Consider the following 72,089-nt stretch of genomic DNA (forward strand, 5'->3'; position numbering starts at 1 on the left):
CACTCCAGCCCTAATTCTTAAGAAGGAATTTTGCTGGCCCATTTCTACCCTGTGACAGATTGGCTCATTCTGGGAGTTGTGGTGGCATGGGTACTTTATGTCCTTATGATCTCCTATGTCATGTTGGAGTCAGTTCCACTGTATTGTCTAGGACTGCCTTAGCAAAGGATCACAAAGTGTGGCTTTTATTTCTCACCTCTTTGAAAGCTGGAAGTCTGAGCTGTGTGTGTCAGCATGGTTCAGTCCACCCAAGGCCTCCCCCAGGCTTTCCCCTGTCTCACATGTTTTTTTTCTGCTTCCAAATTTCCTCACAGGATGGGAGTGATACAGAGAATATACCCTAATCATTGCATTTGAGCATATTTACTTCTTCAAGGACCCTGTTTCCAAATACAGTCACCTTTTAAGGTCCTGGAGAGCAAACTCCTAGAGTGAGATGGGTATACATCTCAGCACATATCACCAACCAGTGATACCCCTTAATGCCATAATACTCTGCCATGCTTGTCAATGTTCCTTACACCTTTCTTCTCCAGACTCTACCTAAGGTAGACAGTGCTCTGTTTACTTGGAAGTGTAGCCCATTCAGACACATAACAAGCAGGCTCCCAATCCTAAAGAAGCTTACAGGGAACTGATTGTTCATGAGATTCGTCCTGAAGGAAGGAAGGCAGGTGGGAAAAAGAAGATGCACAGCCACACATGACTAGTAACTGTCTCCACTGAGCTCATTGATGGCTATTTTCCATATCTTCCTCACATACCTAGATCTTTACATCACCACTGAGATCAGTCATAAGCTTTCCCAGAAAAGCCCAAAGTCATCTGACAAGAAAATTCCCAGCAGCAGGGGCAACCAGTCTCTCATTGATGGAGATCTGGGCCAGGAATCCCAGGTGCTTACCAGATAAATATGTCACATTAGTGAAAAATAAACCTTTGTCACTGAGTACAGTGGTATTTGGGGAACACGTGCTATGCAGCATCACACAGCCCAAGCTGACTTCACAGAGAAAGAAGGAAAAGGGTCTCTCAACATACAGAGGACTACATTAAGAACATAGCCTCTTCCCTTTTAAACACGCTGACTGGTAGTCATGCTGAATGTACACAGGAGGAAGGTCTGCTCCAGACCTCTAAGTGTATCACCAATTCTCACCAAGTTCACTGGCTGAATCCTTGGTCTGCTGACAGAGCCACTGTGCTGGAGAAAGCACTGAGGTGGGCGACAGGGCTGGTGGGCCTTTACAAGACTGGGAAGGGACAGCTTTATGGGTGAAAAACCATGGGTTATTGCTGAACTGCATAACAAGTTCACTAACCACATTCTAAGTGCTGGAAAGTCACACACGGCTAATGGTGATTCTCAGCACGAATGCAGACCATAGCCAACAACAATCATATAAAGCTCACTTGGGTAGGAACGGCTGAAGGACTCAAGATTAGTCACTATGGAGTGAGGTGAGGGAAAGTGGGAGGAAAACATAGGAAGAGGTATCAATGTTCAAGAAGTAATATACCCACTACCTGACGAATGTAACTGTAACCCCTCTACACATTACCCCAACCATAAAATACAATTTAAAAAAGATTAATCAGCATATATAAAAGAATTTAACACAGCTTTTTCCAGATTTGACAACAATACTAGTCATTCAAATTATATGACCAATATAATGAGTAGCCAAACTGAAACTTCTGGACTATGACTTTTTCAATAATCACCCTAGAGTTAAGTACCTCAAGAAACCAAAATTCTTCCTTTAGAAACTAAAAGTAAACTGTCATAGGCAGACATGATCAGAGTCTGCAAGTTAGTAAAATAAGGTAGTAAAATAAGGAAGTTAGTAAAATAAGCTTTCGGCATTTTGTGATGAGAACAATACCAAGTTTTCAAAACTTTAACTTACAAAAGCAGTGTTGAAGAATCATAGCTCTAAACACCTGCATAAAAAGAACAAATCGCTCATGTAAATTACACTACAATGAAACTTTAACTAGTAGAAAGGGAGGAACAAACCAAATCCAAACTACTAGACAGAGAAGGGTAAAAATCAAAGCAGAAATCAACAAATCAGACTAAAAAAAACCCAACTATACATAGAATCAATGAAACAAAAAGCTGTCTCTGAAAAAATTAGTAAGATCGACAAATTCCTAGCTACCTGACAAAAACGGTGGGGGGTAAAGGAAGAGACCCAAATGAACAAAATTTGAGATAAAAAATGAAGCATCACAGGAAATAGAGAAATCCAAACTATTATGAGAGATTAACTTAAAAAGTATATTCAAAAAAGTTGGAAAATCTAGTAGATACATTTCTAGAGGCACACAAGCTATCAAAGCTGAACCAAGAAGACATAAACCACTTACAGTTAAACAAGCAGTGAGAATGAATATGTTAAGTCTTCCAACAAGGCAAAGTCCAGGTCACAATGAATTTACATCTGAATTCCGTAAGACCTTAAAAAAAAAAAACCTAACACCAGTAACCACCCCACCCATGACTCTTCCATGGAATAAAAAGGAAAGGTTCATTACCAAACTCATTCTACACATCTGGAAATCCACACATCCCCAAATCAGACAGGGACCCATTGTAAAAAGAGATAGGCCTATCTCTTTGATGAACATATGCAAAGCTCCTTAATAAAATACTTTCTAAGCTGGGCACAGTGGCTCACACCTGTAATCCTAGCTACACAGGAGGCTGAGATCTAAGGATCGCAGTTCAAAGCCTGCCTGGACACTAAAGTCCATGAAACTCTTATCTCCAATTAACCACTAGAAAACTGAAAGTGGCACTGTGGCTCAAGGGGTAGGGTGGCAGCCTCAAGCTGAGAGCTCAGAGACAACACCGAGGCCCACAGTTCAAGCCCTACAACCAACATAAACATAAACACACACACACACACACACACACACACACGCACGCACGCACACACGCACACCTTCTAACTGAATTCAACAACTAGTTTCATCCCAGAGATGCAAGGCTGGTTTTTCAGTATACATAAACCAATAAACACAATGTATCAAAAAAAAATTTTCTCTTTTAAAATTTCTAAATAAATATGTATTCTCATAGTTAATTCTCTACTTAAAATTGTGTATTCCTTTCTTCGTGAAATATTGCTCCCTTATCTCAACTCCCCCTCTCCCTACACAAAAGATTAACTTCAGTTCCTATTAAATCTTATCTACCCTGGATAGAAGTGATCTTAAAATGTAATTATGGTAAAGCCTCTCCTCTTTTATTAGTGACTGAAGCTGGACTAATTCTACATCTGATTTGGGTTGAACAATGCTCCTCTAAAACTCACATCCAAACAATATATGGCTGTGACCTTACTTAAAGACAGTGTTTCTGCACATGTAATAATAAAAGTTAGGTGGCATTCACACTGAATTAGGTTGTACTCCAAGTCTAGTAACTTATATACATTCTTACAAAGGAGTCAGACACCTGGACTTGGAGAGGGAAAGCCTTGTGGTAATAAAGACAGACTGGGGGTATGCACAAGCACAGGAAGAACAGGGCCCACAGCAGCCTCCAGGAGCTAGAAGACTCTGCATACCTAAAAGTAGATAAGATTCTGTCAACACCTTGACCTTGAACTTCTGATTTTCAGCACCGTGAAGAATAAATTCTGTTTGGAAGCTAACTACAGAAAATTAATTCAACATCCTGTGTGTCTGAAGATGTAACCAAGTTAGGTTGAATTCATCCTGGATTAGACTGAACTAAATGTGATCTAGTGCTAGTTATTTCACATATCATTTGCACATGATTAATTTATTACATAACATTTACAACACTGCAAGTTTTATTTACTCCAAATATCACATATTAAATATACAATTACAACTAAAATGAACAGTACACAGACACAATGAAGTAAATATTGCAACATTCAAATGTGGCCTCACTTAAGTAATGACAAATAGCAAATATTGTTATTAACATCTTTATCCCAGACTTAAACTTAGGAAACAAAATAAGGTCAGATTAAACACTCAGTATTATATGAATGCGACAACACACTAATTTCTAAATAGGTAAAACCATGAATTTTTAAGTTCATCTACATCAACTTTTTGCTCAAATCTGCTCTTCTAATTAAATAGAGAAAAAAATGCACATCAAATTCTTAAATGGAAAAATCATCTCACAACCACAAAATTAAGTTGCTAACAACACTAATACACAAACATACAGATTTCCATCACAGCAACCTTTCCCCAGGGCTCAGTGGAAAATGGAGGGTAGTGGGTGAGCGGTACGAGAGAAGAGCCAGCCACTGATCACACCACACACAGTACAAAAGCAGACAAAACTACTCAAGTTAAAATAGCATGGCAAATACCAAAGGCCTCAAAGCAGTATTTTTTAATGTTTGCTGAAAAGCGAAAAGATTAGAGATACTTACGTTGCAACTCCATCTTCCTCCTCAAAGACCACATATACCAATCTAGCCTCGTAACTGACAGCCAACTTCCTCAGTCTCTCTTATTACTCAGGTTCTGTCTCTACTTAGGGTGGGAAGGGACTGCCATACTGCCAAGGGAACTCACAGGACTCACCTGATCCCAACCTGCTCTGATAACTTGCAGCTGGCTCCTCAGCTGCAGGACTGCAAGAAGGTGTCTCTGAGCCTCAAGTTCTGCAGGCACAAGCTGATACCAGTAGGCCCATCCCTACTCAAACTAGCCTCTCTACTTGAGTGGTAAAATTCGACTTAGTCTCTTAGTACGTGGTGAACTGTAGTCTAGTTTGACACATAAGCCAGCTGTGACATATTCTATGTGGTCCCATGAAGTTACATTACCCAGTGACAATGTAGCTGTCTTGGTTTATGTAAGAATATTCTATGTTGCTCATGCTATAACAAAATCACCTAACCACACATCTCCCAGTGTGTGTCTCCATAAGTGTCTAGTGACTGCATGCCAAATAAGGTAAACACTGAACTGCACCAATCTATAATCTCCGTAAAGTCCTTCCCTTTTCTGTCTAAAATGTTGGGGGCAACATTCTGATCCATCTTGGGTTGGTATGCTGCCCATTAAAACATTTATTTCTTGCTCAAAAATAACCTACTACATTGAAACATAGTTGTTTCCTTTTGGTGTGGTCAGCAGGATGCAGAGTGGAGCTTCTAGAACCCTCCAGCTTCATTTGTGAACTTGTGAGAAACACCAGCGTCCACTGAACACCACGGCTTCCTAAGACAACTAGATACAGTACAAGTAAGTTCCCTCCTCTTATCTCAAAGCTCTACTCCACGTTTATCTAAACTTTTTCTTCCTTTCTCTTTTCCTTAGATTTACTGAACTGGATTTCAGAAAAGAAGCCACAGTAGGTTAGACAGCATCTAAACTGAGCTCAGAGTCAAACTGGATTTGACCGTTAATTGCACTGGGTTCAGCTAAAGGTCACAGTAGATACTGAGGCTTGAACTCAGGATCTGCGCATTGTCCCTTAGCTTTTCCACTGCCAGCTAGTGCTCTCCCACTGAGTCACAGCTCATGGATATACATATATATATATATGTATATATATGTATATCCATGCTTTCTTTATCCATTCGTGTGCTGATAAGCACCCAGTTTCCACCCATCTTTCCTAAATACTGAGGTCACTGACCATGATAAGCCCAGCTGCCATCCCCTCTGGAGGACAATTTAAAAATAAATAAAAATAGAAAGTTAAATATATGCCTTATAATAAAGTAAGGCCTTCTAACCAAGTCTTCTGGTCTTAACTGCTTTTTCTATGGTCTAAGGCAGAGATGGGGAACTTTGATTTTTTTTTCTGTCAGGGGCCGTTTGAAGATTTATAACATCTTCAGAGGGCATACATAATAATTAATACAGGCAGACAACTGCAAGCACCTGATGAGAAAACCACATGTCTGTCCCGTCGAGTACCACACGATTTCATGGGCCTTACGTGACCCACAGGCTAGATGTTGCCCAACCCTGGTCAAGAGCAAAGCTGAGACACATTGTAAGAAACTTCCCAGTCTGCAAAAATAGTTCTGAAAAAATTTTACCAAGGAGTTTAGAATCCTTGCAGGAGCTCAGAATCCAGGATGTCCTAAGCGTTCCCAATTTGTTCACATGATATTAAGACCTAAGAAAACTTGAAAGTTTGATAGAAACAAAATGGAAGGAACCTAAAGAGATAAAGAAAGACCTTCCAAAGTCTTTTGAGAACAGCAAATAAAACTGCTAAGAACTTTTAAAATTCAATTCTAAAGCTTTTCCACAGAAAACTGATTGGTCCATTATAGTCCTGCAGACAAAAGATGGAAAAACCAGTTCCAAATTCTAGAGTTCACCCAGAAACAGTGTTAGTAACTACATTAAGGAATTATTTTTCACAGACAGAAATGGCATCACCTACTTTACTTATAACTGAACTCTGTTTTGAATTTAACTGCAAGGGGCTTCATCTGAGTACTTTCAGAGAATGAGCTCCTCCAGTTTCTCCAGGCTGTGGGAGATCCTAGTGTCTCTCAAAATCAGTGTTCCTCAGTAAGCAGAGAGCCACCTTAGGAAGTTCTTTCAACTCCTTGTCACATCTATCTGAGCCACTGAGCAGCTCTGCTACTTCCAGTTACTCGTAGGTGCTGGTAAGGAGTGTGAATGTGGGAGTCGGAGTCTTTGTGATAATTGCCATTCAACTTGTGTGGAAGTTCTTGAACCCTACTCTGCAACAATGACTCAGGACTCCCAATCATGGTCTGCATGTCACAACTTAGAAAGGGCCTCTCCAGAGACCAGAGACCTGCAATTGTATATCTACCTGGTGGGGATTTTAAGGTAAAGCTAACCAGCTTCCTCATGATCTTAGAAAATTCTGTTACCTTGAAGGCCTTAACTTTCTTTCTTCTGGCTGCTCTTACCTCTCCCATTTCCCTATGATGAAATAACCTGATGATGTTTGCCAAGACTTTTATGCTCTAGCAAGAACTAAAATGGTTAAGTTAAGTCTGTGGACTAACTCCATAAAATCAAGAAACTGCTCCATTAATTTCAATTCTTCATAATTCCAATGAGAAATACTCTAAAATTCCTAGAGAGTTTCCTTGACATTTTCAACATCACTATTGTCTTTGCCCGCTGGAAGTAGTATTCTGACATTTCCAATAGTTACAAAGAAGGCATCTCCAGGTGAAGTCCAGGGAGCATAATGTATACAGTACTTGGAGGCTGAATACATGATTTTGAGTGACTGATTACATATGCCACTTGATTAAAATTAGAAGGTACCCTTAATGGCAAATACAGTTATACATCTTCCATGTGTGACAGAAAGCATGCAAGAGCAATTTTCCCATGGCACTTTGTTTAGATTTATGGGCAGTCTTATCAGGAAGTAGATAGAAATGATTCTTACTCAAAGCAAGTAGCTTTCATTTCTGGCTCCTGGGGCCTACACTGGGTTTATGGAGCATCTGTTTATTCTGTTCTGCCTCTTTATTGGTTCAGGTTTTCTATTTGGCACAGCTCACTACTGGCCTTCTCAAAAGTTTCTTGGCAATGTATACCATGTGGTGCTTAGAAGATTTAAGTACCTCTGTAAATTAAGACTTGGGTACAATTCAAGGCTAATGTGCCTAACCTGACTGAGAGCAATTGTGGCACTTTGACTTCCTCATTATTTTGTGTTACTGCCAAATAACAAAAATATAAGAGTCATCTAGGATAGTATTAAGTGGCCAATTCTGAACTAGGTTGATCAAGTAGATTCGCTGTGATTGTTGTAGAAAATGGTGTCATTACCTATGCCTATGGTTTTGGTCAATCTTTATAAAAAGGTAAAAGAATTACCCAAAAGGGCAACTGTTAAATTATATTTGTCTTACACTGGTTCATGCCTGGATGATGAAATTTGTTCTAGGACAGCTCCATATACAATTAATTATAACCCAACTTGATGCTCAAGCAAATTGTGATTAAGTATATATCTTGGTAAGGAAACAACTGGGTCTTGACCAACCACAGCAGCTGAAATGCTAAGCAATCCCAGAAGAAGGACTCCCAAATGCCCAAATAAGGCAAATACTGGACCGCAGCAATTAAATAATCTCTGCTTTTCCGGTTTGAAAAACAACTCACTGCCTTGGGGAGAGGCAGTCTGCCTGATTCTAGAAGCTATTTCTTGCTGAAATCAACTTGGTTAAACTTTGTAACAATCATCAACTGTCCTTTGCAAACAAAAAGTTAATTATCTTGAGAAAATAAATCTCTCTCCAGAAATGCTAGCACAAGTTTGAACTATCATGCTTTTGTAATTTTTGATGTTTTGGTAGGTTGGAGCCTTCACAACTAGGAAAAGAATATCCCTACCAGGTCTAGTCAATTCTTTTTGTAATATATATATATGAGTTGTACAAAGAGACTACTACAGTTCCATCAGTTAGGTTATGAGTACATTGCATCTTGATCACTTTCACCCCTTCCACATTTTTCTCCCATTTGCTTGTCAATTCTTACATAACAGAGCACATGTCTTCCTTATGCAAACTAACCAACTTGGAGCCCCATTCCCAGATGCCTCATCTGTCCAGCTCCTCTGTAAGGAAGCAACAAAGGCACGAATCCTGCCCTTGTGGATTTCTCTCCCTAGGCTGGCCTTTGAGAGCAATCCTCTTTCTCAATCTCTCAAACAGCTCTAGGATTACAGGCATGAGCCTCTGGTGGCTAGTTACAATTCTTCATGTATGTTATGAAGATATAAAACAAGTTCTAGAGAAGAGTGGCTAATGTTTACTAATTTCTAGGACTTGCTTCTAGTAAAGGTCTTCTACACATGAAAAGCAGTTTTGTTTTTTGAGTGGTCAGATTAATTTAGGTTGCATGGCTTAGGAAAATACTACTTAAGTACTTGAAACATTGAGTCAACAAATACTAAATTTTCTGCTGCAGAGTTAAGTTTCACTAATGTATTTTCTAACTCCCATGACCTAACTTGAGTTTTTAACTGCTGAAAACTACAATGCATCAAATTATAAATAGTATAATGTCTTTCTAATGAAATGCTTCATGGGTTCATAACCCACCAATATTTTCTATTATGAAATACAGTTTAAAAAAAATCTTGAAGATCACATACCTTGAATGAAGAGGGCAAAGCTTGCAACTATGATGTGCTCATTAGTTCTGTCTTTCAGTTAAGGATGCCCATCTCATAAACTAAGAAGCAAACTCTCAGCACCTGGCTAGGGCAGTAAGCATATCTGAGATTCACAGTTATTCCAATCAGCATTACCAGCATATATTACAGGTTGGAAGTTACACCTATTGTTCTTTAACTGATAATTCCTGGTCCAATAAACATAAAAGTTGGTTTAAAAAAATGATCATTTTAGTTTGGTATTGGAGAAACCTGAATATTTAAAACCTATATCAATCACTTATCCTTGCATATTCTGGCCCCAGAACATATATTCTGGTATATCTCCCCAGAACAGATAGATTTTACCATTTCAAAACAGCTTTTAAATGTTTTCATATATTAGTGGAAACACAGTAGCATAAAGTTTACTAGTGAGCTCAATTTCTCATGAAAATCCTGGCAGAAAGGAGAATTGGCCTCAGTGTTAAATATACACTCAGAGAGACAGAGTTACACTTTCAAGTGTTTCTTGTACTCATCTGGCTGCATGTTTGATATCCCAATGCCTTTATAGTTTTAACTCACTTTTGCTCACTGTTTATTCAGAGTGTGTAAATATAGTCTCAAATTCACTACACTATTCTCCAACTTTGCTATATCCATGAAACATATTGTATTTTGACATTGTTAATGAATACAACATGCAATTTACAACACCTGGGACTAAAACAGGACAGTAAACACAGTTCTATCCAGTAATTGCTACGTCTTAGGTGAGGACTCATTTTAGCCCCTGCACTGGACAAGTGTTCGATTCCTTAAAGTTCACAGACAACTTTACAGCAATACACAAAGCCTAAGTGCATCTTTGGTCAGCCTGTGTTCTAACAGATCTGCGTCCACATTAAACATGTTTTAATCTTGTCTGGCCACAGACACATGCATCTTTCCACTTAGCAGAGTGGGATACTGACTAGAACAGCCTCTCCTTTCTTGTGGACTCTATGCCACATCTATGCCCTCTGTGCTGCTCTATGCTGCCAGTGACCTCCTGAAACATCTGCTTCCAAGTGATTTTCTTAGGTGGTTTTTCCAACCCTGAACTTCAGGCTAACCTTGTGCAGCAACAGATTCCACCAGGCACAAACTTGGCAATTTTGAGAGAGTATTAAGTATATGTTAAGTGTCCCATTTGGTAACCTTATCAATGAACATTTTACAGAGCACAATAAAGGATGGATACTTGTCCAGGCCTGGCACTCAAAAATGTACAGGGGCTTCCAGAAACCACAACAGAGGAAGATCAGTTGGTTTTCTCCTTGTTGGGAGCCGCCTCCTGGCGATTATTCATCTTACGAGTGATGATGACTAGGATGCGTCGGATGGCAAGCAGACGTTCTTTCAAAGAGGTCATGCCAAGGATGGCCAGCTGAGCCTTGCGCTCCAGGGGTAGCACCGCCAGGATCCACCAGGACCAGGCAGGGCCACTAGGATTGCTCTGCAACATAAACCAGAAGAAAATACTCTACAAATGCATGCCTGCTCCCCAATGTAACCAACAGACAGGTGAACCAACAGAAATGTCACTTTCTACTGTAGGGCTACATCACAACTCAGTCCTCAAAATGCATGTTTGCTTTTATGTTATATTCAAAGGTGGGGAGCTCTGTATACAGGAAGAGCTTGTCAAGAGAAGCATCTTCTGCAGGGAAAATCATCAATCAGTTACTTCTGTTCTCCTGAGCGTCTACTACTTAAGAGTTTATATACACACCAACCAGGGGAAAAGATGAGTCATTTTTACCTCCACATCGCAATATTCTGTGCTATTGATATTTAAGTTTTACGCATATGCATGCTATCTAAATCTTAAAGGTTTAAGTGTATACATATGGTTTGAGTACCATAGGAAAATTAGCCTTTTCAAAGCCAATGTGGTAAATGTGTATGTGTAAAAGAGACATATGGGTATCCTTAATATGTGGATATTAGTACAAATAGTACAATGGCGATGACTCAGTATTTGGGTACTCAAGGTTATGGACATGGTCTTGGGGATATAAACATAACTACATAGACATAAAAATCTATGATGGGCTATATACTGTCTAGACATAATGTTTTATTACATAGATTAATATGTATCTATAACATACAAAGACTCAGCTTAATTTTAATCATGTTGTAAAATCTATGTGTCAGTGATTGTGTATAGATTCCCTTCTTGAATACTTGTTTGTTAAACATGACATTTGAAATATGATATAAAATCAATGTTAATAAAATAAAAAGAGGCATATGTATACATGTTAGTATATAAGTGGTGATAATGATGAATTTATATATGAAAACTTTATGTGCACAAAAATACATGCATGCTATATATATTATGATAGCCTTAGCCACATGATATAATCAGGTGGGTCTTTTCCAGGCAGTGGTCAGGGGAGGTTATAACAGTAGAAGAATGGTCAGAGATGTAGTGTTCCTTGTTTTGATCACAGAAGAAGGAATCATGAGCCAAGGAATGCCAGCGGTCTTTAGAAGTTAGAATAAGTTAGCCAGGCATGGTGCCTGTAATTGCAGCTTCTCAGGAGGCGGAGAATGGGAGGATTGTTGCTTGATGTCAGTTAGCAAGACACATGGTAACCAATTAAAGCTGGATACAGCGATACACACTTGCAGTCCCAATTATGTGTAAAAATATAGGTAGGAAGACCATGGCACAAGCAGGCCCCAGACATGACCTGAAAGATAACTACAATGGAAAACTAAAAGTAGTGCCTGCCTTGTAAGTACTAGGCCCCAATACTGCCAAAAAATTAGCTGGAAAACATATAAGGCACACTCTCCCCCAACAATCTCCAGAAAGCAATGCGTGCTGTCATCACTTTTATCACAGTGAACATGTGTTGCTGTTAACTGCCACACAGGGGATGATTTGTGATAGCAATTATGGAAAGCAAATATATCTACCAGTGAGAGATTAATTTAAATTAACAATGGAAAGCCTCTAGCAAAAAGAATGATTCATTTCCTCACTAGGTGCCAGTGGCTCACACCTGTAACCCTACATATTCAGGAGGCTAAGATCTAAGGATCCCTGTTTAAAGCCAGCCCTGGCAGAAAAGCCTAAGAGACTTAAAAACTACCAAACAAGCCAGAAGTGGAGCACTAGTTAAACCTCATGACTGGCAAAAAAAAAAGGAATGATTTATTTCCTAATTGCAAATCAGCCTTATCTCCTTGCACTCTGAGTCTGAGTTACAGTAGAGCATAGAAAGATAGCTTGGGAAAGACTGAACTTGCACAAGATTGTAGTCAAGTGACACCTCGAGGCAGTTTTGGCATTTTGAGTTTGGGAAACATCCAATTCCGGCAGAAGATAAAAGACAAAAAAACCTTCAAGAGATGACATAAAAATGGATGGAGACAAAAGAAGGCATTTTATCTTACACTGAGATTTCTGAGAGTTAGCCATATCACCCCAACATACATGCTTTCTGTAAGGCAGGTGTGCCCCCATGTACAGACAGGAGAAGGAGTCACTGTCACAACCCTAAACTACCACCTCATTTGAATCCTCTTATTGCTTGAAAAACCTTCTTTACCAAAGGCATGCATAGGAAGTGTCAGAAAAGGCCCAGGAGGCTTGGATTGGGGAGGAGGTGTTACCACAAAGGACAAAGCAATAAGCTTTCAACATGACCGGTATTCTGGGGCTTTGAGTCCAGGTATGAGGCACTGTCATGTGCAAAACATGATTTTTCAAAATATGACTTTTTAAAATTGGTATTTAAGCCCTAGTGTTAATGGGAGATAAAAAGGCATGAAGGCTGAGACCAAGTAAAGTTAAGTGACTTTTGTCCAAAGAAAATTATCTTCATGTACTGCTAGCATTAATGTTGTAGGCTCTTCCTTGGACCTTAGGGCCTTACTAGTGCCTTTATGGACTGCCAATAAACTAACCAGTTTCTAAGCATTCCTATGGAGTACATCACATTGGGCTGTCACACTATCGATCAGAATGATATGTCTAGCATATTACAGCAGGAAAAGACAACATCAAAAAAGAAAAAGAAAAAGGATAACACACCTGAGGCTCAGGCTCCCTATCTGGCATTCCCCCAAAATGACTTAAAATTTGTTCTTTCATGTGATCCTGGAGAGAAGTAAACCAGGACACAGACTGCTGATACACAGAATCATGAAGAGTGGTGAGTTCTTCATAGTCTGAACCTTCCACCTGGTCAGGGAAAAGGAAAGCATTTAGCAATTCATGATACACAGGGGCTTCCAACATATAAAATCCAGCAACCTGCTCTGACTCTGCTGAGTGGACTCACAGATACATGGCTTCTAGCTAAAATCAACGCTGAGTACTGAAATCGTGTGCCTTTTATTGTCTCCGGATTTTTCTCGAAAACCCCTCAACATTAGCATTCATTCCACAGTATGAATAATTTTCAGTGTATACATGTAATTATATATTTAATGACTCAAACAAGGTACATTTAGAACAATCCAACTTTCTCCAATGTTTTCCTCGTTTTTAAAATTCAATTTTTATGTTGTAATGTATACTTAGAAGTGTGTCACACCCCTTCCCCACCAGCCTAGAAGAGCAAACAAGAAATTAGGAACTCATTTTCATTTTGCAATGTGTAGGCTTGCATGCTCCCAAGGGCAAAAGGGTTACTGGTTTGTCTGTTTGGTTTTTTCTTTTTTTGTTTTTTTTTCTGCCAGTCTGGAGCTTCAACTCTGGGCCTGACCACTGTCCTTGGGCTTTCTCAAGGCTAGTTCTCTACCGCTTGAGCCACAGCACCATTTCCTGCATTTTTCTATGTATGTGGTACCAAGGAATGGAACCTGGGTCTTCGTGAATGCTAGGCAAGCACTCTACCACTAGGCCAAACTCCTGGACCCTGTTTTTTTTTTCTAAAAATTTTTTAATCAGGTGTTCTCTCTACCAGCCCCAACTCACATGAAAATTGATAAGGTGTAAGTAACATGTGTTGAATTAAGAAGACAATGAGTAACTGTTACTAAAAACCTCATAAAGTTTTTCTATGATGAAGTAGTAAGGGATTGAACCTCTGTAAAATGTTCACCTTTTCATCTTCCAGATACTCAATGTCTGCTGTATTATAGCCATCTCTGTGACGATGACTCAGAACTCGGAACCGACTAATTCCAATGGCATCCACAACCGAGCTCCCATCAGGGAAAGTTCTCACGTCCTTTATCTCCAACATGCAGCCAAACTCTGAGATCCTGCAAGAGTAATGTAAAGACATGGTCATGACTTCAAATGCAGTGGACCTTAATAGTCTCCTAGATAAGGCTCAAATTTTAAAAGGAACACCACTCTAGACTACTCAGAGGGTGTGACTACCTGACAGGAGCAAGATTATAATCTCTAAGCAATCCCTATCTACAACTCCTGTTCAGTGCTACTAATACAGGAGATGGCCGTGGTGTGCAAGGATAGGGCTCAGGCTTCAATGGTTGAAACCTAGTGCTTTGAAGGGGCCTGAGAGATGAGAAGAGAAAATATCAAATGTGGCTCCTCAGACACGGTCACCAAGTCCCACTGGCCCTGAAGGTTCACTCCCCTTGTACTGAGCAGGTCAACACCACTGACCCTGACCCAAGCATGGTGGGCTCTGGTCTTCAGTCACTGCCCACATCTTCCCTTTTCCCTTCATTTCTTCATGTCCTCCTGTGCCACGGTGATGGCAGCAAAGTGCATAACTCATCCACGTGGCTACACTCAGTGGGTATAGTCCTGTTCAGCCTCTTTATGGCACAACTGCTGATCTGATCCTAAGCCAACACCTCCACTATTCTTTTCCCTACCTCTGATTGATCTGGTCCTACCACACTTGGCCAGCCAGTATGGCATCCTTGGTTATGGCTATCCTCACTCCAAGGCTCTCACTGGAGGCCTTACCCACACTCATTACTGTGACCATCATCTCTATCACGCTTAATTACTATAAGCCACCACTGTGCAGTGGTTTTAGAACTCATTCATGCCTCACCAAAACATAGAGGCGTGGAGAAGTCAAACAAGTTATTTAATAGCATAAAAAGATTTGGAGTCGAGCTCTCAACCCTAGCTTGCCTGTTTCCAAGTAGTCTTTTTTCTAGTCCTGGGGCTTGAACTCAAGACTGGGGCACTGTCCATGGGCTTTCTCAAGGCTAGCATTCTACTATTTGAGCCACAGTGCTGGCATATTCTGTGTATGTGGTACTAAGGAATCAAACCCAGAGCTTTGTGCATGCTAGGCAAGCACTCTACCACTAGCCCATGTTCTTGGCTCCACAAAGTTCTTATGGTGAACATTTTTATACACTAAAGATGAGTGCTATTTCCATTACAAGTCTGTACATCCAAGTACCTGCAGCACATGCCTGCACAGACAGCTAATAAAACATTCCCTTCCTGGTTATCTGGCAGGAAATTCTGCCCATGGCTAGGGGGCAAACAGAAGCTCCTGGAAGATACCCTTCAAGAGCAAACTTGGCTGGGCACAAGTGGCTCACAACTGTAATTCTAGCTACTCATGAGGCTGAGCTCTGAGAACCAAAGTTCAAAACCAGCACTTGCAAAGAAGTTAACCAGACTTTTACCTCCAATTAACCAGCAAAAAGCCAGAAGTAGAGGTGTAAGAGTACCAGTAAGTGTATCAATCTAAAAAGCCTGGACAGACCCAAAGCCCCAAGTTGGCCTAGTACCAACCAAATGGAAAGAAAGAAAGAAAGAAAGAAAGAAAGAAAGAAAGAAAGAAAGGAAGGAAGGAAGGAAGGAAGGAAGGAAGGAAGGAAGGAAGAAAGCGAAAGAGAAAGAAAGAGAGAGAGAGAGAGAGGGGAGGGGAAGGAAGGAAGGAAGGAAGGAAGGAAGGAAGGAAGGAAGGAAGGAAGGAAAGAAGGAAGGAAGGAAGGAAAAGAAAGAGGAAAGAAGGAAAGGACAGACTTAAAACTATCAGCAAACAACCCCCAAAGGGCAGCTCCCTGTGTTTACCTCAGTAGCAGAACCTGTCACATCCAGGAACACCTTGGCTTATCTGTGGATAAATACCTGGGGAGGTACAAATTCTCCTGTGTCTGTAGCTGCTAGCAGATTGATATTCTCACATGAACCCTTACAATATCATTTTTTTTTAATAGTTGTTTTTATACTAACTGCATTTTTCCCACATACTTAAGTCTCTAGCTCCTGACTACCTTTTCCCTAAAAGGCTATCCTGGTTGGTTTACATATTGTTTGGTTTACATATTGTTTGGTTTACATATTGTTTGTTGGTCTACATATTCTTTTCAGCACTCTACATTCTTGGTGAAGTTCCTGTAGCTTGCTTTTTTTTTACCTTTTCTTTTGTTGACTATTGAGGAATCCAATTTTAATACACACTAACTTATTAATCTCTACCTCTGTGCTATATGCACTCAGCATTTTATATAAGAATCTTTACCAGCCTGGCTCAGTGGCTCATACCCATAATCCTCACCACTCAGAAGACAAAGGCAAAGATCAAGAGGATTGGAGTCCAAAGTCAGCCTGAGGAAAAAGTTAGCAAGACTCCTATCTCAACAAATGAGCCAGGACTTGTAATGTACAGCTCTCATTCCAACTACTTAGAAGGCTGTAGGCAGGAGGATCATAATCCAAGGCTATCCTAGGCAAGCAGCCAGAACCAATCTGAAAAGCAACCAAAAGCAAAATGGTTGGAAGTGTTGTTCAAGTGGTAGACACCTGTACTTGCCTAACAGGTACAAGGCTCTACCAAACTTAAGTCAAAAATATATTCTTAAAAGAAACCCTGCTCCCCACAAAGCCTTCCCCTATTCTAATGGTGCAGAGACAATTCAGTGTTTTTGTAAGGTGCTGTTTTTTCACATTTTGTAAGTGTGAAAACACATTTCATATGTGGGTGTGCAAACACACATATACACATAGGTTTGTATACACATACATGGGTGTATGTACATGTTGTGTGTGTGTGTTTGTGTATATATATATATGAGAATGAATGTTTTGTTTTTATTGTCCTATTTAGAATATATATTATTCATTATTCTTCTGGGCAGTGGATACATTTTTGCAGTTTGTCTTTTTCATAAAGTTATGTTTAAATCTGGAGTCCATTTATGAACCAAACAGATCTCTTCATGATCTCTATACTGTGTTTCACTGGTCCATTTATGGCTTATTGTTTTGCTGTTATAGAAAAGTTATTCTATCACTGGTTTTTTTTTTTGCCAGTCCTGGGCTTGAGCTCAGAGCCTGAGCACTGTCCGTGGACTTTCTCAAGGTAAGAGTTCTACCACTTGAGGCTCAGCACCACTTCCAGCTTTTTTCTATGTATGTGGTACTGAGGAATTGAACCCGGGTCTTTGTGCATGCTAGGCAAACACTCTACCACTAGGCCAAACTCCCGGCCCCACTGAATGGTTTAAAAAAAAAAACTATCTGGTCTTGGTCCTCTGCTTTCCATATCAATTCTAAAACCAACCTGAATGAATCCTTTAGAAAACAACAATAAATGCCTGGTGTCGGTGGCTCGAGTCTGTAATCCTAGCTACTGAGGAGGCTGAGATCTAAGGATCCCTGTTCAAAGCCAGCACAAGAATTTCCATGAGACTCTTATCTCCAATTAACCACCAGGAAACCGAAACTGGCACTGTAGTCCAACATGGTAAAGCGATAGCCTTGAGCTGACAAGCTCAGTGACAGAGACCATGCCCAGACTTCAAGCTACATGACCCACAAAAAGAAGAAAGCATTGTATTATATATTGTATAACAGAATTGAAAACGATCCTCTCCTTTCTAGTTTAGAGATATTTTCATTTATATTGCTGTTAGTTCTTCTTTGAAGAGTTCATAATTTTAAAGAATGTCAAGCTAGCCCTGGAATTTTTGTTTAAAAATTATATTTTCAAACTCATTACTCCTTATAGATGTGTGTTTTCTTACACCCTATTAGTTCAATTTCCATAGTTGATTTATGTCTAGAATTATTTTCATTTGCTTTGACATTTGTAAGATTTTCAAAATAAAATTTCAAAATATCTAAAAAAAACAACAATAAAAACCCTCATGGAATGTTACTGGGGATTCCTAGAACACAGAAGTGGTCTTTCATAAGTCTTTGCAATCATGAACATAGCATTTCCTTATATTTATGTAGAGCTTCTGAATAGCTTCCAATGATTTTTTAATTTTCTTCATAAATGTCTTACCTCTTTTTTGCAATTTTTAAAAAAAGGCAATTATGGTGGAAATTACTGGGTGGCCCTAAAAATCTTTCTCTCTTCCTCCTTGGGCACACATATGGAATACACTTCCTAGCCTTCTTTGCAACATGTGAGCATAGTGCATTGAATATATGTGTCTTCCTATTAGCTAGCACATGGATATGATTACCTCATCACCAGGAAAAGCTGACAAATCCCTAATGAATAGAAAGAGACCTTATTCTTGGAGAACTGAAATCCCTAAATCAGCCCAAAGAAAGAACTACCTGCTCTTCTAACACTGTCCCTAGACAACTGAGCTAAAACAGCAATAGGGAAAAGCCAGATGCTGTGCATTCTTGTAAGACTGAAAGATAGAGAAAAGCTATACTGAGGATACAGCCATTCTGCTAGACCTTAAATTGCGAAACAGATTTGTGGCAGACAGATGGGCTAGAGGAGAAGTGCAAGCAGAGAGGAGCATGGAGGTATGGGGCCATGAGCACAGTCAGACAGGGGCAAGGAACATCTGGACCAGCAGGTGTGATAAGTCAGAAAAGTAGAATGAAGCTGGAAAGGATGGGACTGCATTATGGGTAGCCTTGAACTTAGTCTTTGTGGGAGATCCTAGAGATTTTAAAACCTCGGTCTAAATTGGTCTTCAAAACAGACAATGTTACACACTTAACCTTGGAATACTAGCAATTCTTACCCAGCATGTTCAGCAGATAAACACATGCCAAATCGCTTGGTGCCAGTTTCCATGCATCTTCTTATCATGAGCCGATACCGAGGCTCAAAGACGTGGAGGGGACAGGGCACAGTGGGGAAGGCCATGGCACACACAAAGATGGGCACATCTCTGGTCAGACTGCAGAACAAGGACAAATGTGAACTCAGGTATGTTAGAAACAAGGGAGGGGGAGAGCAGACGCCAAACAGCCAAAGCTGGCCAGCCCCAATTCTCTCCTTTCCAAAGAAAAACCTTCAGAAGGATTCACTGCTAGGAAAAGGAAAGCCATCGGCATGAGAATGTTCTCTGCTCACACAGATGTTTGCCAAGTCTTTTAAAATTTATCTAAGAAAACATATTGTTGTACTTAGAAAACTTTCGACTTAGAAAACTTAAGAAGGCTTTTGACTACTCTAATAACTTTTTTTTGATCTAAGCAAAAACTGCACCACAGTCAGAGGTAAATGAGTTTTAAACAGAAGAGTGGAAGATGCACACAAAACTTCAATCATCTGAAAAGTTGGAAAACTGTCATGTCTGTGATAAGTCACCACCCTGGGGACTGCTTCTTTACTTACATGTGTTACCATTCCAATTCAGAAAAACCCAGTATCATTTATTTAGATATAAAAAGCAAGTACATAATTTCGTTTAAATATGCTTATGAAATAGTCCTCATAATTACTTACGATTATATATCTATTTGTATTTTGCAGTTAGTATTTTTTCTGTTTACAGGTCAAAGAACTGTTAGGAAAAAAATCCCAATTGATTGCAAAGTTGAGGTTAACAAGACTACCTGCATGAACTGGAACTCAGCACCAAGGACAAGCAGCGTGAGCACTTACTTGGATAGTTCCGACATTTCTTCATCATAAATTCTCTTTCTGTCACACAACTCTTCTTGCAAATACTGGAATATCAGTTCTTCGGCCAGTATAGTTATATTAAAATTTCGGGTTGCCAACAACTGAAACAAAAAAAAAGTTAAATGATACCATGTGATAATTCTAGATTGGCACTTAGATAAGCCTGATGGTTTGGTTTTATAAAGGAGAATTGGGCCTGGCCAGCCTGGCTGTTTGGGTGATGATGCCACCATGGAAATATAAACAAGAGACAAGACATATATTTTAGTTAAATCTCCAGATTTTGCATCTTTGTATGCTTTTCCTACAAAGCATCCCTGAGCATGGAAGGAAATAAAGCCAGAGTCAGGAATGGTGATCACTCTCATGAGTTAAGTACCACCTCCTGGCCTCCTGTTCCAGGCAAGGATGGATGCATGAGAACAAGAAGAGAGCAATGCCAGGGGGACTGGCAGAGGGCACCCCTAAGGACCCTGCTGCACAGACTGAGAAGGCATCCATCACCATGACGTATGATGCAACACATACACCTTATCGCGTGAGAACCCTGCAGGCAATTTAATAAACCAGGTAACCATAGAAGTTTTAGAAAGGTTTTACTTCAACAGCTCATTTTTAAACAGGGGTTGGGGAGTTAGGGTCCTCCCAAGCATTCTGCCTCTTGAGCCATGTTCCTGCATCAACTTCTTAAAAGTTTCAGCAATAAATGAAAAGATTGTTAACTACTTAAAAATATGCTCAAGTACAATACGTCCTCTTACAGGTTAAAAAAAATTTTGAGAGCTACAGGTCACAACTGAGTTATACAGTGTATGCTTAGTCCACACAAGGATCTAGCCTCAGCACCAATAATAATCAGTATTTTCCTACACATTTGTTAAAAATAATAATAAACTTTATCCTACAAAAGAATGAGAACAGTTTAATTTCTGGGAGGCAATTATGGCAAAATAATAGTTTCATCTTATGGATGATATAAGAAGGTTCTTCTACCCTCACAAGAGGTTTAGCGGTTTGCTCCATGTATAGAGACACCCGGCACACGGAAGCACATACTCGTTATTTTAGAAAATGGTCAGAAAAAGCCTTCCATTTTTAAATATTATTCATTTTCTCACCATACCTAATGTGAATATCTTTAACTGTTACATATGGGCTAAGAAGTATCCTTAAGTAGCTTCTGTATAGATCCTAAATTCCACAGGTTCTGATCTCAGATCAAAGAGAGTAACAAGAAATAGTTGTACAAGTGTTTACGTTGCTGAGGCATAGGCAGAAATGATTAGGTCCTCTTGAAATGACGTACAGGAGAGCTTACAGGGCATGAGTCATATCCTTTCTCAAATATTTATAGCAGATATGCTGTCAGGGCTCGGTGATGCTAGCTATTTACAATCTATTTCAACTATAATGTACACCTGAAATTTTCCTTAAGCTGTGCCTATTTCTGTACCTAAATGTTCACTGCATAATTTTTATTAATCAAGAAGGTAGGAAATGAGCTGTCTTTAGAGGTTCTGATGTTAGCAACCAGACAAAAGCAAAACAGGATGTGAAAGGTGGTCCACCAAGGATGAGTAGGGTACCTCCTTGTAACTTCCAATTGTCACTTCACAATTACCTCAGAGAGCTTGTCTTTGCACAGTGGGCAGTGTGGAGCATGGTCCAGGCAGCGCTCAAGGCATTTCAGGCAGAATGTATGTCCACAAGGTGTAGTGACAGGCTCAAAGAGCAACCTAGAAAGGAAATATGTGTCTTCAGCAAGGCATCACCAGAAGAGACTTCAATATCATTTATCTACTTTAGAAGTATGTCTTATGAAATTCCTTTACTATTCTGGCCATTATTTATTTCTGTTTCCCACTTACATCTTTTTTAAAAAATAAATCAATCACTGAGATTTATGTTGTTTCTCTACTAAGAAGCACATTCCAGGGCTGGGAGTTTGGCCTAGCATGCACAAAGACCCAGGTTCGATTCCTCGGTACCACTTACATAGAAAAGGACAGAAGTGGTGCTGTGGCTCAAGTGGCAGAGCTCTAGCCTTGAGAAAACCCAAGGACAGTATTCAGACCCTGAGCTCAAGCCCAAGATTAGCAAACAAAAAACCCAAAACAACAACAACAAAAAAGAAGCACATTCCATTTAGGTATGCAACTGAGAAAGGTTAGTATTTTTACAGAGCTGTATAGACTCTGTAGCATCCTACCTCATGCAGAGGGCACACTCAAAGTCAGTCACATCAATGGCGAAGTCTTCGCAATCTCCTCCCAGCTTAGAAATCACCCTTGGAGGTGAGGAATCTGCATCTGAAGAATTTTCGATGTTACAGTATGCAATGGGTGTACTTCCACTAGACACAATGTGTTACAACAGTTTCACAAAACCATGCTGGGGAGGAATGCTTCCTGTCTAGTTAACATATACCAACAACTTACATGGACAGTCAACATAAAAGTAAAAATTATACCAAAATTTTCTCTATTAAAGACTCTAAAGTTTTTGTGGTACCAGTTATCTCAAATACCCACATCATATACTAATAATACTACTTATATAATTTTTAAAAAAAAATAGATTGAGTACTGGCTAACATCCTATCCCTTCAGAGCACACAACACCATGACAAAACGCTCACCTACCTTTCTTGGGGATTTTCCCAGGGCCATTTAAGCCATGCGCATCGTCCATGTCACTGGGAAGCTTTCTCTTTAAACCAGTGTTGGGTGCTACTGGGATGACATTTTCTAATGCTTTTTTATCCTCTTCAAAGTGCAGTCCCAGTATAAAATATAAAACCGAAGAATTTGTATTTCTAAACATATCAACTCTCTCAGATGAGTTCTAGTTAAGTAGGAAAAAAGAATCCTAAATATTCAAGAAATTACATCATACAAAAAAAAGAAGAAAAAACATGCAGAAGCCTATCCTAAAAAGTTCTGGAAAATAAGAGGGCTTTTACTCTTCCTTCATAATTGGTGTTATCTATCAACTGGTAAGATGCACTTGAATCTTTTCATGGTAAATCACAGAATAATTTCTTTCTGGGACAACACAAACACTTAAACATTACACAAATAAAATATACACAGAAATACTTGTTATGTATCTTACACTCAAATTATCCTTATTTCTTCTCTCCACACCAAAATAATCTCAGGCCTCTGAACTGCTTTGTGTACAAGTGTTAAAAAAGATTTTTTCAGTCTCACTAGTCCCCACTGACTTCATTGAAAACTTTAACTACTCTCAAGAAACACTTAAAACCCATCTACTGCAAAATATCTCTATAATATATGTAGACTTTAACATGGACCAGCTGTTCAAAAGCTTACTCAAGATAATGCTTGACAGACAAATACATCCTGCATACCTCACTCAGGACTCACACATGCACTGCTTTTACCTTACTCTGATCCCTCCCCCCCTCTTTCTCCCTCCCTCCCTCCCTCCGGCTGTCTCTCTCTCTCTCACACTCTCTCTCTCTCTCACACACACACTCTCTCTCTCTCTTACACACACACACACACACACTCAGGACTCTTCTCCATCGTGCATACCTCCATACTGTCTGAGTCATCATCATCTTCCACTTGATTGTTTGTCTGGTTGTCGCTGTGAGGTTTAAATCTGCCACGGGTGGAAGATGCTGAATTCTGATTCACATTTTCTGAAGGTGGAAAAAACACCTCACATATTACCTATAAAAAATGCCAAGAAGAGGAAATATATTTTTAAAGTGCTTTTGGAAGAAAATAAATCTAGAACATGTTTTCCAGAAGAAAATGTGGCCAGACAGGCCTATAAAGTTGGAAGGTATAATTCCAACTACCAACCTTTTAAAATTTAAACATTTTTGAAACTCTAGTCAATGTCTGAACTATTTTAGCTTCTGATCTCCTTCCATTCTTAGTTTTACTAATGGAAAAAAAATAGGAACATTTCAACTTCTTTTTGTCTGGCCCCCATCTGTTTACAAAACCTTCCATGTAAAAGTCTCACTGGAAAGAGAAAAATGGGGAATGAAGATTGCTGGGGCTCTGAGATTAATTAAACCTAAACTGTGGATCCCTCATGGAATTGAGATATTTCCAGAGGACAGCTCCATTTATGACAGAACCAGCAGAGCCTCCTGGTAAAGAACGCTAAAAGAGAGAAGGCCAAGGGCCAGGATTCTGGTTCAAGAACTCTTGCCCAGCACCAAGGAAGCAACTGCCAGGAAGGTGTTTCAGCTAACACACATGTGGTCTTTCCAGACCTCATGGCCTCAGCTGAATTCAAGAGAGTGAGGAAAGAAAAAAAGGAGAGGTGAAGCCTTCAAAAAAATAAACCAAACCAATATACAAAACACTTTCCTGCTGTTTATGTTACATCAAGTGTGACAAGCCAAAGACCCTGAAGCACTGAGCAGGACACCCTTCTATGGTCTGGGAGAAAGGGTTCTAAACAGGGCCTGAGCAGCTTCGGCAAAGCTGTAGGGAATGGATCATACTACATGGGCATAAGCAGGCCGACACTGTTTTTGGAACAATCTGTGATAAATTATATCTTGCTGCCTTGAATACAGTACAAGAGCCAGGAGCCTGTGGTTCATGCCTGTAACCCTAACTACTCAGGACGCTAGTACTGGAATTTCAGTTCAAAGCTAGCTCAGACACAAAAGTCTGCCAGCAAAGATGCTACAATGGAAGTATGGCTCAAGTGGTTGGAGCATAAGCCATGAGCAAAAATGTCCAGTGAGAGGATGAGTCCCTGGGTTCAAGTCCCAGTACCAGCAGAAAAAGGGGTGGGGAAGAAAAAAAGAAAAACACACTAGACAGACAAGAATATAAAAACACAAACTCTGGTCTAGGGTATTTGTAAACATGCTTCATCCAAGCTAAAGCTTTTATAAAACCCAAGTATAAGCATTAGTGGATATACAACCTGTTTTAATGTTCTTAGGAAATTTTCAGCTGGAGCTGAGCAGGCAGGGATGGCAGAGAGCCAACTTCAGGGTAAATACTATCTTGACAAGTAGGAATGATGGCCAGAAACCAGTGGGATTAACAAATACCAACTGACTACACAAGAAAAAAATACAGACACAGATAGGAACTTGCTTTTTTGTTTTGTTTTTTTGTCAGTCCTGGAGACTGTACTCAGGACCTGGGCGTTCACCTTGGGCTTTCTCAAGGCCAGTGCTCTACCATTTGAGCCACAACACCACTTCCGGCTTTTCTTTTCTATATATGTGGTTCCAAGGAATCAAACCCAGGTCTTCATGCATGCTAGGCAAGCACTATACAATTAGGTCAAACTCCCAGCCCAGGAACTTTTTTTTTTAAGAAAAAAAAAAACAAAACAAAACACTTAAGTATTTTGACTAGTGACAGTTCCAATATCCAATAGTGGGCTATTAATCAAGTCCACCTCCCTATGTGAAGGCTGACAAAGCCATGGTTGCTATCTGGCTGACAGGAACAATGTGGGGTATGCAAGAGTGCAGCCAGAGAAGGAAACCCAGACATCTTCTCCTGTGAGAAAAGCATGTTTGGCACAGAATGAATTAAGATAAAGAAAACAGCTATTCTCAAAGACTTGAATCTCTGAGTGGTAGAAGGAAGAACTGATACACTGTATATTGCTTTAGAGCTGATTAAAAACACCGAATTACAGAATATATGACAGCACTCACAATAATAATGTTCAAATACAGACAATCGATCATTAAAACAGAACTCCTGGTCATTGGAAGTATTTCAAAGGACTTTCATTGAGGTACCAGAGGCTTATGCTCATAATCCTAGCTACTCAGGAGGTTGAGATATGAAGATTACAGTTCAAAGCCAGTCCAGGCGTAAAGTTTGTGAGATTCTTACCTCTATTTAACTACCAAAAAGTCAGAAGTGGAATTGTGACTCAAGTGGCAGAGCCCCAGCTTTGTTTAAGAAAGCTCAAGTACAGCACCCAACCCCTGAGTTTCAAGCCCTAGGACCAGCACACACACACACACACACACACACACGAGGCCTTTCAATGATGAAGCAGCACAGAGTCCCCTATTAAGTGCAATTCAACGAGTAAGAGGTTTCTGCAACATGTTGATAGGGATTTGCTGAAAATAGTTAAGCCAAACTGGTGTGTCTTATCTATACCACAATGTCTTCTGAGGGGACAAGCAATTATAATTTTATTGTTCCTATCATGTGTTGAAATATGAACACACTGTAGAATGGTTAAATCTGGCTGATTAACAGATGTATTACCCCACATCATCACAATGTCTTTTATTGGATTTCTACACAAACCAAAGCACCTGAAATTACAGACTACAGAAAAATATTTTGCTTCCCTCACCTCACCTAGCCTCACTTTGCCATTTTTGGCCTCACTCATGTGTACCATTTCTTCACACTTGAGATGGGTCTACACCACCTCATGAAACATTCCGCTGTATTCGTAGACAGAAATGCAGCATCCAATAAGAAGTTGTCAGATAAATGAACCTTATCATTTTTACTGTGTTTTTGTTTTGTTTTGTTTGCCATCCTGGGACTTAAGCTCAGGGCCTGAGCACTGTCCATGAGCTTTCTCAAGGCTAGAACTCTACCACTTGAATAACAGCATTAGTTCTGGCTTTTTCTATGTATGTGGTACTGAGGAATCGGACCCAGGTTTTCGTCTGTGCTAGACAAGCACTCTACCACTAGGCCAAACTCCTGGCCCTTATTGTGTGTTTTTAATCACAGTATCATGAACATTCAGAATTCTATTTGTTGATTTTTACAAAGGCTGGAATTAAAACTTGAGGAACAAAGTCAGTCATCAGAAATCATACCTTCTGTGTTTCTTTCTTCGCCGAGTTACATTCAGGATTTAAAGCGAGACAATAGATAAATTCCTTCAGCACTTCCTTACTTCTTCCCAATCCAGCTAGAGCCTGGGCTTTGAGGTGGTGTCCCTGGATTCAACCAAAGACAAAACATTCATTTTAAACCACAGAATAACTATCTATACCTGCTCACAACAAGGAGAGCTGTTAGAACTTATCTGTTTTAACTTCAAATTAAGATGGTGACAGGTGCAATGTGTCTCCCTGTCTTGAATATGGCTAACTTCAATGTCTCATAAATTCAATCTACAATCAAAACACAAGTCTCCATAGGTGGAAATGCCAAAAGCAGTTCTGAGGGATTTAAGATAAAACTGCCATCAGGTGACTATTATTATTAAGCTGTTTCCATTTGACGTATTTGTATGAATTTATAAAATTCATATGAAATCACAAATGACATGGAGCAGCCAAGTCAGTCTTAAGCAAAACCAACTATCTGACATTAAAATATACTACAAAGCTATGGTCACTAAAAAGCATGGTGGTAGCATAAAAACAGATATACAGACCAATGAAACAGAAGACAAAGCCAAAAATAACCTCATGCATTCAGAGTGAACTGAGTTTTGACAGAAAAGAAGCAGAATGGTGGAAAGGAAAGGGATAAACTGGATATTCACAGACAGATGAAAACAGACCCCATCTCTTGCTATTTACAAGTAACCAATTAAAATAGGTTAAAGATTTTAAATCTGGAGCCAGGCTTCCAGTGGTTCATACCTGTAATCCTAGCTACTCAGGAGGCTGAGGATCATGGCTCATAACCAGTCCAAGCATTAAAGTCCACAAGACTCATATCTCCAAATAACCACCAGTAAACTGTAAGTGGCATTGTGGCTCAGGTGGTAGAGCACGCCTTGAGCTAAAGAGCCAGCATCCAGGCCTAGAGTTCAAGCTCCACAACCCACCAAAAAAAAAAAAAAAGATTTAATCTGACCAGGAGTGTGGTCCAATGGTAGAGTGCTTTCCTAGCATGCATGAAGCCCTGGGTTTGAGTCCTCAGTACCACATACACAGAAAAAGCCAGAAGTGGTGCTGTGGCTCGAGTGATAGAGTACTAGCTTGAGAAAGCCCAAGGACAGGGCCCAGACCCTGATTTCAAGCCCCAGGACTGGCCAAAAAAAAGAAGAAGAAAAAAAGAAATGTAGTCTCACAAAAGCAGACAAGACATGATCAGGAAGAAGTGTAAATGTAAAGCAGACTATACTAAAGACCATATGGAAATAAACAAAATGTAATAGAGATTTCCAAGAGCATTTTGTTTTTTCCTTACAGGTGCAGCATTTTCCCAAACAGCTGAAAATACTATTTGGCCATGTTTCTTTTGACTGGTTCATATGTATTTCCATGAGTGTCAGTAATTAGCTATTTTGATCTTTTTTCTATGATTGCTGTGATCTGTTGGCTCTTTGCAGGCTGTTTCCAACAGGGTGTTTCTCTGCACAGAGTTGGTAAGACTTTCTCCCTCACAAGGCTCATTGCTGCACAGGATTCTTAGTCCACACGGGTGAGTCAGATTTAGGATGTTACATTTCCAGGGATGTGAAAAGCCAAACCTTAGCTGGAGCCATTGATTACAGGATTTAGGGGGCCTTCTTCAGCAGGGCGCAATGGCGGCTAGGTTTTTCCCCAGATAGTCTGTTCCTTCTTTGGAGGAGCTCCTGTGATTGTGTCTTCATTACCGTTCTGCATAGTAGGTTAAAACTGGTACAGGCAAACAAACCTCAGCTCTTAATCCTGTCCTAAGTCCAGGTGCTCGCTGGAGTTTCCATCATGGCATGAGCTCCCAATCCATTCTAATATTCTTACTCTTTCAGACATTCACCCACATTCCAAATTGCCCAATTCTCTAATCCAGATTTTCTTCTTGTCTTTATTTTGGTCATGTTTTGTTTAATGATGCCTAATTTACATATGACAACACACCAATTTTAAATATTCAGTATAATGAGCTTTTCTGTATATAGGTGGGTAACTTGCAACAAATTGTGTTATAGATGATACTTTACCATTACCTCAAAATGTTCTCCCTTGCCCTTTGAAGTTCAGCCCTCCCATTGCCAGCCCCAGTAGCCACTGACGTAAACTGGCATCTTTGAGTACTCTTCATTAAATGGGATCCTACATCAAGTGCTGTGTGTGCCTCCCCTAACTTACTGCAGTTCATCTGAGACTCAACAGGTTGCTACACAGATCAACATTCCCTTCTAAATCACACCAAGTAACTCATTGCATGGACACACCACAATCTCTTGATTTACATGCTGATGAACATTTGGGTTATTTTAAATCTACTTCTGAATTAACTGCTATGAATATTTGCACACATCGTTGCATACAAATATGTCATGTCTCCTGGGAACACGCCTGAAAGGCAGCTTATGTGCGTCTCATAGAAAGAGAGTGTTTAACCTAAAGAAAGTGAGAACTTTCCCAAAGCAGCTGCACCATTTACCCTCATTAATGACATATAAATTTTAGCTGCCGGGCACCCTCATCCCACTTAGGATCAGCAGGTTTTGGTGGGTCTGCTGTGGCGCCTCACTGGCATTTTACTATGCATTTCTGTGATGACTAATGATGTGCAACATCTTTTATTTATTTGTTATTCATGTTTTCATTAGCAAAATATCTACTCAAGTCACATACTCATTATTTAACTTGGCTGGCTGCATTATAGCTAAATTGGTAAGATTCTTTTTTTCTTTTTCCTTGCCAGTCCTAAGGCTTGAACTCAGGGCCTGGGCACTGTCCTAGGGACACTTTTTGCTCAAGGCTAGTGCTCTGCCACTTGAGCCACAGTACCACTTCCCGCTTTTTCTGTGTATGTGGTACATACACAGAATCAAACCCAGGGCTTTGTGCATCACTAAGCTATGCTCCCAGCCTGGTAAGATTTCTTTATATATGCTAGTATATGCATGTATGTGTACATAACAACTTTATCACATATATGCTTGAAAATATTTCTTATTTTATGATTTTCATTAACAATTGTTTTAAACTTGATAAAGAGCAATTTACCAACTTTTTTCTTTAATGATTTTTACTTTCTGAGCTCTATTTGTTGCCTTCTTTTATTTCCTTCTTGAAACAAAGTAACTGCAAACTAAGATTACTATATATAACAAAGATATCCTTTAAAACAGAAGGAGAGATGGACTTAAGTAACAAACATAAATTGAAGTAATCTATAACTTCTAAGTCAGCAGTGCAGAAGATACTTAAGGAATACTATACACACTAAGAAAGCTGGGAAAAAAGAAGTATTACCTAAAGAATAAACAAATGAGAACTGAGAAGGAATCAAATAATAACTAAAGTAGCAAACCTCTAAGAAAGAAATTAGTACACCACTATCATAGTAACATAGTAATTGTAGATTGGGCTGAGTGTCTATGGCTCACACCTGTAAGCCTAGAAGGCTGAGATCATGGTTCAAAGCCAGCTCACACAGGAAAGTCTGAGATACTTCTCTCCAACGAACCATCAAAAACCAGAAGTGGAGCTGTAGCTAAAATGTTGAGTGCTAGCCTTGAGCAAAAAAAGAGCCACTGTGCTTAAGCTAAAATATTTTTTCAAGTATACTAGTAAGCAGGAAGGGAAGGAAGGCTACACACAGCTTGGCTATCATCACTTTAATGTTTCTAAAACAAAAGATAATAATTTAATATGGCACAAAAATAAATATTTTGAATTATGAGCCTACACATAGGGTAGTAAAACTTTTAAATTTTCTTATAGGGGTTTAAATTCCAAAGATTCAAGGGAAAAACCACTGTTTTTACTCTCTAGCTTCCTTTTTTATTTTTATTTTATTTTTTGTAGGTCATGGGGCTTGAAGTCTGGGCCTGGGCGCTGTCCCTGAGCTCTTCAACTCAAAGTTACTGCCCTATCCCTGGAGCCACAGTTCCACTTCCTGTTTTCTAATGATTTTTGGAGGTAAGAATCTCATGTTCTGCAGTGCCTGGGCTGTCTGTGAACCTCGATCCTCAGATCTCAGCCTCCTGAGTAGCTAGGATTACAGGTGTGAGCCACCATGCCTGGCTTTCTAGCTTCTTAATCAGTTGTCATTATTTTGAGATTGGCAACGTTTGATTTGTGTGATCAGAAGTATCAGGCCCTTCTGACCAAAAGCCAGGAATGACACTAAGCTGACGTGTACAGGCAATGTTAACCCTTTCCCTGAAACCCCTATGTCCTCTCTCTCTCTCTCTCTCTCTCTCTCTCTCTCTCTCTCTCTCTTTCTCTCTCTCTCTCCATATATATATATATATATATATATATATATATATATATATCAGGGCCCACCAACCCTTACAAACCTTCCTGCTCACATTATGATTTAGAAATAACTCATTAACATGTCCTCTCTCCACTCACAGTTTACATAATGTAGATTTTTAGCGTATTGGGTCTGTTATTCAGCTAAATAACTACTAAGAATCATCTCTAAATCAGTGTCTCCCATTGGAGACATGGGTGTTTCAAGTTGGCTTGGTTTAGAATAAGCTGGATTGCTGAATTAAGACACTAGAACTTAGAGGAAATACACACTGTCTGCAGTACCTGATCATTATGATGATGCCTTATTCTCCATAAACTTACACTACACATCTCCAAAGCCAACAGACATCCAGTACCTTAGTCAAGAGAGGTTCCTTCCGGCAAACCACATCGGCATCCTGCAGAGCTTGCTCGTAGTTCTTCACCAGTAAGCATAGCTCTGCTCGAAGCAGCAGCAGTGAGTCATCCTCAGGGGCTAAAGACAAGAAGAACACAAAGAACAAAAATGACACCAATTAAGTAAAAATGCTCTGCAAGTTGTTAAAAATGTTAAGGAATAAAATAAGCATAGAGGAGCCGGGAGTTTGGCCTAATGGTAGAGTGCTTGCCTAGCATGCACGAAGACCCGGGTTCAATTCCTCAGTACCATATACATAGAAAGAGCCAGAAATGGTGCTGTGGTAGAGCTCTAGCCTTGAGAAAGCCCTGAGCTCAAGCCCCAGGACTAGCAAAAAAATAAGCATAGAGACTAGATACAGAGTATTTATTCATCAACTATTTAATTCATCATTTATTAATATTTAATTCATCACTTATTGGGGATAAAAATGTTCCCGTCCCTCTACCAAAAAAAAAAAGAATCAGAGTTTATAAGTTTGGTAGGTATAATTTATAGAGTTTCTCTGAAGAAAACAGAAATAGGATTAATAAGACTTCGAGAAAAATATGAAATGTTGGGTATTACTGAACAGACACTAACTACACCATAACAGCACAATAATAACCAATAATACACTGAATAACTGCCAAATCATTTTAATGTTACAAGTGGTGCATCTCAGTTCCAAAAATCAGAAATGCTTTGACACCTAAAGATCTTGAGCACAGATGAAGTTTCATTTTCTGGAAACTTCAAAGATTTAAAATCACTTTCATGGAACTACACAAGTAAATCCATGCATAAGAAATTACCAGAAAAAAAAGCCAGGCGCAGTGGCTCACACCTGTAAATCCTAGCTACTCAGGAGGCTGAGATCGGAGGATCAAGGTTCCAAGCTAGCCCAGGCACTAAAGACAGTGAGACTCTTATCTCCAATTAACCACTAGAAAACTGGAACTGGCTTTGTGGCTCAAGGGGTATGGCAGTAGCCTTGAGGTGAAGAGCTCAGGGACAGTGCCCAGGCCCAGAGTTAAAGCCCCACAACAGACAAAAAAAAAATTACCAGACAAGTAAAACATGTTTTCCTAATTGTATGAGTGCTAATTTATCTACATAATTGTACCTACAGCATATTCTCTCAAGTATGCGGGTGGAACAATGCACTCTATCCTCATATTCCTCATGGAGAAACACCTTGGAGAGCACACTTATGATACTACAGACAAAAATCAGCTGCACAGGCTGAGAGTGACCATGAAATGACACACAACACTAAGAAATATTGGTTTGGCAAGGTACCATGGAAAACACAAAGCCAGAGCTCATCAGAGAACCATCAAAGAAAATGTTCATATCGCAGGGCTTGGCTCATTCCACCTGTACCATGGTGGGATGCTTGCAACAGAACTGAAACTGTGCATTTTAGATGGGTACCTAAGATGTGTTCCCATCTGCAAGTAGACCTCTGGTATCTATCTGAGGGTGTATGGTCCCAAGGAGACCTCTGAGGACAAAACAGCCACTGCTCAGGATGCACAGAACATGTACTGTATTTCAGGGTTCAGTCAGTTCTAGCTTCCTTTCACTAAGGACATAGAGCTTCCAACAGACCTAAAATGTTTATGGTATCATTAAAATTAAGCCCCTGTCCTCTTTTACTTGGGAGGATAATCCTAAACTTTACTTTGTTTTCAAGCATTGTTTGCTTAAAAAAGAAATTAAGCTGGCATGATGGCTCATGCCTATAATCCTACTCAGGAGGCTGAGATCTGAGGATGGAGGTTCAAAGCCAACCTAGGCACTAAAAGACTATGAGACTCTTATCTCCAATTAACCACTAGAAAAACTGGAAATGGGGCTAGCTCAGGGACAATGCTCAGTCCCAGGAGGAGGGCAGTAGCCTTGAAATGAAGAGATCAAGGACAGTGCCCAGGTCCAGAGTTGAAGCCCCACAACAGACAAAAATAAAACATTATTTTATGTATTTATTGGCCACTTAAATTTCTTCAATTCAGCAGTAGTGCAACAATACTTGCCAATAGCCTGGGACTGGCTGACAACTTCTATGCCTCAACTGAACTGTATAAAGTGCATGCAGAAATTTAAATGCTTTCTGAAAAAAAAATTCCTTTATCATGACTGGTCAGAAACACATGTAACAGATTCACATATAAGGTGGGTTTTTGATACAAACTTGCTTTATTTCATCTCCTTGAACATGACTCCTAGACTTCCCAGCTGGTCCTTTCCAAATGTTCCTTTCAATCTATGTAGGAAACAGAGGCAAGTTCGCATAAAAAAAACTTGAGCAAGAGGATGTAACCTGAAGCCACAGTGAGCAGCAATTACTTGTGTAACTCACAGAGGCATGGCAAGAAAGAAAGTAGGAGAAGGCAGAAGGAACAAGAGCAATTTTTGTATTTTCCTCCTGAGAAAGGTTAGATGGTAAATATTATATAGGCTTTAGACACCAAGAAACGAAACAAGGATATTATACAGTTTCATAATGACAGAAAACAAATTACAGATTTTTTTTTGTTTATATTGTTTGTTTTGGTGTCTTGTTTTGAGGCTTGAATTCAGGGCCTCGGTCGGCACTATCCCTGAGCTTTCCTTTATGTAAGGCTAGCACTTTATCACAATATCCACAACTTCACTTCTGGCTTTTATAGTAGTTTGGTGGGGATAAGAATCTCAGACTAGCTGGGCGTTGGTGGCTTATGCCTATAATCCTACCTACTCAGGAGCAGAGGTTTGAGGGTCATGGTTAGAAGCCAGCCCAGGACGGAAAGTCCATGAGACCCTTATCTCCAGTTAACCACCAGAAAACTAGAAGTGAACCTGTGGTTCAAAGTGGAAAAGTGCTGGCCTTGACCAGAAAAGCTCAGGGACAGCACCCAGGCCCTGAGTTCAAGTCCCCGGTGGGGTGGGGGGAAGGAGATTAGTCTCTTAGACTTCCCCGCTCTGGCTGACTACAAATCACAGTTGTCTGATTTTGGTCTCCTGAGTAGCCAGGATTACAAGTGTGAGCCACTGGCTACATACTCTTTTTTTATTGATGAAATTCAAATTACAATAGGGGCCAGGAGAGTAGCTTAGTGGTAAAGTGCTTACCTAACAACTATAAAGCTCTGGGTTCGATTCCTCAGTACCACATACACAGAAAAAGGCAGAAGTGGCGCTGTGGCTCAAGTAGTGCTAGCCTTGAGAAAGCCTAAGGATAGTACCCAGGCCCTGAGTTCAAGCCCCAGGACAGGCAAATTATATATATGTACTACTTTTCTTCTGGTAATTCAGATCTACTAATGAAAAGAGTAAGATTTTGAGAGTTGAGATACTTCACTTAAGGATCAAGTTAGCATTCTCTATGATCAAAATAAAAAGTATTCATCTGTCAATTATGTAATACGATTTTGAATGTGCACACCAGAACTCACGAGCATATGCTTTTATATGCCTGGAGAGCATTATAAAATTCTATTCCAATCTTTTCATGGTATTTCCCCCTTTAGTATATCATTATATACTAAATTCAATTGTAGATTAATCATGATTAGATGTAAGATCAGATTTACATTCCTTAATTGCACATTAAATCCATTTTTATCTAATTCTCCTCTGGTGTTTCGGGAGAGGAAATGCTACCAGTACTAGTTTGAGAATGAAAAACAATTCTGGGGCAAGTTTTCTTTTTTTTATTTATTGTAAGGGTGATGAACAGGGAGGTTACAGTTACAAGAGGTAATGGGTACATTTCTTTTGAAATGTTGTTACCTCTTCATTTTCTCCTGCTTACCACTCCCTATTCCCCTCCCCCACCAAGCTGTAAAAGACCACAGACCTCCTTCACCCATGTTCCCACTGCACTAAGGTTTCTCATTAATTCTAAGTCTTCCAACTGACTCATAAATTTTCTACACAGTCATAATATATGTAAATAGATTTCTTTTGTAATATTTACAGCTATCCCTTTTTCTTTCTCTCCCTTTCCCCCAATCACCAATCTCTGGGATACAGACTATATATTTTCTTCTGTGTAAGCTTTATCTGATGTATCAGGATCACATGGATGGCTCTCTGAACTTTTCTATAATCTGAAACTTGAGCCTTCAATGCCTTTTTAGCAGAAGAAAAGCCCTAAGTAACATTTCCATTTTATTTAAGCTATTAGTTCATGTAAGCCTTTTACTTTTTTCTGGATAAATTTCAATAATTTAAGTTTTCCTTTGTAAAATTATAAACTTTGTATCTGCATGTATGCTTTTTATTTATTCCTAGCCTGTGGCTCTTCATAATGAGCTTGTTTCTGAACTGCTAACAAATTCAAATTTTTATAATCACTAGATTTTCTTCATTACTTTGATGAGATCAGCTTTGTGTTAACTTAGCCTTGATGAAGTTTACTGAGTTAAAAACATATTTCCTTTACCTCATTTTAAATATTCCTTTATTTTCGTGTGTGTGTATGCCAATCCTGAGGCTTGAACTCAGGGCCTGGGTGTTGTCCTTGAGCTTTTGTATTCAAGGCTAGTGCTCCACCACTTCTAGCTATTTGGGTGGTTAACTGGAGATGAGTCTATGGTCTTTCTTACTTGAGCTGGCTTTAAATTATGATCCTCAGATCTCAGCCTCCCTAAGCAGTTAGGATTACAGGCATGGACCAGTGCCCAGCCTCAATATTCCTTTGTAATAAATGCATTCATCTTTACTCATATTCTAAAGGTGGTTTCTTCTAAGTCTGAAATTAATCAGGTTCACTGGAGAGTAAATCAACTCTTGACCATCATCAATTGGTGACTTGTTCATCAAGCCAGTACTTCATAAATCTGTAAGTTAGAAACATGGGACATTTTCTCCCATATAAATACTAGCCTGGCCTGATTCAGCTTAGCTCCTGAGATCAGATACATTGGGATAGTACTTGCCTTTTCTAACTATTAGGCCTTATGCATGAGAAAATGAAGTTATTCTGGACTCATTCAAAAATAAGTGGAAGAGAAAAGGTAGCTTTAAGTTCTGCGTAGAGAAGGCAGCTGGCAGCAAATGCACAAAGATCTTGCAGAAGAACTGATATAACTTGTCCATGGAGAAGCATCAGGAGGAACACTTGAGGCTGGGGCTCTGGGAGAACCAGATAAAAACAGTTTATGCACTTTCAGTGATGGAGGCGACCCTCTTCCAGCCACAGCCCAGTTCCTGTGTGCTGGAATGGCAGTTACTGTTATAAATGTGTGCAGCAGAAAATGGAGAATGGAGAATGGTATGTTAAAGAGTTTAATGAGGGTCTGGGAATGTGGCCTAGGGGTAGATTGCTTGCCTAGCATACGTGAAGCCCTGGGTTCCAATCCTCAGTACCACATAAACAGAAAAAGCCAGAAGTGGTGCTGTGGCTCAAGTTCTAGCCTTGAGCACAGAGAGGCTCAGGTACTATGCCCAGACCCTGAATTCAGGCCCCAAGATTGGAAAAAAATAAATAGATAAATAAATAAATAAATAAATAAATAAATAAATAAATAAGAGTTTAATGAACTATCATACAGCATCACTTGGAAGAGTTCCCTGGGCACAGAATGAATGACAGTGATACTCCTTGGAGGCTCTTTATACAAGCTGATGCAGGACTTAGTAAGTCAACAAATTTTTAACATGTATCTTCAATTTTTCACACAGGCACCCCTGTAATCACCACTCAGGTCATTCCCAGGGCCCCAGGAGTCTCCTGGCGTACTCTGTAAGCTGGGAGACCCTCATCATGGTGACCACAACTCTGAACACTATAAATGACTTGGACACCATTCAGATACCTCAGGGTTCCAATGACTTTGTGAGTAACATAGTTCATTATAAATTTTTAGTTGTGCTTCCTTATGCATACAGTTAACATTTATCTATCTTGATTCTTGTGCTCAGGAAATCTTGAAAATTCACTTCTAATTTCTGATAGTTAACATATTTCTGCCGACACCAACATGTCATCCATGTATCCAATCTCAATGCCTTTTAATTTCCTCCTCATTGCACTCGCTGGAACAGCAGGTAGAATTCTAAGCAGTGTTCATGGCAGCAAACATCCTTGTCACTTTTTCCTTCCAAGTGGGAAAATGTCCAGTTATTTCTTCAAGTCCATGCAGACTTTCTATCTGCCCTTCAGATAAAGATCATCCCTCTCCCTTCTTTGTGTGACTGTGGTGAACTGCACGGGCCAATCTCCAAGGGCTGAAAATCTTTCTACATGACCTCATATGCCATTCTTCGGGTATTACTGGACTCAAGTTGCTATTTTATTTGACACTTTGACAACTATGCACATGAGAAACACTGGATTATACATATTTTCTTTTTAGAAATTTTATTTTTTATAAGTAGTTGTACAAAAAAATTGCTAGACAACAAAGCAGTTTTTCCCTGTTTTGTTACTAACTTCATTCCTTGGGTTCAATTTATATTTTTTTCCCAGTTCTTAAATGGGAGCTGGTAAAGCCATCCTGGGCACAAAAGGACCTGAGACTCTTATTTCCAATTAACCTCTAGAAAACAAGAAATGGGGCTTGGCTCGAGGGCAGGGCAGTAACCTTGAGCTGAAGAGCTCAGGGACAATGCCCAGGTCCAAAGGTAGGGTGGGAGCCTTGAGCTGAAGAGCTCAGGGACAGTGTCAGTTCAAGCCCCATGAACCCCCTCCCACACACACACACAAAATAGGAGCTGGGAATAACTGATCTAACTGCCTTCTATAGTACAGAGATTTAAAACAAATATACCCTCTCTGCCCTGCTGTTATGTTGGTCTATAGTTTTTCATAGTTAGGTTTTCATCATCTTTTGACTAAAGTATTTTCTAATTTTTATTGCAATTTATTATTTGGACTATAAATTGTGCCTATAAGTCTTTTCCAATCATATTGTTAATTGTCATTGTAACAATATTAAGAAATGTAAGCATTAAAAAGGTATTAGGCCATGAGGCCGGGAGTGTAGCCTAGTGGTAGAGTGCTTGCCTAGCATGCACAAAGACCAGGGTACAATTCCTTGGTACCACATACATAGAAAAAGCTGTAAATAGTGCTGTGGCTCAAGTGGTAGAGCTCTAGCCTTGAGAAAGCCCAAGAATAGTGCTCAGGCCCTAAGTTCAAGACCCAGGCCTGGCAAAAAAGGGGGGTAAAGGGGGCTGGGAGTTTGACCTAGTGGTAGAGTGCTTGTCTAGCATGCATGAATACCAGGGTTCGACTGCTCGGTACCATATACATAGATTAAAAAAAAATCCGGAAGTGATGCTGTGGTTCAAGTGGTAGAGCACTAGCCTTGAGAAAGTCCAAGGACAGTGCTCAGACCCTGAGTTCAAGGCCCAGGACTGGCAAAAAAAAATAGGTATTAGGCCATAAGCATCACTGCATCACTTTCACACAAGTGGCTTTCCTATGAAAGTGAGCTCTGTTTTGTGCCTCTTGCCCTTTTGCCACATCACACAGCAAAAAGGTCTCCCCCCACCAGGTGCTGGCTTAGCCACTCAACTTCCTAAACTCTGAAACTATACAAAATAAATTTATTTTCCTTATAAATAATCTGGTTTATAGTAGTTTGTTACAGCAGCAGAATACAGATAAGACAAGCTAGTTAAAAAGCATTGCTTCATTTTTCAAATATTTGAAGATATTTTCCTGTTTACTTAAGCTTAAATCCACAATGCTCAAAGAACAGATTATCTGATTTCACTCTTATAATATTTACTGTAATTAAGTTTATGGTCCAAGGAGTTGGAAAACATAATCATATACCAAATCTAAAGCTCTGTTTCTGGTTTTATGAACCTGATTAGCTGCAGGTAGTGATAGCGAATTAGATCAAAGTGCTGATACTGTCCTAATCTATATTCCTACCTATCCTTTTCTATCTAGTTTTGTTCAAAAATAGTTTTCTTCAAGATCTCTCTCCTCCCTTTAATCTTGTCATCTAGTACTTTGTCTTATATATTATTCCTAAAACTTGGGGCTTCTTTGTTCTGTTGAATCAGCCCCATACAACATAAACTATTCCATGTCTCATACTTTATAGTAATTTTACTCAGCCATGCTTGTTTGTCTTTGTACAATATCATTTCCTATCCAGTCAACTCTTTATAGTTCTTCTATCTAAAGTTTCTCTCATGTGAAAATAACACATAGCTACGCTTTAATTCAGTCTGTCAACGTTTTTCTTTTAAGTAGAATATTCAAACTATCTGCATTTAGCTTAAGTGGTCAGAATTACAATCTTCAATTTTCCCTTCCACTTGTCCCATTTATTCTTGGCTGCTTTATTCTCCCTTCTTACTTTCTTTTGGATGAACTAAGCATTCATTATTCCACTATATCTTTTACATTTTTACATTTTTGTTATCCTTTTGATAATTACTCAAGAGCACAACATGCAAATTTGATGTATCAGTGTATTTGAAATTAGTCCTTTCACTACATGGAAAGCACTACACAAACTGTACTATATTATTAACCTGGCTTTGTGTCACTGCCATATGCTTTACTTTTACATTTGTTGTTCATACTATGAATCAATAGTGCCTTAGATTACTCATGTGGTTACTTTCCCGTCTTCTGGCCTTCCTGAGCTCAAACTAATCTGTATTTTCCCTCAGCCTTCTCTCTCAGTATTTCACGTAGCACATTTCTGTTAGAATTAAAATCCTTCAGCTCTAGTTATTGGCTTAAAGCATCCTGATTTCCCCCTCCCCCTTAGTTCTGAAAAGCATTTTACGCTCAGTACATAATTCTGGCTAGGCTTTTTTTTTTTTCTTCAGCATTTTAAAGGTGTTATTTCTGGCTTCAAAAATTTACATATTGACTCTTGGTCATTCTGTGGCTACTTTAAAGGGAATAGCATCCCTGTCTTCTCTGCTTTTTTTTTTTTTTGGGGGGGGGGGTCATGGGGTTTGAACTCTGCCTGGGCTCTGTCCCTGAGTTCTTCAACTCAAAGCTACCTACCTACCCCTGGGCCTGGGCACTGTCCCTGAGCTCTTCAGCTCAAGGTTACCACCCTGCCTTGAGCCAAGCTCTACTCTTCCTGTTTTCTAAAGGTTAAGTGGAGATAAGAGTCTCAGGCCTTTAGTGCCTGGACTGGCTTTGAACCTTGACCCTCAGCCTCCTGAGTAGCTGGGATTACAGGTGGGAGCCACTGCACCCAGCTTTAACTGCTTTTAAATTTCTCTTTTGCAGTAGTTCCATCATATCCTGTTGGGCTTACTTGATTGAGTCTAAGTATTATCGGAATTGGAATATCTTCAGCCATTTTTCTTTTAATACTTCTCTTACCCCTTCTTTCTTGGGTTCCAATTTAATAGATTTTAGAACATTTGTCTGTGTTCCATGTATTTTTTTGTTTTCTACTTTTTCTTTCTGTTATTCAGTTTCCATATTTCCTACTGAGTTGTTTCTGAGTACTCTCATTCCAAATTCTGATGTGTGCAAAATGTTTTTTAAATCAATTAATTTTCAGACATTGTATTTTGCAATTGGAGAATATCCATTTAGTTTTTAGTATAGCCAAATATCTACTGAATTCATTACCTTTACATACATTACTGTGCTCTGACATAGGTATTTTGAATTCTACTTACAATTTATTGGACAAAACTAGTCCTATGTCTGAACAAAATCTCAGGTGAAGCAAGACAGTGAAGTCAATTTTACCTCATCTGCAGGAAAAATAGATAAAGAAACCTGTGGAGAAAAAGGTTAAATGTTGAAAGCCTGACCCAAACACAAATATTCTGTTTCCTAACATCTGTGAACCTTAATATCCCAAAACTTCTATGTGGAACTGATTCATCATGAACTTAAAAACTGTGTGCATGTGTGTGTGTGTGTGTGTGTGTGTGTGTGTGTGTGTGTGTGTTTTGCTTTTGGAGATTAAAGTCATGGCTTCTATCACTGGGTTAATCACCAGCCTCACTGCCTTCTAGACATTTTTTTACAGAGCTGAGGATTGAACTCAAGACCTTGCACTTGCCAGGCAAATGCTCTTTCATTGAAATAAATCCACAACTACTTTCTGTGTACGTAGTACTGAGGACTCGAACCCAGGGCTTGGTGCATGCTAGACAAACACTCTACCACTAGGCCATGCTCCCAGCCCCTGAATATATTTTCTAAAGAATGCAAAATAAAGTAAAATTTCCCTAGTTAAAAAACGTATAGAAGGGCCAAGAGTGTGACCTAGTGGTAGAGTGCTTGCCTAGCATGATTCCCTGGGTTCAATTCCTTGGTACCACATACATAGATAAAGGCAGTGGTGCTATGGCTCAAGTGGTGCTTGGCCATGAGAAAGCCCAAGGACAGTGCACAGGTCCTGAGCTCAAGGCCCAGGACTGGAAGAGAGAGAGCGAGAGTGAGCGAGAGAGCGAGCTGGGGGGATCAAATCCAAGATTTCATATGACTGTACTGGAAAAATCCAATAGTTTTACATGTTTGAGTTCAGTGAATACAAGGAAAGGCTTAAAATGTAGCACATAGTTTTAACTAACAGGTGACAACATGTGTCTCCATTCCCTAGAACAAAAAGCAATCTCACCCCCACCTACTCACAACCACTACTCTTTCATCCACCAGGAATAACCACTTCCTCTCCTCTACAAATCTATAGCAATTTACCTGCTTATACTTACAGAAAAACTGAGTCTGATTATGGTTTCTCCCACTTAACATTATATTTGTGACATTCATGTAACTGTGGCTGGCTTATTTTTTGTTCTGAATAACAAGCCACAAAAGCATCATAAGGTAATTTACCTATTCTGCTCTTATTGAGCCTTCAGGTTGTTTCTACTTTTCCACTATCTTTATACAATCTAATATATATGATCTAATAATGTATAACCTAATATAATCTTTATATAATATAGTGGTATTAATACCACTATCTTTGTCTTTAATATACACTCTGAGTACAAATGTTTAGTGTGCATATAAATGCCCCTTTGAAACTTCTAAGGCTATTTTACCAGAAAATGTCCCAGGGATATACCTTGTAGTCCTATCAACAGCACGTAAATGTTTCATTTTTTCTAAGTTATCTTCAGCATCTAAATATAGTTATTTAAAGTAAATAACTACATACATAGTCATTTCCAATGAAAAACATCTAAATTGGGAAGGGCAATGAACGCAAAACACAATGTCAAAGACCTTTTTATAAAAAAATGTACAATCTTGCTATTTTTATACTGAGATCATGTTCAAATAATATTTTGACTGTACAGTTAAAAACTATTGTTAAACTACATTTCACATCCTCACATTTTTCAACATGGCTACCATAAGATTTAAATTATATATGTAGTTACCACTGTAATCCTACAGGATAACAATGCTCTACACCTTATATAGCTGAAAACTCACAAACAGAATTTGTTAAAGTGTGGATGCATACAATCTACTAAATACCTGTTACATAAGGCTAGTTAATGGTTCTATTCCAAAAGAGAATATCCCAATGTGATATCAGTATGAATTTTTAATTACTATTTTGTAACTTATTTTTCAACAGGAGACTTCATTTCATAATGTGTACCTGGTTTAAATCATATATACTGTTCAAAAAAAAATTCTTCACACACACAACTGCCAACTGAGCATATTCTCCTGAAGTCAAACACAAAGACAGAAGTCTGAGATCAGATTTTTTCCTTTAAACTACACATTATTAACAGGTGGTAGGCTGTTCTGAGGGTAGGGCTGCTTCTGGTCCCAAACCTCAGGTAGATACACAAATAACACGAGATTAAAACCAACCACTCTACCCTGCCTAGCTGCCTATCTGAAGCTAAATACGCCATAACACCGAATGGCGTTCCAAAGGGAGCAAACAGAGCCAGATCCTATGAGGTCATGAACGCGGAATGGAGGAAGAATCCGGGTCCTCTGCTGGACAGCAGCTGAACCCCAAAGCAAATCCCTCCCTGGCGCCGAATCCTGCATCTCCAGTGCGTCAGTGATTTGCATTTTCCTCTGGGATCAGCAAAACCACTTTGTCATCCACCCACTCCCAACAGCTGAGAAAGAGGGATTGAAAGGCAGAGCTGGAGCCTCGGGAAACGTAACCCAGGTCCAATCCGTGCGCCCAATCGGTGGGGCGCACGGATACGGCTTCCCGCCCCCACCCGCGCCCCCGCCCGCCCAGCGTGGGGCCGACACCGCCTTCCACCCCCGCTAACTTTAGAAAGCAAAAAATGACCCCGTGCCTGGACAAAGCGCTTTGAAATCCTGAGCCGCCGACCAGGCACCGCCCAAGCCCAGCCCAGGGGCCCCCGACAGGTGCGCGGGGGGCGCAAACCCGCGGCTCTCCCATCCCCCACCTCCCGCCTCTCGTCCCCCGCCCCCCGGCTGACTCACCCAGGGCCAGGGCCTGCTCGCACTTGAGCAGCGCGGCGTCCAGCTGCTGCTGGCGCTGCAGGTTCCGCGCCTGGCCCGCCAGCCTGCGCAGTCGGCACTCGTTCGGGAAGCACCTCTCCACAAGGCCGCTCAGCACCACGTTCACGCGCCGCGTCTGCGGCCGCGGGGACCCCATCTCCACGCAGCGCTTGCAGACCGTCATCCCGTTGGTCAGGGTCACCGGCTTGTACAGCAGCTTCCGGCAGCGCGGGCAGCTGAGCAGGGCCCGGGGCGTCGGGGGCACTGGGGACGGCCGTCTCTCGCCCGGCGCCCGGAGCAGGCGGCTGGGCCTCGGCACGGGCAGCAGCAGCACCCGCCGCTCGCGCAGGCCCACGGCGCGCGCCAGGCCGCACGCCAGCTCCCCCAGCTCCTCAGGCCGCAGCGCCCCGAGCCTGGCGGCGCCACGGAACGCACCCAGGGCCTCGGCTAGGCGGCCGGCGCGGGCCAGCGTGTCCGCCAGCCGCAGGCACAGGCCGCGGTCGGGCTTGGGCAAGGCGGCTAGCATGGAGCGGAAATGCTCGGCCGCCGTCTCATACTGGCCAGCGCGGAAGGCCTCATTGCCCTTCTGTAGCCGCCGGACGAATGGCTCCCCATAGCTGCAGCGGAGACACTGGGGAGAGGGCGCGGGCGCGGGCGTGGACGCTGGGCCGTGAGGCGGAGGCGGACCGAGCGCCAGAGCCGGACCAAGCGCCAGACCCGGACCGAGGGCCAGAGCCGGCCCGTGAGCGTGAGCGTGTGCCGGAGCCGGCCCGTGAGCGTGAGCGTGAGCCGGAGCCGGCCCGTGAGCGTGAGCGTGAGCCGGAGCCGGCCCGTGAGCGTGAGCGTGAGCCGGAGCCGGCCCGTGCGTCGAAGCCGGCCCGTGAGCGTGAGCCGGAGCCGGAGCTGGAGCCGGCCCGTGCGTCGAAGCCGGCCCGTGCGCTGGAGCCGGACCGTGAGCCGGAGCCGGCCCGTGCGTCGAAGCCGGACCGTGCGCCGGAGCAGGCCCGTGCGCCGGAGCCGGCGCGGGCGCCGAGGCTGGTGCAGGAGCCGGTGCCGGTGCTGGCGGCGGAGGAGGCGGCGGCGGCGGCGGCACAGGCTCGGGGCTCATGGCGACGTGGGCCCTGGCGGAGAAATGGCCAGAGGACACGGTGCTCGGCGGCAGGAGCGCGACCGCTGCGTTCGCCACCGACTGCCGGCGTCTGGGGGCGGCGAGCTCCGGGTCGCGGCGACCACGCGCGGGGGCGAGGCGGGGGCGGGCGGCAGGCTCCGCCCGGCAGGCTGCGCGACGTGGACGGCCGACCGCGCACAGCTGCGCCCGCACCGAGCCGCAGCTGCGCCAGGCGGGGGCGGGGCCGGCGACGCGCGCGCGGCCGCAGCTCCAGCCCACGCGAGGCGCCTTACGTAAGCCAGGTCGCCGTGGAAACGGGGCGACCCCTCCCTCCCTTTCCGCTCCCGCTCCCGCTCCCGTCCCCTCTCCTTCCATCCCTTCCTCCCCACCCCCCCTCCGCCCGCGGGAGGCCCCGCGGCTGTGCGCGCGTCCCCGAGCCCGCGGCCGGGTCCCCGCGCCAGCTGTCCAGCTGGCTCGGCCCGCTGTGCCCCCCCCACCCCCCAGCCCCGTCCTGCTGCCCTGACAACCTGTGGCTCTCCTTAGAAAAACACAAAGAAAGTCATCACGCACAGCCCCCAACCTTGACTTTGATTCAGGAACTGCCATTTTGATGACCTAGGAATCTGAAGTGGGCTCTAAAGCGGGGTTCTTTTCTCTCGATGGAACCCCGAGGGTAGACTGACGTTTGAAAACTCAGATTTGATCGCAGAAGCCGAGCAAGTATCAAAGCAGACACTATGAGACAGGGATTTAAGACGTGGGCAGTTCCATTCTTGGTTAGGAAACCGCACCAGAGACTGCTGCAGACATGTTGCTGGAAGGAGGGAGCTAAAAGCTACCTTGGTTACCAGCGAGCCAGGATGGCGTTAAAATCCTTCTGCGTCCATTAGTCGGGTTTGGGAATTTCTCAGGGTAATGACGTGGTCTTCTCTCCCCATTGTACCCTCAGCACCACCCCCATTCGGTTCACACTGATGGAAATGCAATAAAATGCACATCCACATTCCAGAATCTGAATGTGTGGTGTTTTTCTACATGTAAGACTGCCCGCTAAGGAAAATACAACCTGGATTAGGAAAAGGAGAAATGCCTAGGAAAAGGAGAAATGCCTAACTAGGCAAAAAGAGATCATGTTAGACCAATTTAGACCAATTCCCCGGAAGGAAAAATAGATGTGGCCAGCCCTCTAATCTAATAATGAAGAGGATACATAGCAAACCTCGCCAAGCCCTAACGCCAGCAACCTACCTTATTTGGACAGTTGTAGTTGTAGACCAAAATGGGCGTGTTTCTCATGGCTGAATTATTCTGATTCCCCTTTTAACTCACTCTGATTTTTTATCTGTTTCTTTGTAACAATTCACCTGTGTTTAAAAATGGTGTCTTGGCAGATTCACAGAGAAAACTAGGAAGCATGGGGGGGGGGGAGTTTCCCAGCAGTTAACTAGATGACATTAAAAAAAAAACAACCCTACATGTTAAAGATAAACCTAAGACCCTATTGTTCTTATTTTAGACAAATGTATGTCAAGACAAAAGAACGCAGATCACTGGAAGTATGCCTTCTGAAAACAAGCAGCACTTTTAAGGCGAAAATGCACACACACATTGTGAGATTTGTAACATGTATCTAAATAAAATGTATCACAAAACTAGCAAAGCCCATGGAGGACATTAGATTAAGATTCTTTTTAAAAAAAATTATAAATAGTTGTGCAAAGCAGTGAAATTATATGCTGTCATCAGAAAGAATGGCATCTTCCCATTCATAAGGAAATGGAAAGACTTGGGGAAAAAAAATCCTATTACGTGAAGCCAGACCCATAGAAACATAGGCTCCATGGTTTCCCTCATTTGTAAGAATTAGTATACATTTAGGATTCTCCTAGCAGAAGAGCACAATAGGTCAAATGCTATGTACATATGGTCATATAGGATGAGACTAAACAAAATTAACTCTAGGATATGGAAACAAGAGGTTTGTCTTTGTGATTGTTGTTCTTAATGTACTGTTATTTTTCTCTTTTTTCCCCCCCTTATGGTTTATCTCATCTTGTTACTGTATCTGACTTTGTTACCTGGTATATTGTATACATTTATTTGTTTATTTGAAATGGAGAAGAAAGGGGGGAATATGATTGGGAGGGGTGGGGGTGGGATAAAGGGACAAAAACATGAAAAGGGATATCAATGTATGAGAAGTAATACACCTACTACCTGAGGAATGTAACTGTAACCCCTCTATACATTGCCCCAACAATAAAATAATTTTTTTTTAAAGGCTGAACTGCTTTAACTTGAGGATAGGGATTGGAGGAGGAATGTGAGGAAGAGCAATAAGAGTGGTAACACTGACCAAGAAGCATTGTTATTCATAACCTGACTGATGAAACTGTAACCTTTGTACAACAACTTAAAAAATAAATGGTTAATTTTCTAAAGTGTGATCGAGTGTGAGAGTTTGTTCTTCAAAGAATTCCTTAATTAACGTATGAATAATAGAATGCCCACCTGCTGAACAATGTAGAGAAGATGAAAAGTAGGAAATGGATACCTGGACCTTTATTCTTTCCATTCCCTTAACATGAAAATGTTAATAGAAGGGGCCGGGAGTTTGGCCTAGTGGTTAAAGTGCTTGCCTAGCATGCATGAAGACCCAGGTTCGATTCCTCGGTACCACATACATAGAAAAAAGCCAGAAGTGGTGCTGAGGCTCAAGTGGTAGAGCTCTAGCCTTGAGAAAGTCCAAGGACAGTGCTCAGGCCCTGAGCTCAAGCCCAGGACTGGCAAAAAAAAAAAAAAGAAAAAAGAAAATGTTAATAGAAGGCTTTTAAAAACAAATTATCCTCTTTTGTTTTGGAGCAGGGGTACCAGTCCTGGGACTGAGCACTGACTTTGGGCACTTTGCTATATCTCGTGAGCCACAACTCCACTTTCAGCTTTTTGGTGGTTAATTGGACTAGCTTCCAACCTCCATGTTCAGGTCTCAGTCTCCTGAATAGCAATGCCACCTTTATTTTTGAAAATAATTTCTGATGAGCATAGATTTCATGTTGAAAGTTATTTTCTGCTAGCATATTAAAGACTATTCTATTATTCTTGCTTGTACCATTTCTAACAAAGCATACAAACCTATTCTTTTAACCAAATTTGGAAAAATTTGGCCATTCTTCCCTCATATTTTTTTCTGTGCTTCTTTTTCCTCTGGCACTCCCAATTATGTACTTTGTAAGCTCTTATTATTGTCCCTCAGGTCATCTGCAGCTTTCCACATTAATTTCAGTCTTTTTGTTTCTGTGCCTCAGATTATCACACTCTCACTTGGCTTTTTTACTCAAAACTGGTACTTTACCACTTATAGCATACCTCAATATCCATCATTTTGCTGGCTAATTGGAGTCAAGTCTTATAGACTTTGCTGCCCGATCTGGCTTCAAACTAGATCCTCAGATCTCAGTCTGATGAGTACCTAAGATTATAGGCATAAACAACTGACATCTGGCTAGCTTGTCTTCCATTTCTCAATGCTTTATTTTACATAGGTATACAACCAACTGTTGCTATGTGTTTGAGTTCACTAATCTTTTCCTCTGCTCTGTCTAATCTGCAAACTTAACCCCAGATAACTGTATTTTTTTCATCTCTAGAGACAATTCTCTTTGATTCTTTTATGTATCTTTGATTCACATAATCACGTTTTCTTTTAAATACTTAAACACAATTGTAACATGTTTTCAATAACCTTTTCATTTCAGTCTAAATATGGATTACAAATTTCTTGTCCTGTCTAGTAATTCTTCTTTGGGTATGTTTAAAAATGTGATTCTGATGAGTATATGCATTTTTAAATAAGGCATATAGTATTGTTCTGCTATTGGACTGTTGTTTGAGCTTATTTTGTTTAGGCTTCCATTTAAGCTTCCTTGTAGAGAATCTAGAGTTGATTTGATGTTAAGGACAGTGTGATCCTTTCTGTGGTACTATGATCTCTATCCAATGTCCTGAGGAGGGATGTTGGACTCCATTTTGGCTTACAGTGATCTTGCAATGTTTCACAGAGGGTGTGAGAGCTGAGAATCATTCAACACGTAACTCTGGTCTTCTTTTTCTTATCTCATGGAGGTTCCTCCCATTCATATACATTATATAATTCTAGGAAGTCATAAGGAGATAGCCAGGAAATTTTTTGTGGTTTTCCCCCCTTTTTTTCTGTATCTCTCTCCTCTTATAATTTCCAGTTGGTCTGTACTCTCTAGTCTCTGAGTATGAACTCAGAATTCTAGTCTCTGCAAGAAATCTCCTTATTCATGGTCCAGAATGAGTATCCTGAGAGAAACTTGAAGTGGAAAGCAAAATTTGTGAAGTACTAGGGAGATAGGCATGCAAAATTTTTCGGGTACATGTAATAAAGGCACATATATTATCTTATGTATTCCTATAAACATTGCATTAACTACTAAAGTAAAAACAATTCATTATATGAGAATAGGTTTAAATAAATGTAATGATTGATACCAGAAGTAAATACATGAAAGAAAACTAGTAACGAAAACAAGCTTATTCCCTGAAACATTCTAGAAGAAAATTGTTATTTTTTGGTTTTAATCAGGATCTTTACTCCACAAATACCATTTAAAACATTTCCAGAATGGGCACTAGTGGCTCATGCCTGTACTCTTAGCTACTCCTAAGGCTTAGATCATGAGACTTTTATCTCCAATTAACCACCAAAAAGCCAGAAGTAAAGGTGTAGCTCAAATGGTAGAGCACTAGCTTTGAGAGAAAAAGCTAAAAAACCATGCCCAGGCCCTGAGTTCAAGCACTAGAGCCCTGAAGCAGAGCAAGAGACAACCCACAATATGATGGCAAGAAGATTGGTTTGGAAATCAACAAGTATAGACTGCTACGTGACTGGAAGCAACAATGCCCTTCCCAATCCACAGTCCTTTTCAGGATCAAAGACTTTATGCGTGTGGAAGTGCCATGGGGGTGGGGGGGGGTGAAGAAACGAATAAATGGCCAGATAGAGAAAGTATCCTTATTAGGATGACCAAAATTTTATCATGCTTAAAAGGCATCCCTAAGAGTACATTCCCAATTGCGACAGGAGAGTCAGATCTCACATCATGAATATAATAGAGCTAAGCAGGAGTCACCTCATACACTTTGTCTGGGCAGAGCTGTAGGTGAGCTCCTGGACCATACCTTGAGCTAATCTGCAGTAACAGTAGATCAAGTCTACAATTCTATGCAGGACCGAAGCCCCAATACGTTTGTCTTCAAGAACCACTTATTTAGTTTTCTGTATTTTCATATTTGATTTTTTTTTTTTTGCCAGTCCTGGGGCTTGAACTCTGGACCTAGGCACTGTCCCTGAGCCTCTTTGTGCTCAAGGCTAGTGCTCTATTACTTGAGCTACAGCACCATTTCTGGCTTTATCTGAGTAGTTGATGGGAGATAAAAGTCTCACAGATGTTTTCTGCCTGGGTTGGCTTTGAACACTGATGCTCAGATCTCAGCCTCTTGAGTAGCTACGATTACAGGTGTGAGCCAAAGGCCATCTGGCTATTTGATCCTTTTTAAGTAAGCTCAGTGAAAGATGCTATTTACAGGAATGCCAGAATTGATATTCCACAGTAAGCTATGATGTGGGTAGGTTAGGTGTACTAAGTGCATTTCAATGTTATGTTTTCAACTTATCACTAAGTAATGATAGCAAGTTGAGGTTTATCTATGGCAAAATGTGATGAGAGAAAAATGACTTAAAGCTTGAATTATTAAACAAAAAGCAACCAGAACCTAATGATTTTGGTATGCCAAGTGTGCTGACTCGTACCTATTAATTCCAGGTGAGAGGATCAAGAGTATGAGTCCAGCCTAGGCTATGTAGTAAGTTCCAACCAAGTCTGGACCACTGGTTGAAGACCCTTTCTTAAACTTTCCCTCCCTGCAAAGAAAATAAGATTTAGAAAGTTCTCAGCGTGTTGGTATTATTTAAAAAAACAAAAACACAGAGGCAAATGCAGAGAAAATAGCAAGTGTATCTCTATCAGAGGGCACCTGATACAGGGGTTGATGTGGGTTCCAACAGAAGCCAGGATGACTTCAGCAGAAAGTGTGAGCTACCATGAAAAACAGAAAATTAGATGGATGGCAGATTGAACATATACTCACTATGTTAAGCAGGACCCTGAGGACAGCCTGGAGATCAGAGGCGCTCTTTCTTGCAGACTTAGAGGGCCCCTGCCAAGGGACAGGCTGATTCCTCCTGTTTCAGAGGACAAGTCCTGAAAACCACATAAGCAGCCTCTAAAGCAGACCAAGTACCAAGCTAAAGGGGCAGGGCCCCCAATGGGTCTGCTGCCCCAGTGGGATTAGAAAACCCAACCCAAAGAATAGACTGCCAGAAAAGACAAGGCCAGGTTTGTGGCAGAAAAGCTCCTTTGGGGCAGAAGTGTGGGGAGAAAATCAAGCACGCTGGAACAGTGAGGTAATGACTAGGAGACAGAGTATTGCCTCCTGTAAGGCTGAGGGGAAGGAAGGTGATTCTGAATGTATCAAAAGGGACTTCCGGGGCCTAGGTGGGAGGATGAGGGAAGGCTACTGCAGGTGTAGGTGGCTTGTCCCAGGTATACTCTGCCATATTCGAGATATTTTGGTAACAGTATCTCTGTTGTGTTTGGCAAACTACGTTAGGAAAATCATCCAAGTGCCAATGGGGAGGGAAAACAATACCAATCCAGATAGGCAATCTTTTGTTTCTGAGAGAAAATGCCATTTTAATTAGGGCTAACCTTAAGGCCTTACATTCATATACATTATGCACTGTTACTTTTCAAAGAGGAAAGAGGCAATCAATCAGCTCATTAGGTCTGAAGTGATTTTTTTTAAACAAGGCTTTGCTAGAACTCTGTATAGAAAAATAACTCGTGTTACATCCTTGGTGTGTCAGTGGAAAAGGGAGAGGTGAGCCTCACTTCTGTCACTGGTTCTGTTGCAGGGATTGCACCAAGGCCCCAGAGCATTTCCTCTAGGACTATAACATATGTTAAGTTTGGCACATACTGTAAATTTCTTATCTTTCATATTTATAAATTCAGGGAACTTTTGGGAGGGAATAGGAAGGTTGAGGCTGCTTAAAAAAAAAAAAAAAGCTGGCTCACTCATAGCAATGACATTGCAGATGTGAGCTCCAGGGACTCACTTGGGGAAACAACTGGTTACCTCTCCCCAGCCCTTGTAGCTAGAGGGCATCTGAAATGATCACTGTGGCTTGATTCTCACTGGGGCAGGCCTCATTGCCTGGAAGACTTGTTCCTGGAGGCTGCCTCAGCCTAAGATTTTATTGCTGGTGAACTGGTTATCCAACTTCTAGCCATTCAGTCTAGAATGGTGGCATATCAGAAACGGGCTTGCTGAGATGAAACACGTGGACATGTATAAGCAGCACTGAGTTCTGAATGCTGGCATGCTGCCCTGGCTAGTCTGAGTGCAGTTTCCTCCTGGTTGGTCCATCTGTCTGGTCTCTCTTCTGAGGACAATGCAGGCTGGTGAGGGAGCAGGTGGAGAACCACCCGGATTGAACAGTCAAAGACAAGAGACAAATGGGTCAGAATGGAGGCACCCAAATCTGCTAGTACTTCCTCTATCATGCGATGTTAAAGCACAGCATAACCTTCTCAGTTAGAATTTACACTCCCCTTACTTTCTAATCCTCTGTGTCCTATGCTCCACTGATATAGGCATGTGGTGGGAATATTCTGGAAAACAGGCTAGAATTGCCCAGAGATGGGTTCTCAAATGATGAATCACTGGAACCATTCTGTGGTCATCAGCAAATGCCATGAGAACTCAATGATCAAAGAAATCTGATTTGCCTCCATGGTTACAGTAGTGACAATTTATAAAAGGAAGAGTCCTTTTTCTCACTCAGATCCTGCAAGGGCTTTGATGACTTTGGCAGTCCCTCAACTTTTCTATCCCTTTTCGAAGTACTGCCAGGTACCGTTCCTGCCATCACCTGGCATAGGTGACCTCCTCAACCAGCCAGCAGGGAAAGCCTCAGTGCTAATGACTACCACAGCAGAGGGAAGCAGCCCTAAGGCTATGACATGCTTCCCAAATCTAGCTGACCATGAGGAAAAGGCCAGTGGCATCCAGATGACATGGGCATAACATCCAAGCTAAGCATCAGGGTCCAGCACCTTCTGCTCACTGGACCATGGGAGACCTTGGAGGGGCTTAAGGAGGGGTGTGACAGAGCAAGTGTCATTTCTATTCTCAGATCTCCACCTGGTTAGCCCCTGGACTAACAAACTAGATTCATAGGTCCTATATATTAATTTAACAAAAAATCTGGTTTCTGATACCCAAACAGCTTAAAGTCCCCTTCAAAACGTGCATATAGGCGTCGGATATCTCGTTTGCTGATGCCCAGGAAGTAGTGTTCCACCTTGGTTTTGTTATACACGGTAATGCCTGGAGGGATAGTTGGATAAGACACCAGGTGGTCTATGCCAGCTTCCCTCAGGATATACGGGGCGTCTTCCTCCAAAGTCTCATGATGTCCAACCACACTGTACTTTATCTCACAGGGTGCGCAGAGCTCTACATACGTCACCCAGTGGATGATGTGCTCCCCAAACTGAAGGTCTAGCCACCTGTGGTTTGGATCACCGAGGTAGCGCACAAAATCTTCAAACTGGATGCCCTTGGTCTCTGTCCGGTTCCTCCTGTATTTCCTGATGATTCCAGGAGCGATATCATGTCTGTACCATGGTTCAAAGCGGGGATTGTGAACAAACTTGTCCTTAAACGCAGAAATCAGTCTTTCAAAAGGATCTCTAACGATAAAAAACTTGAAGTATGTTTTCAGCCTAAGGGAGGAAAATAGAACAAAGAGAAGTTAACTTGATCCCCATGGAAGAGGATTCTCTGAAGGTCTGAGAGGAAGGAATGCTTCAGGAGGACCCTGATGTGGGGATCCCACACGGCTTCCTTAATCCACTTCAAGACCCTGTGCCCCGATTCTTTTTTTTTTTTTTTGCCAGTCCTGGGGCTTGAACTCAGGGTCTGAGCACTGTCCTTGGGCTTTCTCAAAGCTAGAGCTCTACCACTTGAGCCACAGCACTTCTGGCTTTTTCTGTATATATGGTGCCAAGGAATCAAACCCAGATCATCATGCATGCTAGGCAAGCATTCTACCACTAGGCCAAACTCCTGGCCCCCTGTGCTCTGATTCTGTTATTAACATCTTTATGGGTAAGGAAACAGAGGCTAGGAGAAATCAACTGTCAAGGATACAGGCATCCTAGGGGTTGTGTTTTGCTTTATTTGAATTAATTCAAGACATCAAGAACTTCTAGAAATTTTATTTCTGGTCATAAAACCATTGGCATCAAGATGAACTGACTTTAGAGAAAACTACTTTAAGGTTATAATTTCAAAATTCCAATAGAAACTTCTCAAGGAGAGGGAAAATAGAGCAAAATAGGGAGAGAAAATAGAATGTGAATTGTACACTTCAGAGGGCCTGTGTGAGTGGCTAGGAGTGGCTCTAACAGAGCAAGGGCACTAGCATGAAGGGCCTACAGCAGTGATGATGACAACAGAATGACAATGATGACAATGCTGCATTTATGCCATGCTCATACATGTCCCAATCTGTTCTCCATGGTCTGCTTGTCTTTTGTACGTATGCCAGTACTGGGGCTTGAACTCAGGGCCTCAAGCTCTTAACTGGCTTTTTTGCACAAGACTGGTGCTCTGCCACTTGAGCCACAACTCTACTTCTGGCTTTTTGTTAGTTAATTGGAGACAAGTATTTTCTGCAGGGGCTGGCTTAGCATCTTGATCCTCAGTCCTTAGCTTCTGGAGTAGCTAGAATATCTACCAGTTGTGACTCACAGGCTCATAAAAGCCCTGGGCAGAGTGAAGCAGGCTTCCCAGTAGGAGTCTTCTCAGCAGTGGTTTATACAGCTGGGAAGACTGAAAGTGAGGCCCAGCTGGTAACCTGCTTGGGGGGCTACACACATTCATTCCTCAACACCTGGTGCGGTGGGGCCACTTCACAGCCAAGATTCCAACTACTTTCCCATTCATTGCTCTATTTGGGGAGGATTGTATCCTGACCTGCTTGCAATGGATCCAGCCCACACCACACCTGGAGAAGTAGCCACATGCTTTAGAGAAAAAAGTCAGACACATTGGTGGGGTACTCTACAACCCACACTTCTCTTTTATGAAGAAATACCTTACTCGGTAAGGGAATTCACAAAAACCTAGTAAAACCAAAGCACAATGAAATCTATTAATTTCTATTAAGGTTACATTGAGCCAGTGGCTTGGTGCCAGTGGCTCACATCTGTAATTCTAGCTACTCAAGAGGCTGAGATTGGAAGATCAAGGTCTGAAGCTAATCTGGGCAGAACAGTCTATGAGACTTATCTCCAAATAACCACCCAAAAGGTGAAAGTGGAGGTATGAATGAAGTGGTAGAATGCCAACCCTGAGTAAAGAAGGTAAAGGAGAGCCCCAAGTTTAATCCTTGAGACTGGGGAGAGAAGGGAAAGATTATATCAAGTTAGTGGGTTGTAGGACAGTAAGGCTAAAGTCTTCAAATTCTCATGAGTACAGGAGAGCTTCAAAGCACTGAATACTGAGCACACACACATACACACCTGAGGCTCCTCAACAGCACAAACCAGTAGCCCCTGTGGTCCTCAGAGTGATTTGGAACACACAAAGTACAAACAGAGGCTGGGGTTTTGCCAAACTTCCTTTGGAGGTTTTTTTTTGTTTTTTTTTTTTTTTTTGCTTTTTTAATCACTTCTCCCTTTTGAAAAACCTGCTCTTACCGCTTCTGAATTCCTGCTTTGCTGTACGAAGACAGGCGAGGAAGGCCATTCTTCTCATGGTCATGAACCACATTTTCAGGGATCTCCTCGATGGAAGGAAATGCTCCTTAGAAGGAAAGAAGAGTTATGTTGGCTGCTTCCAAGGGACCCTTATAGAAAAGTGCTCATCTGACTCTTCTTGGGTGCCACATTCCCCATGACACATATGACACCTCCAAAGTTCAAGGGTATGCATTTAAATTGGCAGGGTGAGAAAGTTAAGTAAAAATCTTGCCAAGGGGTGCGGGGAAGGACAGTGCAAATTATGACAGTTCATGCTCCTGGTAATACATATGTTGGACTAAGTCTTCCTTTAAAGAACTCAGGGCCTCATAAAACTGTAACTTCCCAGCACATCATCTTCATAGTAATAATAAAAAATAGAAATTAGCCAGGCACCAGTGGCTCACATCTGTAATCCTAGCTACTCAGGAGGCTGAGATCTGAGGATCATAGTTCAAAGGCAGCTTAGGCAGGAAAGACCACAAGACACGAATCTCCATAAACAACCAGAAAAAACAGGAATGCGCTATGGCTCAAAATGGTAGAGTGCTAGCCCTGAACTGAAAAGCTCAGGGACAGCACCTAGGCCCTGAGTTCAAGCCCCACTACCAACCAAAAATAAATAATAAAAATTGAAAAACAAAAGGAATTCAGGACAAGCAAACTGAATTCCTAGCACCAACAATACTTATTCTACTGATAGAGGGGCAGTGGCACCTCCAAAGGCCTCCTCTCCACTGCCAGTTTGTGCTCTTGTGGCATGACACTCTGTGCCTCCAGTGGTTGTTCTCCAGCAGCCTCATGGCAGGCCACACTGAATACTAAAAAACTTGGCTGAAGTTATGAGAGCTGTGATCCATTCATTTTTGAACCATTAACCTACAGTTAATGAGATGAACATCAAGAAACTGAAAGCTATGTTGTGGGTAGAAAGGGATGAGGCCCGAGAGGGGTGACATGGATTGAGATGCACTGTACTCACAAACTGACAGGATGAGTGGAAACTCTTCTGTACAACTGAAGGTTACAGTTTACGTATATATATATATATATATATATATATATATATATATATATATATATTTCTTTTTTTTTAAAGAAAGCAAAAGGAGCTGAAGGAGAAGAGTTGTGCCTGAGGATAGGGCAGGACAGTGTCAACAGTGGAACTAGGTGCTTCAGAGCCTGGAGGAGGGAGTGCCCTGCCTAGGCCTGGAGACTGGGCAAGGTCTCCTTTCCCAATGTAGGACAAATGGAACTAAAGTGGTCATGGGGCTGAGAAGGGCTCAGCCTCCCCTCTGGCAAAATTCTCTATCCAACTCTATGCCGACTCTGAGTCCTGGCTATCTAGGAGGTGGCTTCAGCCCTGACTGCTGACATTCACTCTTCTTCCAGATATATAAGGTGAGTTCAGAACTCAGTGCTGCATCCTGGGTCATGGCTGCAGAATAGCTAACATGAGCCTGGGCTTCAAGAGGATCACAGAATAAATCAGAAGCAGGCCAGTGGATCTGCATTTGTACCTGTCCCTGCCTCTGTCCAAGTGCACTGAGGGATGGCAGAACAGCTACTGGGACTGCCCCTGTTTTATTATAACATCTGGTAAATCCATTTCTGGATTTTTGCTTTAGTTTTTATTTTGTAAGAAATGCAAATGAAATGATTATATAAACTCAGGTTATTTTACAAATACACAGGCTGAGATTACTGACTTGAATCTACAGATGAAACAATGATCTGGAGAGTAACAAATGCTCTCTCAAAACTAAAGTCTAGCTGGGTGTCAGTGGCTCACACCTGTAATCCTGGCTACTCAGGAGGCTGAGATTTGAGGATCATGGTTTGAAGCTGGCCCATGCAGAAAAATATGAGATTCTAATCTCCAATTAACCACAAAAAGCCACAAGTGGAATTGTGGCTCCAGTGGTACTGCACTAGCCTTGAGTAAAAAAGTGCAGAAACAGGGGTCAGGAGTATGGCCTAGTGGTAGAGTGCCTGCTTAGCATGCATGAAGCCCTGGGTTGGATTCCTTGCTACCACATACACAGAAAAAGCCAGAAGTGTTACTGTGGCTCAAGTGGTAGAGTGCTAGTCTTGAGAAAGCCTAAGGACAGTGCCCAGGCCCTAAGTTCAAGCCCCAGGACTGGCAAAAAAAACCCCAAAAAACAAAGTTCAGGAACAGTGCTCCACACCAGGACATGCGCATGCACATGCACATGCACAGACTTATACTCTAATTATGGTCTCATCAAAATTGGGACTGTGGCAGGTGCTAAAGCCAGGATGGTCCCTTCCTTCTTTCCTGCCTGCCTGCCTTCCCATCTTTCTTTCTTTCTTTCCTTCTTTCTTTCTTTTTTAATTTGTAACTAATATGAGAACTAAAAAACTTCACGCCTAGTAATAAGGTTAACAAGAGGTATTTTTGATATTGGCATACACTGCAGCCTATTCCTATTTTACTTGTCCTTGGGAGTGTATACTTCTTTAAATTACAATGCTTCACATTGCCTTGGTTGCTCAACACTCTAACATACTGTCATATTACTCCAGAAGCACACAATTATCTTCAATAAGTTCAGACTAATTGGAATTTAAACAAACCTGGTGTCTAAAAGCAACAGCAAGTAATCAAAAACTGCAGTGAATAAATGCAATGCCACATGTGCCAGCAGCACTACCAAGGCCTCTATCACTTTCCTGCAATCTCATCTGTTCCCCAGTAAACATCAGATTTCCCCAAACAACAGATGCTTAGCAGAAAATAAAGAGCAATTACTTTCTACCTAACTGATATGGACTACGTGGTTGGCAGGTGAAGAGGCCTATGGCCCATGAGGTGGGGCTGTCCTTCTAGGCTCCAGAGTGCAGGCACCTTTCCCTACAGAGGGCATACTGTGAGGGCAGCCTTGTGCAGCTTCTGGAGTCAGGAGCCTTGACACATCTGAACAATGCATGGACCTACTGGGACCACAATGAATCAGAAAATGGATCCAAAAAGGGCATACACGCTTCAGGAGGGAGGGATTGCACTAGTTAAAACTAGGGGATCCTGATTTTGTCTATGTACCTTTGGCAATAATCAGTACCTAAATTAACCCCACCAAGGGCTGACAGTGGAGCTCAGTGGAACAGATTCTGCTTAGCATATGCAAGGTCTTAGGTTCAGGATCAAAAAGTAATGGAAGTAAAATAAAAATTACCCTCAACCCAGCTTTTAGAGGAGAGTAATAGGAAAACAATAGAGAACCTTCTAGGAGATTGCCAGTCTTTTCAGGAGAAATGATTCCCTCCCTTGCCCAGGCAAACTCTCCATATCACAGATAGATATTTGCCATGCGCCACACACCATTTAGGACGATCAGTACTTTCTTCCACTGGGTGTTGCCAACTTTGGGAGTCTGGCAAAAAAGAATCTTGTGCTTGTCACAGACAAATATCCGATCCAGGACAAACTTGGACACTGCAGTATGCGAGAGGTTCTTCAGGGCCTCGTCCCTGCACACATTTCTCATGAGCTCTAGACGTTCCTGATAGACCAGGGGTTGATCAAGACGGCTCTCTGGAAGCATTCTCCCAGTTGTCTGCAACAGGGACAAAACAGGCAGGAGGGGTCACAGGAAGAAACAGGATGGATCTGACCAGATCTCCTCTTTCTACAGTGACAACCACTACTTTCAGCCTCCTTCCCAGGCCTTTCTCAGGGCCCATTCACTGCCTTGAGTTCTGGAGATGGACTGGCACATGTGGCCAAGAAAAAGAACTGCCTATATGGTTCCCATGACTTCCTTCTTAGAAGAATATTGATTTGAAATCTAACAAAGGTGAGAATACTCAAGTTCCAAATGTGGCCTACAACCTCTGTGGCTGTTCCAGAACAAAGAATCGCCACAATTCAGGAGGCTTGGGCTGAAGCTCAGTTCCAGTCTCCAGTGCAATATGGGTGGCAAGACCATTTGTTCCACAGCTCCTGCTGAATCTGAGGCCAGACGCAGGCTATTGTAGACATATGGGGAAGCCTTGGCTATACACATGTATACATGTGATACACACAGAAGTCGTTCTATGAGCTTGTGTCTGGTAACTTAAAATGCCTCATTGACCATGTTATGGTAGTGTGTTTGCCTAGTCTTCCAAGAAGCATGTTAAAATCACATGGCTAGTTCTCCTACCTGAGCGGTGGCTATTTGCCAATATTGTGAAATGCTTCTGCAGCTCCCTCTTCTTCTTTTCTTTAAAGCACCCAAATTCAAAACACGTTCCTTCTTATTTAATGGACCCAGATACCTTAGATGCACACATTTGTTAGGCACTCCTCTCACAGGGTGATTTGTAACAGCCCATCCTTCTTGGGCAGGGGCCTTGTGGAACATACTATTGCATGTCCTGGGATGACTAAGAGTCCACCCACCACTGCCTCTCCACTCTCCCTTCCTGGATCTTCCATGGCTAGACACCCCCCTTCCCAATATATACATAGACACACACACTCAGAATGTTTGTCCAAGGCATTTCTGTCTTCTGTGTGAGGTTGGCTGCATTTTCTCAATTCCCAGTAGAGAAAATAATATCCTGGGGCTTTCTAACAGCCTATTCCTGAAATGAAAACATCTGGGAAGGGTGAGCATGTCCTCCACAGAGGTGCTCTGCTCTTTACTACGTCAGCACCAGCACTACCTGCCACCTGTATTCACCACAGCACCCTGGGACTACACCCAGCAGCTCCCCTTTTTATAGCAGAAGGGGGATTCATTTTATTCTGCCAAGGAACTCCCTCATACTTTCTATCTCTTGCTTATCTAACTTGAGAGCCTTTTTCTTCTCACTTTATTTTAAATTTTTCAAACCTAAACTAGATCATGGATGGCTCTCAGGAGCAGTGCACCATGGGATAGCACTTTCAAAGAAGATGTTTAGAAAACACGGAAGACTCCACTGGGGCCAGGAGTGTGGCCTAGTGGTAGAGTGCTTGCCTAACATGCATGAAGCCTTGGGTTTGATTCCTGGTACTACCCGCACAGAAAAAGCCAGAAGTGGTGTTGTGGCTCAAGTGGTAGAGAGCACTAGTCTTGAGAAAGCTCAAGGACAGTTCCTAGGCCCTGAGTTCAAGCCCTAGGACTGGCCTACAAAAAGACCCCATCATTTGCAAATCTTGCTTTTCTTCACCCTCAAGGAGAAAAGATAAAGAATAAATTTCTCACTTAATTGTGTTTGGCCAACTAGCATCGTTTTCTATTCCCTCCCCCCTTCTTGGAAAATATACAAACCACCAGATTTAACAGTATTTTCTACCATTTTCTGATCAAATACTCAGATTCATAATACACATAATAAACTTTTAAAAGATAACTTACAGAAACCAATTCCACTAACGAATCACCTTTCTCATGGGGAAATAGGCTAGATTTCATTGTCATCTAACAATTCTTGACTCCAGAGGATATTGCATGTGACAACTGCTCTTCTGATCCTTCACCTGGCAGCCTGTTGTTGGAGAATCAACGGGACAGGGCAGAGGACAAGAAACACAATGGCTCCTACAGGCCCACAGCTTGTGGTATTACCACAAGCTGCAGCACACTAGTGCAGCCCTCGTCTGAAAGCATTCTGCAAAGAGCTGATGCCACCTTTGTGTTGTGTCCACGAAACTAAGCATGTATTCATATTCAATTCATTAAAGCCCTCCTCTTCTTTTCTATAGGCTTTTTAGTTTCATGTTTCTGTAGTATATCCAAATTCCTTTCCCAGCCTAACATTCCTGGGTCATCAAGTGTTTTGTAGACTTGATCTCTATTATATTAATGTCTTATCAAAAAGAATCCCAACAACTTTCTTTTCTAATCAGGGTCACTTTCTATACTGTAAACTTCCCCTTTTCCTGGTTTAATTCCAGAATGATCTTTAGGGCTTGCTCAACCCACTTTGCTCCTTCTAGACAATGGTAAGTTCTACCTTCCAGATACAGGATAGGAGTGGGAAAGGGCTCTTTTATCGATGCAACCCTTGTCCCTGATAGGCAATGATGAGGAATTTATGTGCAAAAGGAATCTTTGGAGGACAATGCGGAGTCAGGGTATAAGTGGGCAAGAGTTGGGGCTGCCTTCAGCTCTGCACATCCAACTCCCTGTATTCAGTTCTGTCGTGTACATGGTTCAGAGGTTGAATACTAGAGATAGGAATCAAGTCTAAGTAAAAAATGGACCATAATCTGAGCTAACTTTATACTTTTTCTGGTGTATGTATGAAGGCTGATCCTGAAGCTTGAACTTGAGGCCTATACACTGTCCTTGAGCTTTTTTGTTCAACATTAGCATTCTATCACTTGAACCAGAGTTCCATGTCCAGATTCTGGTAGTTTACTAGAGATAAAGGTCTTACAGACTTTCTGGTAGGGCTGACTTCAGACTGAGATCTTCAGATCTCAGCCTCCTAAGTAGAGAGGATTCGAAGTATGAGCCACTGGTGTGCTCAGTAATATCATCTTTTAAGTAATTTTCAGAACAAAATAAAACTTCCATAGCATGGAATTTTCCACTGTGGCGTTATGTCACTGACTAAAAAAGTATCAGATTCTAGAACACTTCAGATTTTCAAATTAAGGATTCTCAACCTGGCTTGTAAAGGCGGCTGCAATGGTGAATGAAAACCACTGCTGGTGAGGGAAGGTGGAAAAAATTATTCCCACAGGTTAGGGAAATCCATGAAGGGTTCCCTGAGAAGAGTTATGTCCATGTCAGAGGGGACAGGAGTATACCCACCTGCAGCTCCTCAGGAAAATGCTTCTCTTCTGACAACTTCCCAGATTCTGGTACACTTGTTAGAAACAAAAAGTCCTGTTTAGCACTGTACCCTAGAAAACAAGAGGTTAAGATGTCATCTCATGGAGAAGGGGCTCCAGATGGATGGGGAAGAATGGGGACCCAGGAAAGGACCCACATAAAAGATGCATGACTGACTTTTCACAGAATTACAAGGGAAATGCAGCCGGAGGGCAGTCTTTTCAATAAATAAGAGCTTTGACAATGGATGAACATTCATCTAAACTTCACCTTATTAAGAAATGAACTCAGAGCCAAGCCCTGGTGGCTCACACTTATAATCCTAGCTAGTCAGGAAGCTGAGATCTGAGCATCAAGATTCAAAATCAGTTTACCAGACAAATCAATCATTTCCAATTAACCAACAAAAAGCAAATAGCTGAGCAAGAGCTTGAGGCCATGAGTTCAAGTCCCAGTACCAACGGATAGCAGCACCAAGTTGAACAAATCTCCAGGGAATTGTGTTGAGAAAGAAAAAAAAAATCCAAAACAGTCAGAATCTGCTCCCCTTAAAATGACAAAATTTATTATAGGAGAAAAGATTAGTGGTTGCCAGAGTGTTGGAATGGGGCAGCAGTTAAAAAGGAAAACACAGAGGCCAGGAGTTTGGCCTAGTGGTAGAGTGCTTTGCCTAGCATGCACAAAGACCAGGGTTTGATTCCTCCATTCCACATACATAGAGAAAAGCCAAAAGTAGTGCTATGGCTCAAGTGGTAGAGTGCTAGTCTTGAGAAAACCCCAGGACAGTGCTCAGACCCTGAGTTCAAGCCCCAGAAATGGCAAAAAAAAAAAGAAACAAACAAAAAGAAAATATCAATAGTCAAATTGGTGCTTTCCTATCAATTTAAGAAAATGTTGCTGCTGTGTGTGCTGGCTCTGGTGTCAAGTCAAATCACCAGGAACAGGCAGACATGAAGAAAACATGTCATCCACTGGCTGGGATTCTAGACTAGAGATCTTTTCCCCAGAGCACAGAGCTGCAAGAAGCAGCCCCAGGATATCTGTTAAGATCCTGAATGCTAAAATCCTAAAGCACACCATCCTTCATGGCTTTACTTTCAGTCTCTCTTCAACTTGTGCTCCTGTCACAAAACCACCCTAATTACCTGTGCCTAAGGACATGCACCGTAAAACATGTACATCCCAGCACTATTCATCAGACCCCAAGAGGAAAGAGGTATTGGGTTTATTTAACTATGATTATCTGTTATAGTCATTTAAGTTGAGGTCCCAGGCTGTCCTTGAACTTGAGGCCTCTTGTGATCTTCCAGCCTTCACCCCCCACAAGCAGTTTATTAAACTATTACTGATGGAAGCTTCACTAAAATACACTAATAAGATACTGCTTTTTAAACAAAACAACCATAATTTAATTTTATGACCTGCTCTTGAGCATCTTCTCTACCAAGAGGCAACATGCAGAGGAATCAGAATTAGTTTGTTTCTCGATCATTCTATATTTATGGTTCTCAACTGGACTCCAGTCCTGGAGAGTCAAGTACAATTAATCTCAAGCAGCAGAAGACTTATGCAGGGACAGTTGTGCAGAGAACACTGAGGTGCCCTCTGATGAGAACCTCTCAGTACTCCCAGCAATTGTCATTGTTGATGGCCTGTAACCACCCCACATCTCCTGTGTGCCTCACTGCTTGCTGCAACCCTTTTCCCCCAGCCACCATGCTGAGATCATCATCTCAAATTCAACCACCCTCCAAGATTTGATCCTTGCTCTCTGGACAGAGCCTCAGTCCTTTGTGTAAGCCTGATATAGAGAGTGTAGCACAATTCACCAAGACTGTACAAACTTCACAGGCTTCTTCCCTAAAGCTCCTAGAAGATAAGGGGGGGGGTGTGTGTGTGTGTGTGTGTGTGTGTGTGTGTGTGTGTGTGTGCGCGCTAGTGGTCCTGGGGTTGAATTAAGGGGTGTGAGTGTGTGTGTGTGTGCTGGTGGTCCTGGGGTTGAACTCAGGGCCTAAGCACTGTCCCTGAGCTTTTAGTGCTCAAGGCTGCACTTCTATTACTTTGAGCCACAGCTCCATTTCTTTTTCTTGGAGGGGGCGGGGAAGATAGTTAATTGGAGGTAAGAATCCCATTGAATTTCCTGCCCAAGCTGGCTTTGAATCCCGATCCTCCGATCTTTGCCTCCTGAGATCTCAGCTCCCTGACTAGGTAGGGTTACATGTGTGAACCACCAGTGTCCTGGCAAAGGAGGATACTTTTGATGCCCACCAAGAGGAAACTACAGAGCCAAAAGCCTGATAACTATCACAGAGTACAAACAATAGAGCTGAGAAAACCAATTCAGAAGAGGTTTCCCTCTTCTCTCTGCTGATCTGCCTTCCACCCTATCCTTTCACAAGCAGGTGGAGCTGGGAGGATGGGGAGGAGGTGTGGGCACTGGGTGGCTCTCAGAATGAACAGGGTTGTCAGGAGCTCTCTGATCAGTATCAGGAGCCTGTAGTCTCTGGATCTCGATGAAAACACAGTTGGTACAGCCACCTGGGTAAATTGGGAAAACTGCTTGTGTGGATGCATCCTCATGCACTGCCAACAAGAGGATAAATGAAGCACCAAGCTGAAAAAAGATGTTGTGTTCCCTATATCCCAGTTCCCAAGGGCTTTCTCTCTCTCTCTGGTGGGGGGTGGGGGGACGAGGCTGATTTACAGCCAGTAATGATTGGCCCTGAATCTTTGTTTCCACAGGTTCATTCACTTGGCCCCAGAAGGAAGTGGCTGAAGGAGTAAGAGCACCACCACACAGCGCTCACAGTTCAGTGTCCCTCCAGCAGGCTCTCATGGACACAGAGGAAGTATTCATTTTGTAGAAGGAACATAGCAGCTTACAAAAGCAAATGTTTAAGATGGGATCTAGTTCTTTTTAAATCCTCATCAGCACGCCTATGTTCAATAAGGGGGAGTTAAGAATCTCCCAGGATAACCTGACAAAATGAACCTCCTTTCACTGCATTGAAGGTGATATTCCAACATGTATCACCAATGCAGAACTGCTGGCACACAGACAGTTATAGCTCTCATGATGACATGAGGCAGAGCAAATTTCCAAACTGAAGTGTGCAATGTACCTTGCTGTGTGAAGCGTGTGCCAGTGCTGCTGGGAGAAGCCCTGCTCTCTGCTTCTCAGTCAATAAGCTGGTTCAGCCACAAAGTGCCTTTGCCTTCCAGAGGAGGTCCCTTCCTTCCCAACTCCCATCTCTGTGCCCTGAGTGCAGGGAAGCCAAGCATCCTTCAGTCCAGAATTGCTGTCACATGAGGATGTACCTGGGGACCAGTGTTGCATCCAGGACTCAACTAGCAAAATCTGTTCCTCTCGTCTTCGGCCCCTGCTGCTCCTGTGACATGGCCTTCAATTTTGGGACTCCTTCGGGCACCTCCAGCACTGCTGCAGCGACGTAAACACCCACAGGAGGGTTTGGAGGATTTGGCACAACAACAACAAGTGCAGGTTCTGCATTCAGCTTTTCTGCCCCAGCAAATACAGGCACTACTGGACTCTTCAGTGGCACTCAGAACAAAGGTTTTAGATTTGGTACTGGTTTTGGCATAGCAATAGGTGCTAGTACTGGTTTAGGTACTGGTTTGGGAACTAGCCTAGGATTTGGAGGATTCAATACACAGCAGCAGCAAACTACATTAGGTGGTCCCTTCAGTTAGCCTACACAAGCTCCTACTCAGTTCAACTGACTGATAAATACTGCAAGTGCTCTTTCTGGTCCAACATTATTGGGAGATCAGAGAGATGCTATTGTGGCAAAATGGAATCAACTGTAAGCCTTTTGGGGAACAGGAAAATGATATTTCAACAATAATATTCCTCCAGTGGAATTTACACAAGAAAATCCCTTTTGCTGATTTAACGCTGTAAGTTATAGTTGTATGCCTAATAATAAAGATGAAGATGGTCTAGTGGTTTTAGTTTTCAACAAAAAAGAACAACAGTTCATAAACTTCATAAAGTTTTGGGAGGAAACCAGACCCTTACTGTAAATGTAGAAGGTATTAAAACATTGCCAGATGACCAGACAGAAGTTGTCATTTATGTTGTTGAGCATTTTCCTAATGGTATCTCAAGGAAAGTTCCAGCTACAATACTCTATGCCCATTTTGAACAAGCCAATATAAAAACACAGTTGCAGCAACTTGGTGTCACACTTTCTATGACAAGAACAGAACTTTCTCCACAGATCAAACAGCTTTTACAGAATCCTCTTGCTGGTGTTGATCCTATTATCTGGGAACAAGCCAAGGTGGATAACCCTGACTCTGGAAAGTTAACTCCTATACCCATGGAGGGCTTCAAAGAACTCCTCTGAAGATTAAAGGTTCAAGACCAGATGACTATGCAGCATCAGACCAGATTAGATCTCATATCTGATATTAGTGAACTACAAAAGAATCAGACTACAACCATCGCCAAAATTGCACAGTACAAGAAGAAACACATGGATCTGTCTCATAGAACTTTACAGGTCCTAATCAAACAAGAAACTCAAAGAAAGAGTGGTTATGCCATCCAGGCTGACGAAGAGCAGTTGCGGGTTCAGTTAGATACAATTCAGTGTGAACTAAATGCACCTATTAGTTCAAGGGCCGAATAAATGAACTGATGTCCCAGATCAGGATGCAGAATCATTTTGGAGCATTCAAAGCTGAAGAAAGATACTATGTAGATACAGGTTTATTACGAGAAATCAAGCAGCATGTTAAACAACAACAGGAAGGCCTTAGCCAGTTGATAAGCATCATAAAAGATGATCTAGAAGATATAGCATTGGTAGAACATGGATTGAATGAAACCATCCACATCAGAGGTGGTAGGTGTCTTTAGTTGACAATGAACGTGGGTTGTGGGTCTATAAAACACTTTCTCTTACTACATCAGGACTTCCTTAGGATAACCACATGGAAGAAAAAGGAAGGATCCTCCCCTGGTTGGGATTTTTGAGATTACTAACAAATTCACCTCATAGTTCTTCAAAGATTTACATCTAAAAGTTTCAGTCACTTAAAAAGTACATAATTCCCCAAAGCCTATGTACTTCTGTACACTCTTGCAACAGCTTTGCATGTAATTACAATGTTTAATTTGCATAGCAAGTTTACAGGTAACAAAACTGGGTAATTACGTGGCTTCTGGAGATTTGTACTTCAGAGTATAAATCAGTTTTTATATCTGTGAGTTCATCTGTGGGAGGAGTAAAGAAACTTCAAAAGAATCAAATGATTAATGTGGTTTTTTTGTTCTATAAAGAGTTGAAAATATATTTTTATATTAATTTATAGAACACATAGACAATTAGGATATAACAAAATTACCATTTCTGAAGTTTTTGTTTTTTAAACCTTTAGTTTCTACAAATATGAAAACTTTAAAATAAATTCTTAATTTGTAAATAAAAAAAAATCTGTTCCACACAAGCATACTTACCATCTGGGTCTTTAAAGGTCAAGGTGATAAACTTGCTGGCCACCATGAACATGAAAATCACCCAGAAGCATGCGGCCAACAGAAGCCACTGGTGGTGCATGTTGTCAAATGTCAGCCATTCAATGAGGCTTCCTGGAAAACACAAGTGAGAGGCCCATACCACGTGCAGGTTAATCAATTAAACAAGAAGCATGACTAGAAAGAGGTGAGGTCAATTAATAGAACCAATACAAATACATTTGTTCCCCTTTCCTCTACTGAGTATTTTGGCTTAGCATTTAACATTTCATATTTAATTAATAATATGAAAGGATATCCTTACTAATGAAATCAATTTGCAACACCCCAGTGGAGGGGAATGACAATAGAACAGTATCCTTGTTTGTTTTTGGAAGCTAGGGTAAGATTTTGCCAATGTTATAATGATCAGGGAACAGGGAGTCAGCTGGAGGCCTGTCAGGGAACCAGACCACTGCAGGAGAAATGTGCAGAGGGAGGAGCTGTGCTGAAGGAATTACAGCAAGCTGAGCTTAGAATGCAAAATGGCTGACCAGAAAGAGCCACACCTAGACAATCTCACACATGTGGAATTCAGTCCTTAAAAATGTAATGACAGGGTCAGGCACCAGGGGCCCATACCTGTAATCCTGTAACTTAAGAGGCTCAGATCTGAGGATCTCAAGTTTGAAGCCAACGCAGGCAGGAAAGTCTGTGAGACTCTTATCTTCAATTAACCACCAAAAAAGCCTCAAGTGGAAGAATGCTGGCCTTGAGAAGAAAGGTCAAGGACAACATCCAGGCCCTGCCATTACATCTACACATATATGTATATAATATGCACATAACACATATTATACATAATATGTGTTATATATACTATGTAGTATGTATGTATAATGACAGGAATGTAAAGCATTCCATTTGAGGGTGGGTATAAGCAGGAAAGAAGGGTAGAAAGATAGGATGAAGGGAGATAAGCAGAGTCTAGGTACTTTATATTTATGAAAATAGAGTAATGAAACCTGTTTAAAATTATCTTTAAAATGAGGGAGGAGAACAAGAATAGAGGGAATGAACTTGATCAAAGTACATCTATATATATATATAAAAATACCATAATGAAAAACCCCTGTACAACTAATGCACGCATGCTAACAAAAAATTAAAAATTTTAAAAGAGTAAACAAACACCTGTACTTTTTGCCTCAACTACTTGCTGGACTGGGCCTGTGCTAAACCTTGTGGGCAGGTACTTCTCATGATTAGCATGGCCCCAGCCATAAGGGATGTCAGGACATCAATTGGTCCTCTGTGTGTCACAGACTCTGGTACTATGGAGGACGGACAAAGAACCAGGAAGTTACTGTCAATTCTCAGCAAGAGAGACTCACAGTGTGTTTTATTTCACTTTATTTTATTTGCCAGTCCTGGAGCTTGAACTCAGGGCCTGGGCACTGTCCTTGGGCTTTCTCAAGGCTAGCACTCTATCACTTGAGCCACAACACCACTTCTGGTTTTTCTGTGTATGTGGAACCAAGGAATCAAATCCAGGGCTTTGTGCATATTAGGCAAGCATTCTACCTCTAGGCCAGACTCCTGGCCCCTTTATTCCACCTTTTTTTTTCCTCCAGAAATGAGGACCAAACTCAGGGCCTTGCATTCTCCAGGCAAGGGCTCTTCCACTGAGCTAAATCCTCAACCCCTTTATATCACTTTTAACATGGCACTTCTAGCCAGATAGACCACTTAAGCAGAGCACACAGAGCTGGTGTGTTTCCACTTTTGACCAAGGCCAGCCATCGAATCTGGTACCCAGCAGTGTGAGAGACAGCTTCCTGATCTGACTGCTCAGACTTCAGCAAAAACTCAAGAAGAAGGCAATCCTCCTTTCTCCACAATAGAACCAGACATCTGAAACTCAAAGTCCTTCCCCAGCACCTACCTAGCAGTTTTCCAACCCCACCTGACTATGGACAAAGACACCGGTGCCTTTACAGGGTCTTGTGAGCCACCCTCGGGTGCCCACTGTACACCCAGTATTTCTTTGAATCCCCAGGTCAGCCTGCTATGTTAAACAATAACCAAAATACGGGATTCCAGTTAAGCTTAAATTTCAGATAAGAGCTGGGTGAGGTGGCTCGGGCCTGTAATCCTAGCTACTTAGGAGGCTAAGATCTGAGGATCAAAGTTCAAAGGCAGTCCGGCACTAAAGACAGTGAGACTCTAATCTCCAGTTAACCACCAGAAAACTGGAAGTGGTGCTGTGGCTCAAGAGTTAGGATGGTAGCCTTGGGCTGAAGAGCTCAGGGACAATGCCCAGGCCCAGGGGTAGGGCAGTAGCCTTGAGATGAAGAGCTCAGGGACAGTGCCCAGGCCCAGAGTTCAAGCCCCATGAATGACAACAACAACAAAAATTCTTTTCAGATAAACAATAAATAATTCTCAGTGTAAGTATGACCCAAAGATTGTACAAGACATATTCATGGAAAACAAACACCTTTATTTTCTTGTGTTCAGATGCTAAGCCCAGTATATTTCCTAAGTGTTCAAGTACGGTTGCCAGAGCTCTATCACATCCCCTAATCACCTAAGGCCAGCTCCAGCAATTTTCATTCTCTTTCCCCTATTTCTTAACCCAAGCAGCACAGCAAAAAGCAGAGAATTCTAGGCTTAGTCAGAATCCTAGTCTCACCCCTTGCTAGTTCTGCACTTGGCCTCCATGTCTCATCTCTGACCCTAGGCGCCTTTGTTTTCTCAGGGTGACCACAAGGATGATATGAGATGATGCAGTACTTTGGCTGCCAAAGAACCTCAGTGAGCTAAGGCTGTCTTGGCTTGTGACTACTGGAAACTCGTGGTGCCTCCTTCCAGGTTAATGTATGCAGCTCTAGAAAGAAAAGAAAGGAGAGCCATTTATCCCTGGTGACTACTCATGTTTCCCCTCTAAAGATAGTGATGCTTACTTATCTTGTGCTAAAGGACATGGGGCCCTAAGATCCTGGGTCCACTGAGCTTGTCCTCAAGAGTACAAGACTTGGAGGGGTTCAGCCCCAGGTCACATTGGCAGTGCCCTGGCCTTTTTCAACAGTGGGGTGGCTGTGGCTGGGGAAGGGTGAAAAGAACAAAGACAAGTCAAGTGGGCTTTATGCGATTCTGAACCAAACAAACATGCTGGTGTGGAACATTTTACTCTACTGCGATATGTATCACAGACAAGTAAGCCTGGATGAGGGTGCCACAATCCAGCGGGGTGCTCACATAGACATGGTTACACTGTGGAATAGATGACCAGGACTTACGACCACTGTCTACTCTGTCCCCTGCTCTGCTCACTCCTTGAGTGCCTTTCAGTGTTCCAGCCCTGGCCCTAAGCATCAGTGCCAGACATCATCTGGCTTCTGAGAGGTTTTACAGCTGAAGAATCAAATCATCTCAATGTGAATCGGTTTTAGTGGAGAAATGTACTTTGATTCTCCCCAGTTAGGTTGGAGTTTCACCTGAGAATCACCTCATCCATGCTCTAGAAGCAGGGTAGATTAGGGCAGAAGTGCCACACTTTAGCAGACTGGAAAGTCAGAGCTGTGCTGTCCGTCAGCTTCCCTGCCTAAAGTGCTCACTGCTTTTACTGGAGCTAAGTGTCTATAGCCCCTCCCCTGGTCAGAAACAGCTTTGCCCCACTTTCCTCATCTGTAAAGATGAACCCACAGGCCCACACACTTGTAGTGTTAAATCACCTTTACAATCACAAAACACACAACATCATCTAGGGTGCTCTCATTTCACAAAAAGCTTAATTTCCAATGTGGCATCTACAATTTCCACTGAGCCTCAATGTCTACAGATACCATCCCTACCCAGCCTGCCCAGCACACAGGACAGGCAAGAAGGGCAGTATGCAAGGCTCCCATCCCCTTCTC

The 72,089-nt window shown here is 41.7% G+C and overlaps 2 protein-coding genes, 1 long non-coding RNA gene and 1 pseudogene across 5 annotated transcripts in view; 1 reads left to right on the plus strand and 3 right to left on the minus strand.

Moving 5' to 3' along the window:
* Nucleotides 1-7,415: 7,415 nt before the first annotated feature.
* Nucleotides 7,416-45,104, minus strand: Lonrf2 (LON peptidase N-terminal domain and ring finger 2). Its single transcript, XM_090336511.1, has 13 exons — nt 44,860-45,104; nt 43,891-44,571; nt 31,492-31,610; nt 26,792-26,914; nt 23,532-23,672; nt 22,614-22,815; nt 22,181-22,280; nt 21,593-21,707; nt 19,951-20,072; nt 19,082-19,240; nt 14,239-14,401; nt 13,224-13,373; nt 7,416-10,625 (listed from the first exon to the last, which is right to left on the minus strand). The coding sequence occupies exons 1-13, from the start codon at nt 45,014-45,016 to the stop codon at nt 10,431-10,433; spliced, it is 2,427 nt and encodes an 808-aa protein (XP_090192637.1). The 5' UTR covers nt 45,017-45,104; the 3' UTR covers nt 7,416-10,430.
* LOC150060331 (uncharacterized) lies at nt 40,417-43,284 on the minus strand. Its single transcript, XR_016536229.1, has 2 exons — nt 43,070-43,284; nt 40,417-41,220 (listed from the first exon to the last, which is right to left on the minus strand). It is a non-coding gene; the product is annotated as an uncharacterized LOC150060331 (long non-coding RNA).
* Nucleotides 45,105-49,586: 4,482 nt separating the features above from the next.
* Nucleotides 49,587-72,089, minus strand: part of Chst10 (carbohydrate sulfotransferase 10) — a 31,500-nt gene continuing 8,997 nt past the window's right edge. Inside the window, exons 1-7 of one of the 3 annotated variants that reach the window (XM_090336513.1) lie at nt 71,136-71,204; nt 70,865-71,059; nt 68,173-68,304; nt 62,667-62,758; nt 59,258-59,492; nt 55,873-55,978; nt 49,587-53,892 (exon numbers count right to left, since the gene is read on the minus strand). In XM_090336513.1, the coding sequence (XP_090192639.1) occupies nt 53,355-53,892; nt 55,873-55,978; nt 59,258-59,492; nt 62,667-62,758; nt 68,173-68,272 (1,071 nt within the window). In that variant the 5' untranslated portion in view covers nt 68,273-68,304; nt 70,865-71,059; nt 71,136-71,204 and the 3' untranslated portion in view covers nt 49,587-53,354. Of the gene's footprint in view, nt 53,893-55,872; nt 55,979-59,257; nt 59,493-62,666; nt 62,759-68,172; nt 68,305-70,864; nt 71,060-71,135; nt 71,205-72,089 lie in introns of those variants that run through there. The other 2 variants (XM_090336512.1, XM_090336514.1) reach the window with 2 other exon arrangements.
* On the plus strand, nt 66,084-67,572 carry LOC150060333 (nucleoporin p54 pseudogene; annotated as a pseudogene).

This window comes from Megascapheus bottae, chromosome 7 (genome assembly GCF_031878675.1).
Source record: "Megascapheus bottae isolate mThoBot1 chromosome 7, mThoBot2.hap1, whole genome shotgun sequence".
Lineage (NCBI taxonomy): Eukaryota > Metazoa > Chordata > Mammalia > Rodentia > Geomyidae > Megascapheus > Megascapheus bottae.

Coding starts and splice junctions, on each gene's coding strand:
- Lonrf2 (XM_090336511.1), bottom strand. CDS start 45,016: ATGAGCCCCGAGCCTGTGCCGCCGCCGCCGCCGCCTCCTCCGCCGCCA. Junction 21,708..22,180: donor GAGTGTGCCCTCTGCATGAG/GTAGGATGCTAC, acceptor TTTCCTTTCTAG/GTTGCTCTTTGAGCCTGTCA. Junction 10,626..13,223: donor ATAGGGAGCCTGAGCCTCAG/GTGTGTTATCCT, acceptor TTTATGTTGCAG/AGCAATCCTAGTGGCCCTGC.